The 70,246-nt window shown below is 35.8% G+C and overlaps 9 protein-coding genes across 12 annotated transcripts; 6 read left to right on the top strand and 3 right to left on the bottom strand.

Annotated features, from left to right (window-relative positions):
• The first annotated feature begins 15,237 nt into the window (after window positions 1–15,237).
• On the top strand, window positions 15,238–17,282 carry LOC131025377 (transcription factor MYB20-like). The gene is made up of 3 exons (XM_057955111.1): window positions 15,238–15,771; window positions 16,234–16,363; window positions 16,692–17,282. The coding sequence occupies exons 1-3, from the start codon at window positions 15,639–15,641 to the stop codon at window positions 17,131–17,133; spliced, it is 705 nt and encodes a 234-aa protein (XP_057811094.1). The 5' UTR covers window positions 15,238–15,638; the 3' UTR covers window positions 17,134–17,282.
• Window positions 17,283–18,146: 864 nt separating this feature from the next.
• On the top strand, window positions 18,147–20,222 carry LOC131025375 (small heat shock protein, chloroplastic-like). Its single transcript, XM_057955110.1, has 2 exons — window positions 18,147–18,602; window positions 19,628–20,222. Exons 1-2 carry the CDS (start codon window positions 18,377–18,379, stop codon window positions 20,086–20,088), a joined length of 687 nt encoding a protein of 228 aa, XP_057811093.1. The 5' UTR covers window positions 18,147–18,376; the 3' UTR covers window positions 20,089–20,222.
• Window positions 20,223–20,994: 772 nt separating this feature from the next.
• Window positions 20,995–24,601, bottom strand: LOC131025374 (two-component response regulator ARR11-like). 2 transcript variants are annotated; one of them, XM_057955108.1, is made up of 5 exons: window positions 24,129–24,601; window positions 22,954–23,106; window positions 22,500–22,880; window positions 22,350–22,426; window positions 20,995–22,139 (listed from the first exon to the last, which is right to left on the bottom strand). In XM_057955108.1, the coding sequence occupies exons 1-5, from the start codon at window positions 24,256–24,258 to the stop codon at window positions 21,213–21,215; spliced, it is 1,668 nt and encodes a 555-aa protein (XP_057811091.1). In that variant the 5' UTR covers window positions 24,259–24,601; the 3' UTR covers window positions 20,995–21,212. The 2 variants fall into 2 exon arrangements, with proteins under 2 accessions (XP_057811091.1, XP_057811092.1); XM_057955109.1 differs by lacking the exon at window positions 24,129–24,601 and adding an exon at window positions 23,797–24,102.
• A 6,063-nt stretch (window positions 24,602–30,664) lies between these two features.
• On the top strand, window positions 30,665–34,678 carry LOC131025373 (regulator of G-protein signaling 1). Its single transcript, XM_057955107.1, has 10 exons — window positions 30,665–31,039; window positions 31,717–31,837; window positions 31,951–32,014; window positions 32,130–32,214; window positions 32,648–32,721; window positions 32,878–33,069; window positions 33,226–33,314; window positions 33,437–33,675; window positions 33,771–34,017; window positions 34,095–34,678. The coding sequence occupies exons 1-10, from the start codon at window positions 30,963–30,965 to the stop codon at window positions 34,299–34,301; spliced, it is 1,395 nt and encodes a 464-aa protein (XP_057811090.1). The 5' UTR covers window positions 30,665–30,962; the 3' UTR covers window positions 34,302–34,678.
• Window positions 34,679–35,411: 733 nt separating this feature from the next.
• Window positions 35,412–38,253, top strand: LOC131025372 (very-long-chain 3-oxoacyl-CoA reductase 1-like). The gene is made up of 3 exons (XM_057955106.1): window positions 35,412–36,101; window positions 37,588–37,657; window positions 37,813–38,253. The coding sequence occupies exons 1-3, from the start codon at window positions 35,479–35,481 to the stop codon at window positions 38,113–38,115; spliced, it is 996 nt and encodes a 331-aa protein (XP_057811089.1). The 5' UTR covers window positions 35,412–35,478; the 3' UTR covers window positions 38,116–38,253.
• Window positions 38,254–49,249: 10,996 nt separating this feature from the next.
• On the top strand, window positions 49,250–51,412 carry LOC131025370 (very-long-chain 3-oxoacyl-CoA reductase 1-like). Its single transcript, XM_057955104.1, has 3 exons — window positions 49,250–49,959; window positions 50,827–50,896; window positions 51,030–51,412. Exons 1-3 carry the CDS (start codon window positions 49,337–49,339, stop codon window positions 51,333–51,335), a joined length of 999 nt encoding a protein of 332 aa, XP_057811087.1. The 5' UTR covers window positions 49,250–49,336; the 3' UTR covers window positions 51,336–51,412.
• A 469-nt stretch (window positions 51,413–51,881) lies between these two features.
• LOC131025371 (photosystem II core complex proteins psbY, chloroplastic) lies at window positions 51,882–52,783 on the bottom strand. Its single transcript, XM_057955105.1, has one exon. It carries the CDS (start codon window positions 52,534–52,536, stop codon window positions 51,988–51,990), a length of 549 nt encoding a protein of 182 aa, XP_057811088.1. The 5' UTR covers window positions 52,537–52,783; the 3' UTR covers window positions 51,882–51,987.
• Window positions 52,784–58,257: 5,474 nt separating this feature from the next.
• LOC131025369 (ultraviolet-B receptor UVR8) lies at window positions 58,258–62,089 on the top strand. 3 transcript variants are annotated; one of them, XM_057955100.1, is made up of 7 exons: window positions 58,258–58,541; window positions 59,374–59,411; window positions 59,653–59,909; window positions 60,005–60,354; window positions 60,448–60,849; window positions 61,071–61,458; window positions 61,628–62,089. In XM_057955100.1, the coding sequence occupies exons 3-7, from the start codon at window positions 59,706–59,708 to the stop codon at window positions 61,868–61,870; spliced, it is 1,587 nt and encodes a 528-aa protein (XP_057811083.1). In that variant the 5' UTR covers window positions 58,258–58,541; window positions 59,374–59,411; window positions 59,653–59,705; the 3' UTR covers window positions 61,871–62,089. The 3 variants fall into 3 exon arrangements, with proteins under 3 accessions (XP_057811083.1, XP_057811085.1, XP_057811084.1); XM_057955101.1 differs by having other exon boundaries at window positions 58,349–58,678; XM_057955102.1 differs by lacking the exon at window positions 59,374–59,411 and having other exon boundaries at window positions 58,306–58,541.
• A 1,107-nt stretch (window positions 62,090–63,196) lies between these two features.
• LOC131025368 (T-complex protein 1 subunit epsilon) lies at window positions 63,197–66,510 on the bottom strand. Its single transcript, XM_057955099.1, has 9 exons — window positions 66,145–66,510; window positions 65,669–65,987; window positions 64,893–65,241; window positions 64,641–64,773; window positions 64,488–64,540; window positions 64,300–64,402; window positions 63,885–64,051; window positions 63,692–63,805; window positions 63,197–63,552 (listed from the first exon to the last, which is right to left on the bottom strand). Exons 1-9 carry the CDS (start codon window positions 66,341–66,343, stop codon window positions 63,382–63,384), a joined length of 1,608 nt encoding a protein of 535 aa, XP_057811082.1. The 5' UTR covers window positions 66,344–66,510; the 3' UTR covers window positions 63,197–63,381.
• Window positions 66,511–70,246: the final 3,736 nt, after the last annotated feature.

Here is a 70,246-nt window from a genome sequence, read left to right as displayed (position 1 = left end):
ATATTATTGGGAACATTAATTTCATTAAATAACTTTGTAATTTCAATAAGAAGTTTGACTAGTTTATAATGTATTTTGTAAACACACATGAATCTATTTATTTTGATGACATACATGAATGTATATTTTGATAACGCATATTATTATTATTATTATTATTATTATTATTATTATTATTGTTGTTGTTGTTGTTGTTGTTGTTGTTGTTGTTGTTGTTGTTGTTGTTGTTGTTATTATTATTATTATTATTATTATTATTATTATTATTATTATTATTATTATTATTATTATTATTATTATTATTATAATTATTATTATTATTATTTGTTGTTGTGTTAATTAACATGCTTTACTTTAATTTATTTTAAAGCTAAGAATTAACATACAAATTTGATTGGAAGAGTTGCAAATTCGAAGTTTGATTTTTAAATACAAGTGACTCTCTTCATGCCATACTATTGCGCAAAAAAAAAAAAAAAAAAAAAATCTTCCTGCTACGGTGCTACCACCTTTATTCTCGGTATAGAAAAAGAAAAAGTAACTAGAACCACTCTTTCATACCAGTGATACCACCTTAATTCATAATTTTTTATTTATTAACAAAAAATAAAGAGTCAAAATTTTTAAAAATACGTTGCATATATAAAATAAAAATAAATTCGTGTAAATAAAATTGTCACCTCCTCTACAATTGCTACAATTGAAATATATATTTATCTTGTTCACTAATATATATGAATAATGACTTCCTCTAGTGATCGTCAACATAATTTAAAAATATATTATATACTTTTGATAATTTTTTGTGGATTTCTTAATGCATTCAAAAGTTTTCTCTTAAAATATAAGAATAATGACTTACCAATAGTGATTGTATTAGTTTTGTATTTTTTAATATCGTAACTTGACGAAAATAAACTATACTTTATTAAATATAAATAATTTATAATTATTAATATTTATTAACTATAAATAAAAACTTCACTATTTTGTCAATGGCAGAGGGTTCAAGATTTCGTACATCGTCCTTGCATATATATACACTGGACATGCACACATGAGTCGATCCACTGACTTTAAGATTGGATGAAAAGCGTTTTATCAATTGAACTGCGTTTCATTATAATTTATCTACTATTTTTTTAAAGAATTACTTTTATATTTTTTATTTATGTAATCTCTCAAAAATATAATATTTTATTTAAGAATAATTAATTTCTAAATTTTTAAATTTTTTAAACATCTAATCAAGTGTCAAATTTTTTGTAGTAGCACAGTCGTTCTTGAATATATAAACGAGTTTTTGGATTTCACAACACAAGAACATATTACTCGATCAACAATTGAAGTAAGACATAAACACTTGATTAGATTGAATTGCGCTTTATTATCATATATATATATATATATATATATATATATATAAATAGGGAAAGGATCAATAAAGAATTACATATGTACGAAGAATAAAGAATTAATCACAAGCTTCCATTTCAGTTAATCAAACGGTCCATATATTTAGGGATTAAATTATTTATGTTAATATCAAAAGGGCTATAGTGTAACTTTGTACCTTGAGTAACGGATTCTGCATTGATTCACTAAAGATAATATCTTTTTTATATTAGGTAGGATTAATCTATCCATAAATATATTTAATTATTATAAGTCAACATTAATTACTTTCTTCCACTGTGTGCCTTTCGGACTATACTTTATTATTATTATTGGATTTTGTATATATGTATGTTGTATTTTTTTCGTTTTTATGTATTTTTCATATTAATATTTAAAATTCGTGAAATAATATTTATCTTATTCATCACAATTATTTATTTATTCAATTGAATTCAAACAATATTCAAAACGTACTCGTCATTTTTTTGAACATATTCCTTGTTATTCACCAATTTCATATAATTATTCATTAAACTAACAAAATATGTTCATTAATTAAATGCTTCGATTTTATGTATTCGTAAATATATTGTATTCATGTATATTATTCAACATGTTCCTTCTTATTCATGACATATCCGAATATTTTGAAACATTATAATTCAATAGATTGTTCACATTATTCGCACAATTTGAAAGTTTGTTCAGTTAAATGTTCGTTCAGCAGAGTTTGTATTTCATATTTTGTAATATATTCAGTACATTTTTCAGTTTATTTGCAAACATTGAAAGTTTATTCAGTTTATAAATGCAATATGTTAAATTATTCAGATCAGTTAAATGTTCATTCAGCAGAGTCTGTATTTCATATTTTGTAATATATTCAATACATTTTTCACTTTATTCGCAAACATTGAAAGTTTATTCAGTTTATAAATGCCAAAAATTACTGAAAGTATACTGAATAATATTCACTAAATATAATGAATAAAATAAGCTAAAATTCTCTGATTTGTTGTCGATGAAATGTTCTGCTTCAATCTCATTAACCATAGGCTTGAAGAAATGGTAATTGATGAATATGGTAGGTGGCGAAAAAAATGGGATGTGTTTAGATGAGAGAAGATTCGGTGGTGGAAAAGCTCATTTCTACCCTTATTGTTATAGTAAATCCCGAAAATTAATTTAGTTGTGGGTTGATTAATTTTTAATTCTAATTAATTGAGAATTACTGATCGTTGATTTGGAATAAATGGATGAATATGATTGTTTCTTAATTCTTTATACATAGGAGATTCTTTATTGAACTCAACCCTAAATATATATATATATATAACCATATAAATGGTGTATACTTTTAAACTTTTTTTTTCGTGGATAAATTTATAAATTATATAGATAGTCATCTTCCAAATATATTCACCAAAACTAATCAAATATAGTAAAAATATTCTATTATTGAGAGTGAATAAATTATAATTGGCACTTAACAATTATACTTAAAATTAGTAAACTCAATGTAACACCTTGATTTTTTTCATAAAATAATATTAGATTATTTTCTAGAATATTTGGTGGAATTTGAAGGAATTTAGGATTTATTTGAACTTAAAATAAATTAGATCTTAAGATAATGTGGCGTTACTCATTTCTCATTATATTTAAAATTTGCACTGATATTTCATTGAGCATTTCATGAAATGAGCTCAACTACATTGTATTACTATATTATTCTTACACTTGAATTTATATTTATCTAATAGCTATTATAAAGTACAAATAGAATTGTATATATAGATATTTACGAGAAAGATCTATGGAGAAGTAAATTAATGTTTGTAAAGAAATGAGAAGCAATCTCAGTCGTTGATCTTATCTAATCTAATGGTCAGCTTTTGTTCGTTTAACGTTCAACGGAAATTGTGTTGAACTTATACAAGGTTCGAACCTCCAAACGTTCAACAAAATTATTGATATGTTCAACCGCATGTTCATGACATGTTCAATGCTTCTCCATTCTCTACTTATATATCCTTCTCCATAGAACTTATATATATATATATATATATATATATATATATATATATATATAGGGTTAGGTTCAATGAAAAAGGCCTAAATGTAAGAAAGAAGAGAGAAGTAATCTCATCCGTTGATCTTATCTAATCTAACGAACATGATTTGTTCACGCCATGTTCAACGGATTTTTTCGTTGAACATTCGTGAACATATACAATATTTTTGGGGGTTCTGGGTTTCGACCCCCCATATGTTCAACGAAAAAATCCGTTGAACATGGCGTGAACAAATCATGTTCGTTAGATTAGATAAGATCAATGGATGAGATTACTTCTCTCTTCTTTCTTACATTTAGGCCTTCTTCATTGAACCTTTGCCTATATATATATATATATATATATATATATATATATATATATATTCTTCGTAATTATTCATAATTTCTTTGGAGATTACAATAGGCTCAATCTCACACAAATTTTTTCTCATATTGAAAAAAGTTTTACTTATAGAAAATATTCAAATTTTATTAAGCATGTGATATACATATACATATGCATAATCCAAACTGAAAAATTAACCGATATCATGATAATAATATATAAGTATTTTGATTTTTAAATTGAAATATGTTTTATAGTGAGTGGGGGTGTTCAAATAAAAAAAATGTTATAAAATAATAGGGGCCGGTCTTGCATGCGGCGGTCGCACTGGAGTACGACGGGTCCGCCCCGACCCGCGCCCGATCCGACCCGTGCCCAGACCCGAAATCCTGAATCCTAAATTATTACATTTGTTTATCATAATTATTACATTTGTTCGTACAAATGTATACTTATATAAATATAGGTATTTACCTTCATTTAATATAAAGTATTATATTTTCTAAACCCTAAATTCTATAAACTAAACCCTAAACCATGTAAACTAAACCCTAAGCCTGAACACTAAACCCTAAACCTTGTAAACTAAACCCTAAGCCTGAACACTAAACCCTAATAGGAGTATTTACTTTTAATAAACATAAGATATACATTTGGTCGCACAAATGTATACTTATATTAATATAAATATTTACCTTCATTCAATATAAAACATTATACATATCAATATACATTTATATGAACAAATGTATATATTATGTTTATTAAAAGTAACAATTATTATAAACAAATGTAATAATTAGGAGTATGGGTCAAACCCACGCGGGTTAGGGTTCCGGGTCAGGATGGCGGGTTTGGAGCCGGGTCGACCCGTCGCACACTTGTGCGACGGTCGCACCCAAGAATTGGCGAAATAATATTACTATTATGCCTGATGGTTAGCTCGTTAATCTTCACATTTCACACCTAATGATGAGTATCAAAATTCCTATGTTTTTTATTCTTAAAAACAATCCTCAACACTAAAACAAGGAGTCACCTAAATTATAAAGTGAGACATTGTGAAAGTGGCGATTTTTTTATTTTTTATTTTAATTATGAAAGAAACGAAATATAAGAGGTTTACTATGTTCAATGAATTAAAATCGAAAATTATTCCACAAAGTAGAGTTTGGGAGCAGGAATGAGCGGAGCGGGAAGTGAGTGGAGAGAGGTGAGGTCGAGAAGGGCAGGTCATCCCCATCATGAGAGTTTCCCGGTGAGGCATCCATCTTCTCCAAACACTAGGACCTACCCAAAGCCCCAGTTTGCTGGTAAGAGGTATGGTATTAATCGGAACGAAGGAGGTGTTACTTTCTTTTTCAATAATTTTCCAGAAGGTATTTGGATGGAGACCCTGGCAAATAAGTTCAACAAGATTGGCCAGGTCATTGATATTTTTTGTCCGAAGAAAAGAGACTTGAAAGGAAAACTTTTTGGTTTCGTCCGGTTCGAGAGAGAAGAAGACGATTCAAAGTTACTAGCAGAACTGAATAATGTCTGGTTTGGTAGTTTTAAGCTGAGAGCGTTTGTACCAAAATTTGAGAGACGGTCCGCCCACGCCCCAAGTAGAGACGAGGAGGCGATTCAGAGTGGAGGAGGCCGGAGTAAACAATCGAAAGAGGTTAAGAACAGACAAATTCTTACTTCTTCAAGGAACATGAGACAGCAAGGGAAGTCTTTTGCTGAAGTCGTTGGAGGAAAAAGTAAAGGTGCATCTCCTACTGATGAGACTATCGGTTTTTCAACTACGAAAGAGGAGACCCATTGGTTACGAGAAGCTTTCACAGGATATCTCAAAATAGAATACATCTGGGAAGACTTTGGTGAAGAGATCAATAGTGAAAGTGCTTCCTTGCTTAAGATCTCCTCTCTTGGAGGCAACTTAGTTCTGCTACAAAGTCTCAACCATCGGCCGGTGAAAGAGATTTTGTTGAAAATACTAAATAATCAAAGTCAAGAAAAACAACATCTAGAAGTAGAAATATTTAGCAAAGTCAAAAGAAATATTTTGTATGACTTTAGTGAGATTATGCATGACTTTGCTACATGTTTTACTCTATAAATAGGTATCATTGTAATACAAAGAAAAGTAAGCAATATCAAGAAATACAATTACAATCTTTAGCTTCTCTTTATCTTTCGCTATGCATTATGATAATTCCATATTTTAACATGGTATCAGAGCAGGTTCAATCCTAGGAACTCATAAAAAAATCATCACCTTTTCAGCACAACAAGATTGCTGCGTGAGTTACAAGATGACAGCAGTGAGCCAATCATCACCACCAAAAACCAAACAAAACTCATCAAACCACCTTCATCCAAGAACCAAACCAAAACCTCAAATCTTTCACTCAACAATCAAACCAAGCTCTTCAAAGGCTCGAGCTTTGAACTCATCAAAACCTCACCCAAAAACCAAAGCAATTCATCAAAGAACAAGCAGATGCAGACAGCATCAGATGACAAAAGACGAGTGTAGAGAGAAGAAGTGTTCAATGGCGTCCAAGAAGGAGCGTGTTCACCCCAGATCTGCCGAAGCCGCCGTCCATCCCGAGGCCGCCGAGGCCGCCGTCCACAAATCTGCCGAGTCTGCCGTCCACCTAATGGAGAGCTCCATGGCCGGCAGCACCTCGCTCTCCAACCCCGAGGACGAGGTCAACAGCCTCATTCAGCAGGTGGCTGCGAGGACAACGGCGGTGGCCGGGAGAACAACGGCGGTGGCCGGGAAAGCAGCGGCTGTGGCCGCGTATCGGAAGCTCGATGAAACCAAATTCCTCCAGAGATATCTGCCGCTTGCCATGTCCACGCAAGTCCAAAATCCCTTCCCAAACGCCGTACAAACCATGGAAGAGACCGGGACCGAACTTACCACCATATTCCGCCCTGCAACACGGCCGGAAGCACGGTTGCAACAAATCACCGCCGATAGAAGCAAAGAAGGCGGCGGAGGAGATTTCTCCGATCAAGATCCCAACTCTACATTCCATCAGCCACCGAATGGCTGGGTAGAGAACGGAGTATCATCGCTTGATATAATAAGCGACGAGGACGCCGATGAAGATGTGGAGAAGGAGGTCGAGGAGGCCACCGAATCGGAGAGGGCGATAGAGCGAGCTTTCAGAGAGGACGAGGCGCGGCGGAACGCTCCTCTGACGGCGGAGAACTCCGGCAGGGTGATGGACGCGATTCGGACTCCAATCCCGACGACTCAACCGACTACTACCAGCCGATTTCCTCCGTCGACCACAACGGCGGCGAAGACTCAGACGACGGCGGTGGCTGCGGGAGCAGCGGAGGCGGCCACGAATCGGACATCTCCGGTTGGGCAGAACGGAGGAAGCGACGAAGAGGACGACGTCGTCGATCAATGCCGCCGCCGGAGCCGGAACTCTGCGGCGGAGCCGGCGAAATCGAAGGGCTGTGAAGAATCCAATGTGATGATGATGAATGAGAGGGAGGCGGATGGAGAAGGGAGGGGAGGCGGATGGAGAAGGCAATTAGGTATAGGGTTTGGTGTTTTTTGACACTAAACCCTCATTCTTCTCTTTATTTGCAAAAGATACCCCACCTTTTAAAATCTGCACCCCTAAGTTCCAATAAAATACGAAAACTACCCTGAGGTTTTATTAAAAAAAAAAAAAAAAAATCAAATTCAAAACAAAACACTCCTAAATACGAGTATAAACTATTTAAAATTCCAAAATTCAATTCAGGAACTCCTAAACACGAGTATAAACTATTTAAAATTTCAAAATCAAAATGAGGAACTCCTAAACACGAGTATAAACTATTTAAAATTTCAAAATCAAAATGAGGAACTCCTAAACACGAGTATAAACTATTTAAAATTTCAAAATCAAAATGAGGAACTCCTAAACACGAGTATAAACTATTTAAAAATTTCAAAATCAAATGAAGAACTCCTAAATACGAGTATAAACTATTTAAAATTTCACAAGTTGAGTATCGGGAATCCCGTTACTAAACTTGAGGGGGAGTGTTGAAAATAACACTACAGAAGTCAATTCTTGCATGGAGATAAGGCGACCACATGGAAGCTGCGCTCAGAATTGTGAGATTCTTGAAAGGAACCTTTGACTATGGAGTACTGTTCAGGAAAATTGGACATCTCGAGATACAAGCCTACACTGATGCTGACTAGGCTGTAAACTCCAAAAGTTTTTCAGATGTTCTTTCCAAGTTGAGTATCGGAAATCCCGTCACTCAACTTGAGGGGGAGTGTTGAAAATACTAAATAATCAAAGTCAAGAAAAACAACATCTAGAAGTAGAAATATTTAGCAAAGTCAAAAGAAATATTTTGTATGACTTTAGTGAGATTATGCATGACTTTGCTACATGTTTTACTCTATAAATAGGTATCATTGTAATACAAAGAAAAGTAAGCAATATCAAGAAATACAATTACAATCTTTAGCTTCTCTTTATCTTTCGCTATGCATTATGATAATTCCATATTTTAACAGATTTTGCAGGACCTAGATGAATGGTCGAGCTTTTGGTTCGATTGGTTACGTCCGTGGTCCTATGTTGATGTTGTCACGCAAAGAACGGTGTGGACTAAGTGGTTCGGAGTTCCTTTACAAGCTTGGAATTCAAGGTTCTTCCATGTTGCAGGAGCAAGGTTGGGCAGGGTCCTTAAAATACATAACGAGACTTCGGATAAATCTCGCCTAGACGTGGCCATGATTCAAATATCAACTGGTCTTGCATCCATTGATAACTTTTTCGAATGTAATATTGACGGGGCTCATTTCAAGATTCGTGTGGAAGAGATCCGGGAGCAGATGATTCAAGGAAAACCTCCAAAAACGGAAGAAGAATCGGGTTCTGAAACAGATTCAGATTTTGCGGAAGAGATTGAGTGGGAAGATTCTCTGTCGCCGGCGAAGGCCCAGATTGGTGGCTCCTCCGATGCCTCCCAAGGAAAGAAAAAATCCGGTTCAGAACCGAATAAACCGGACGACCCCTCGGTTACTGTTCAATCCACAGCCGCATTCCCAGTTCTCGAGGAAGATTGTTCGCACGCTACAAGGCCACAATCATGTGAGAGGCAGGCTCAAGAATTCGAATCTCAAATTATCATTAATTCTGGGGACCCACATAAAGGGGCTGTGAAAAGCATTGGAAATTACTCAGATTTTATTAGCCCTGTCAGCACAAATTGCCTACAGAATCAAACCCTTGATGACTTGGGCCGCCCTACCCAAAACTCAAGCCCATTGGGCCCCCCTTTTGATCCAGACCTTAGAGAAGTAGGGGACAGCAGCAATGGAACACGGTTAGTTTTGGGTGGGCTGCCTAAAGATGGGCCCACTTCCCCAGGTAATTCTAAGGCCTTTTACGAGAACTCTCAGCCCATTAACACTTTGGTGAGTTCGGATTCAGATATTGAGATTCAAAGGCAAGTGGATCAGCAACAGAATACTACAAACAACAAAAGTTCTCTGAGAAGGAAAGCCGGGGGTGATGGCGCCATCAAATTGGGGCTCTGTCGATTCTTACAGCCGAGGAGCAAAAAACACAAGGCGCAGACTAGAAGAAAGTTTCAGAGCTCTTACCTCGTTTCTGCCGCCCCAACACAACTTGAAGATGGGGGTTTGGGGATGGGCGAAAAAGGTCAGTTCAATGCAGCACGAGAGGAAATCTCTCCCAATGATTGTGGAGAAGGTCTGAAAATTTGGACATTTGGAAAAGAAATTGGGCTTTCTAGCACCCATGGAGATTTGGAAATGGCAAAGCAATTTACCGGGGCCAGAGGACCCAAGGAGAGCGAGGCGAACCAACAATTCTGTGATCAATGAAGGTCATTTCCTATAACATTCGCGGCTTGGGGAGCAAAATAAAGAGAAGAGAAGTGAGAGAGCTCATCCAGAAGCAGGAAATCGATATCTGCTTTATCCAGGAAACGAAATCTGTTTATCTTGAGGAATTGACTATTAAATCAATTTGGGGCGGCGATGGATTTGGTTTTGCACAACGCCCTGCCGATGGAAGGTCCGGTGGTATTCTCACGGTCTGGAATGAAAAAGTTTTCACTGCATGCAGCCATTGGGATTCTCCTGGAGCTTTGATTGTAAATGGCATTTGGTCTCCAGGTAATGTCTCTGTTTGCTTAGTTAATGTTTATGCTATGCAAAATCTGAATGAAAGAGAGCTACTTTGGGACAGAATTGGTCTTGTTGTTGACCAAAACAGAGATTCTTGCATTTGTGTTGCTGGTGATTTCAATTCTGTTAGAATTGGCTCTGAAAGAGCTGGTCGTGGGTCTCAAGTTTCGTCGCGTGAGATGTAAATGTTCAATAGTTTCATTACTGATAATGTGTTGGAGGAAATCAGATTGCAAGGCAGGCAATACACGTGGTACCAGCCACAAGGTAATTGCAAATCAAAACTCGATAGGTTCTTAGTCAATGAGAAGTGGCTCCAAAACTGGGAACATTCGAAAGGCAGAGGCCTCCAGAGATCGGTCTCTGATCACTGTCCTATTCTTCTAGAGACTAAATATGTCGATTGGGGGCCCAAACCCTTTCGATTTATTAACGCCTGGACAAGCCATCCGGACTTCCAAACGGTGGTTAAAGATTCTTGGAGTAAAGGAGGCATCACGGGCTGGAGTTGCTTTGTTTTCAAAGAAAAGCTGAAGCGGCTGAAAGAAGATCTTAAGATCTGGAATAGAATATCATTTGGGAGAATTGAAGATAATATTTCAAGGCTGAAAGATGAGATTAACGTGTGGGACGCGATTGATGATGTTTTGGGGCTCGAGGAGGATGAAGTGGTTAAGAGGAGCGAAGCCGAAGCCAACCTTTTGCTCCAGTTAAAGAATAAAGACAGTATTCTGGCCCAAAAAGCTAGAATTAGTTGGACAAGGGAAGGAGACCTGAATAGCAAATTCTTCCACAGGGCAATTAAAGGTAGAAGGAGCAAAAATGTGATGTCTGGTCTGGTAGTCGAAGACTCCTGGTTTGATGAACCAACGGTGGTTAAAAGAATTGTTAAAGATCACTTTCAAGCACAGTTTCGCCGATCCAACCGACTTAAACCAGATCTGCCGGCGGACTTCGTGGAAAAAAAAATTTCAAATGCCAATAGAGACAGCCTTGATCAACCTTTCACTGAAACTGAGGTTAAGGCCGCGATTTGGAACTGTGATAGTGGAAAGAGCCCAGGGCCGGACGGCTTTAATTTTCACTTTTTGAAGAACTGTTGGGAGATTTTAAAAGAGGACATTCTCAAGGCAATGATGGAGTTCCACTCGCATGGCAAATTGGCCAGAGGGTGTAATCCTTCATTTGTTACTTTGATCCCGAAGAAAGAGGGGGCTGCGGAGCTTAAGGACTTTAGGCCGATTTCCCTTATTAATTGCCTTTACAAGGTGATTGCCAAGATCCTTGCAGCTAGGTTGAAACCTGTGATGTGCTCCATTATCTCAGAGTGCCAAAGTGCCTTCATCGAAGGTAGATATATTCTCGATGGTGTGGTTGCCCTAAATGAGATTATAGAGGTAGTTAAGAGGAAGAAAAAAGGCACTCTGCTCTTCAAAGTTGATTTTGCAAAAGCCTATGATACGGTCGATTGGAATTTCTTGGATATCATGCTCGAGAAGATGAATTTCAGCGTAACTTGGAGAAAGTGGATTAGTGGATGTCTCAGTTCAGCATCAACAAACATCCTGGTCAATGGCAATCCTTCTGGAGAATTCCAACTTGAAAGAGGCCTTAGACAAGGCAACCCTCTCTCACCGTTCCTCTTTCTTATCGTGGCCGAAGGTTTGAATCTCCTTATTGAAAGATCAATCCGGGCTTGTCTGTTGGTACCTCTCGAGCTTGGACAAAGTGGATTCAGAATTTCGCATTTTCAATATGCGGATGATACGATGTTTGTGGCTCCGGGTACGAAAGAGAATGCGTGGGCCTTTAAATGTATCCTTAGACTCTTTGAGGCGCTGTCGGGTCTATCTGTTAACTTCGAAAAAAGTCGTCTGATTGGCATCGGGATTGAGGAAGCTCTCTGCGTGGAAATGGCTGATATCATTAAATGTAGTGTCGGTGAATTACCTACTAAATACCTTGGCATTAAAATTGGGATGCGTCTTTCTTGGTCTTCGGAGTGGAAATACCTTGTTGATAAAGTCAAGAGCAAGATTGATGGGTGGAAGAAACGCAAGTTTTCGTTTGCAGGAAGACTAACCTTGCTTCGTTCTGTTTTGGCCTCAATTCCGATTTACCAGCTTTCATTCTCAAAAATTCCAAATTGTGTGTTGTCAGATATCCGGACTGCTTTTTGCAGGTTCCTTTGGGGGGGAGGACCGGAAGCCAGGAGAATACATTGGGTAAAATGGGAAGACATGTGCGTCGACAAGAATATGGGAGGGCTTAATATCAAAAATCTTTCTTGGTTTAATTTGGCTCTTATGGCTAAGTGGATTTGGAGGTTTCTTTCGGAGAAGGATCTTCTTTGGACTAAAGTTATTAAGACTTGTCAGGGGGATCTCACTTGGGATGGGGGAGGGTTTCGGGTGACTGGGAATAAGGCAGCTAGACATGGGTGGTGGAAGAAAGTGGTAGAGATGAGTGGTGGAGAAGGCGGGAAGTGGTTTAGAGACAATATGGAGGTGAAAATTGGGGAGGGGGATGGTTTTCTTTTTTGGCATCATTGTTGGGCAGGAAATTTTAGGTTGTCTGAACTGTTTCCTCGGTTATTCCATCTTAGCAACAACAAGGGGGGAGCGATTAGTAGTATGGGTACTTGGATTGAGGGGGAGTGGAGATGGGACTTGAAGTGGAATCGTGAACTTCGACAGAGAGAGCTTGATCAAGTTCAACAGCTTACTTCATCCATTTGTAATGTTCGTTTGATTGCAGGCTCGAAAGATAGCTGGTGTTGGAAAGCTAGCAAAAATGGAGTTTTCTCGGTTCATTCGGCCTATAATGTTCTTGGCCTGGAGTCTCGATCGATGGATGAACGTAGTGTCGAGAATGAAATGGCATTGATTTGGAAAGCTCCGGCTCCGGCAAAGGCAGTTATCACAGCCTGGAAAGTACTTAGAGGAAGGCTTCCTACTTTCGATAATCTCAGGAGGAGGCAGGTGAATTTCCAGTCGGGGAACCTGTGTGTGCTGTGCAACTCTTGCGAGGAGTCGATTAATCATCTCTTCTTTTCTTGTCAAAAAACTGATGCTATTTGGAAGGATATTATTTCATGGCTTGGCAAGCAAACAACGTCCCAGTCACAGGCGAAAGCACACTTTAACGCCTTCATTAATTTGGGAAATAAAGATGACGTTAAGCTGCTTCTTAGTGTGTGGATCTGCACGATTTGGTGCTTTTGGAGGAAGAGGAATGAGTGCATTTTCAAACAAGGTATGTGGAATAGGGATAGGATTTTTTCCGAAATCAAGTCGATACTTTGGGGTTGGAAAATGGCTTTCAACCTGGTGACCCCATACTCGGAGTTTAGAAGGTGGTTCTCTGCTGAAGCTTTGATTACTTAGACCTCCTGTTTTGGTTTTTTGGTTTTCCTTGTTTTTCTGCTTTCTCCTGCTCCCTTTCTGTATTCTGTTTTTTTTGGTACCTCTGGTACCTGCTATCTTTTTAATCAATTTATTTTTTTCTGATAAAAAAAAAAACTATGTTCAATGAATTCACTTAATTGCATAGATTTAAGGAGATGAAACATTTAATTTTATGTTCATTTATTTAATTTATGGCCTAGAAAAATGAAAAGACATTAAATTTATATTCATAATATATTAAATTTAGTATTTTAAAATAATAAACTTTAATTAGGGACATTTAAGGTACAACATATTTTCAGTAAAATAAAATATGACTTTTGTACCCCTACTGATCCGGATCAATTTGATCCGTAGGGATTTATCCTATTTGATAATGATGTTTAGTGCAATTTGCAGCTCCAATGATATACAAATTCTTGACAAAGGGCGATAGTTCATAGTTGGATAAGAGAATTGAACTTTTCGATAGTTCTAAAAATTAGATAAAAAAGAATTGAGAAATTGAAAACGTTGTATGAATTATGATGATAATTTCTGAGACAAATAGGAATGAAGACAGATCTTACCTTGGGGATGTTCTTGCCAGCATCTGGGAGATGGCTAACAATCTGAGATCAGTGGAATTCAGTTGGACACCAAGAGAAGGAAATGCAAACGCCGATCGTCTTGCCAAATTTGCTTTACTTTCTAGGGCTGAGCTCTCTTCTTCGTTTTCTTTTCCTAATGTAATTATTAACAGCTCTTTGGTTTAATGATATCTCTTTTTCTCTCAAAAAAAAAAAAAAATTTAATATCTCCGGCAACGAATTCTACCACGTAAGTTTCAATTCTTTGTTATAAAATAATAAGGGGTTAATTATATATTTTTGTACGAATTTTCACTTATTTTGTAAATTTAAACACGATGTCAAATATTGCAATAATTAATATCACTGAATATCTTTCATTTTGTTGCAAAATAAACAATTTTAATTATTTTTTTCCCCGAAAAATTGACACGTTGAGCAATATACTTACCGAATTGAAAATTACCGAGTTCACATTAATTTTTCAGTGATTAAAATATCTTGGGAGATTTAGTTCTGCAACATTTAACAATTATTTAAAACATCATGAAAATTTGTGCATTATTGACAGTTAATTCAATAATAAATGATAATTATGTAACTGATTACTTTTTTCAAAAAATAATTAATGGAGTACGAAAATTATGAATTTGATAGCCGCACACAAACAAGAGAAAAATATATTGCGACAAAAATTCAGACTTAAATTGATCTGGAAAAATTCCTATAAGAGGATGCAATATGAGTAAAACTTTTTTGTTTGAAGAGGATTAATAATTGTTTTTATTTTCTCTTCTATGGTGGCTCGAATTTCCAATATGAGTGTCGTGCCAACTAAGTCGCGTTTCGTTGTCTCCGACTTGAGTATACTTCTCACGACACTTTAATTTCAACATGTGTAGCTTAACTAAAGTCGAGCTAAATTAATTTATAGGATTAATCATGCCATAATTATCCTGAATTCGATGTATTAGTTCGTGCAAGTACTATGATTAATCATAATTGCCATCGAACTCGAGGGTGTCTAAAGTAAGACCACATAAATAAAATATTCCAACACAATCACATGAAGATTTGATACACAGAACATCTACAGAAAACATGTTCGATTAAAATAAGGTGAAAATTCCCCTTCATCACAAGCAAAAGCTACAATAATTGCAAAAAAAAATAAAATAAACAAATTAAAACAATTTGATGGAAAGAAAAAAAAAAAAAAAAAAGAGTTGCCCCCCATGAACCGTGCTGCCTTGTTGTAAAAACTTTTGTTTCTTTCCCACTTTTAATTTCTGTAATAAAAAATGTTGTCAACGACAACCAACTCCTTCATTTTTCTACTACCAAAGTGGCTGAATTCCAATCATTTGATGCAGTTTACGACACAAAATCATGTCAGAAATAGTTTCGAAAGCATGAACCCTTCAACTTTTATTTATTTTTGTTTGCTTTATAGAGGCTCAATTATCAGTTGTGTCTTCGTGAAAGAATATTCAGTTATTATATTTTATTTTTTTATTAAATATTAGCTGGAAGAATCTTGGTTTCGATATATATAAGCAGCTATTGCACCTTTTCTCTCTTTGTTTACAGCCTAAGGCTGTGTTTTAATTTGCAGCATTGCATATCTCTCTCTCTCTCTCTCTCTCTCTCTCTCTCTCTCTCTCTTTCTCTTTCTCTCTCTAGGATCATGGGAAGACAACCTTGTTGTGAGAAGGTAGGGCTTAAACGAGGTCCATGGACGATCGAAGAAGACAATAAACTCATGAATTTTATCCTCAACAATGGGATACAATGTTGGAGGCTCGTGCCAAAACTTGCAGGTAAAAAAACAAAAAAGAGAAAATGAAATGAAACTTGTAATTAATTTCTAGGAATATTTATGCAAAATGTTGTGAGTTTTTCTTGATTTTTTTTTTGTTATTATTGTTAAGTTGATAGTAGCAATATAAAGAGCATTCTGCTGAGCAAAAATCGAAAGTTCTAGTAGGTTCGATTTAGACAGAGTTTTTTGTGGAGTTTTGATGTTGAGAATTTTAATTAGGATGGAAAATGATTTTTTTTTTATTAATTGTTTTCGTGTTGAATTATTGAGTTGTTAGTGGGAGGCTACTATCAATGCTATAAAAAAACATAACTAATAAACGACTTTTGTAGAGGAGAATATTGTGTTGCACATTACACCTACATATTTCATATTTGGAAAAAGAAATTAAGACAAAATATACGATTGTTGTAGCAATTATTTGAATGGTTTTCTTATATTAATGTTGATGATAATGTAGGTCTAATGAGATGTGGAAAGAGCTGCAGATTGAGATGGATAAATTATTTGAGACCGGATTTGAAGAGAGGTGCGTTGACAGATGCAGAAGAAGATATGATCATCGAGCTACATTCTCGACTAGGAAATAGGTAAAATATTCATTCATATATATTAAACTATACACATAGAGCTGTCAAAAGGGATCTAATCGAATCGGGCCGAAAATAACTTCATGGATAAAAAGCCGAGCCGGATCGGTTTTTAGGCCAAATTAGCATTTTAGGCCGGTCGGCTTGGCCACTTTGACAGCTCTAGCCGTGATCTTCCATCCCATTATGACACACTTTTCATTTTAATTTGTTTAATTGATAATAACACATTCTAAAAGTATAAATAATTAGGTTTCTTAACTCTTCTTAATATCCGTGTCTAACTTACTTTACACTCTAATAAGCGTCATGTCTGTTTTTGCGTTAGGTGGTCTAAAATAGCGACACACTTTCCGGGAAGGACAGACAACGAGATCAAGAACTACTGGAACACGAGGATCAAGAAGAAGATGAAGCTCAAGGGATTGGACCCGGTCACCCACAAGCCGGTCCAGACGAAAACTTGCGATTTTGAGACGAACAACGAAGAAATGCAGCATCATCAAAGCCTTGGATTTCAAGAAACTACCGTCTCATTAATCCCAAATCTCAAAGATTATGATGATCAAATGCAGCATAAGACAGAAGAAGGGTCACCCTCGAATCAAAGCAGGGATGATTCTTGCATCAAGAATTCGGACATGGGATCTTCACTTGTGTTCCAAAACAAGGAATCTTTGGGGAGTTTCACCATGGATTCTTACCAGAATCTAATGGATAATCCGTTTTTCTGGGATTGTTTCACCGGTTTGGGAGAGAGTTTTCCATGAGTGGAAATATAAAAATTAAGGAGAATTTATTGTTGTTAATTATTGTTATCGTTGGTGTAATGTGCATGTAGTGAAGGTCAATATCTATTTTTTATGTGTTCGACATCACTAACTTAATCTTGATTCTTTTTATTTATTTATTTTTTTTCTATCGCACGAGTCCTATCATTGGCGAAAATTTTATTATAGGCTTGATTTTATGATTTGGTTTGTTTTAAATGACATATCTAAGTTATAAATACTTACTTACTATATAGCGTACCTATTGTATATTGTTGGATTTGTGTTGCGAATTAGGATTGTCAGAGTTCTAAATTTTTGACAAAAACTTAGGTGCAATATGTTGAACCATGCAACATGATCGATCCGCAACATGAAGCTCCGATTCGAATCCTTTACACCATTATATTGCATGGTACAAGACAATTTTTCTATTCTTGCGATTTGATAATAGGGGCTTTTATAAAAAAAATCGATAACTCGACAATTTTATAAAAATAACAAAAATATAAAAAGATTGTCCCCCTCACTTCTTATCGAGTCCATCATTAATGTTGCAGGGCAGATTTAGAAAGAAAGTATAAAATGATAGTATTAGAATTTTATTATAATAATATGTTGGAGCAAATTTTTTTTTTTTTTGGGATGGTTAATACATAAACTTTGAACCTTTTGTAATTGTTTGAATTAAAATTTCGGACACATTTAATGTTAAGACGCTAAATGTATTGCATGATATTTTTATACTATAAGCTAGCTATGACGAAGAAGAAATTTCAAAGTCCACATAGAATAAAATATTGTCGAAATTTTAATTCGAGCCGAATCCTACAAAGTTCAAAAATTTATGTATTAATTATTCCAAATATAATACTACTAGTTAAAATTTAAAATTTGAATATTTAATCCTTTTTTATTATTTATTCTAATTTCTTGCCCCCATTCAAACTTCATCTTTCTTTGTCACACCTCACCTCTAAATATATAAATGTACATTTAATATAAACCAAGTCAAAACAATAAAATAAAAAACCGAAAATGAGATTTTTCAGAAAACGACATGAAAACAGAGTAGGTTGTTATGGAACCTTCTTCAACCTCCGGCCAGCTTCTGGAGAAGTCCAGTAAAATCCGACGCTTCCAGAATCGCCGCAGCTTCCCTTTAAATCTACACCCCAAATCTTTCTCTCTCTCTCACTAAAAACCTCAAGAATCATCAAGCAAACACCTTTTGCAAAGAGAGATGTCACACTGTTTATCCCAAACAGCTCTTTACACTCCCATTCCTCCGAGTTCAAGATTTTCCTATCTCCGGAAATCTCCCATCTCCGGCCGAAATTGTGCCAAGATTGCGGTCAGGGCCGCGGCGGCGGACGGCCGGGAGAATCTCGATCATTTGCAAAAGCAAAATAAGCAGCCGCAGCAGCCGCCGGCGGCCAAGAGAAGGGCCGCCCCTGCGGCCCCAATTGGTATGTGCATATTTTTTATGTTTATTTTCTTAGCTAAATTAAAATTAATCTGCTTTTTATTCGATGATGTCTCTGGTTCTCGTAGATGACGAGGGTTAATCTAAATTAATTAATTTGTTGCTTATTAAGATAGATTGAAATTATGAGATATTTTAAAGTTCTTGAAGTTTTCATTATTTGAGCTAATTGAAATTCTAAATATTTTAATATTATAGATAAAAATACTTAATTATGAATCTTATCAATTATGAAGAATAAATATTTCTCCTTTAGTATATGATGGTTGATTTGCATTTGCCTATTGTTATTGTGTTCTGTTTAGGAGGCATTTGAATTGAGTGATACAATATGATTGATAAAATAATTAAATATTTGATTTGCGTGATTTCTCATGTAATGAATAACTCGATCTGCACTTTCAATTTAAGGTTAATTGATTGTTTAATCATTGGATTGTAAGATTCCAAAAGTAGTCTTATTAAAATGATCAGTTAGAGGTAATAGTTATGTTTGTTTTCAATTTTTTGCATTTTGGTTGGATTACAAAAAAGGAACTCTAATTCTTTCAATTATAACTCCCTCTCTTTATATTTTTGTCACAATCCTTTAATTTATTCTATATAGTAATCAATCAATTCAAACAAAAAATTAAACAATTCACCAGTATTGCTAATTTTGCTATTATTTCTTAAAATGTGATGATTTGGAAAGTTACACATTGTGCATTTCGATTTTTGAGATACTAATATGCTCTTATGGCCTAAAAAAAATACTCCCTTCCTCGTACTCATATTTTTTTTAGTTCGTTCATGAAATGAGTATTTATTTTCCTTTAACAAGTGTACTCTACACAATCTTTTAATTAATACCATTAACAAGTGGAACCTTTATTCCACTAATACCACATTCAATACATTTCTTAAAATTCGTGTCGTCTTCAAATAGCTACTTTTTTCGTGGAGGGAGGGAATATTAAACCAGCCAAAATTAGGACATTTGTTAACCTAATTCCTACATATGTGCAGGTTTATGGGACAGATTTCCAACAGCTAGGACAGTGCAGCAGATGATGGAAACAATGGAGAGGATGATGGACGACCCTCTGGCCTACAGCGGCGGCTGGGCCCCGGCCTCGCCTCCCGCAGAGGCGGCTGGGTACGGGCGGGGGAGGACGCCGTGGGAGATCAAGGAGGGCGAGTCCGAGTACAAGCTGAGGTTCGACATGCCGGGCATGACCAAGGAGGACGTCAAGGTGTGGGTCGAGGAGAAGATGCTCGTCGTGAAGGCCGAGAAGAAGGGCGGGAACGGGGAAGGCGAGGGCGAGGAGTGGCCGGCTAAGAGCTACGGGAGGTACAGCAGCAGGATAGCCTTGCCTGAGAATGTGGAGTTTGAGAAGATTAAGGCTGAGGTTAAGGATGGTGTGTTGTATATCACCATACCTAAGGCTAGTAGTAGTGCTAAGGTTTTTGACATTAGTGTTAATTGATTTTGCAATGGGGATATGAATAGGGATTTTCTTGTATTTAATTTCCACTGTGAAATGGTGGGATGGGGCATGTTTAAATGTGTGAAACATGATCTTGAAATTGTTAATGGAATTTAAGATATATTGTAATTTAACTGAAGTGGAGTTTGAAGTAATTTTGGATTGGATCTTTTGTCCCATTATTAATTTTATTTTTTTTTATAATTATTTTCTTATAAAAATTAAGAAATATCGCTATAATGAATTCTAATTAATATCTCTTTTTCATGTTGCACTCTCTGTACTTTTAATATTTTATAGTTTCATTCATTCAATTTTTTTTTCTTTTTTGAAGATAAAAGGACTAAATCTTATGAAGGCTGAAGCCATGAAGAAAAATCAGACTTCCATGATATAATCGCTTGAGAAATTAAAGAAAAAGAAGCTAAAGCATGTGTCGCTCGGTTCGCCTGATAAGTTTTAATCCATTATCTTTTTATATAATTTTAAGACAATTACCAAGTTTACTAATCTAATTAGAATTTATAACTGATTTTTTCATTTTTTGAATTAATAATTAATTATTAAAATTACCAAAATTTTGTCAAATGAGTCTTTTTGTTTTTTCGAGCAAACTCCCAAGTATAAGTCGCCTTCAAATTTGACTAGAGTTTATGCTAACGAGCCTCACTAAATGAGTTCGAACAAGCTTTTTTCAAATCGAGTCTCGTGCTTATTTACGACTATGTGTGTGTGTCACCCTCAATTTTAACGAGCTTTACTAAACGAGTTCGAATTATGAAGCATTATAGCCATCTATGTCCAAACTATATATAAGAATCACTAGCAATCCATGTTAGCATGATCATTTTTAGAGCTGCAAAAGACTAGCTATAACATAAGCAGAAAACAGAGAGCTCGAGTATATATCTGTTTAAACCCAAGCTAGATTCATTCACATATATAACTTCAAATAGTACCTGTGTTTTTGTGCAAGTGCTCATAGAAATCTGCTCATTATGCTTAGTTACAGAGGCCCTCTTCTGATTCACAACACCAACAGCAGAACTTACACTCGAGGCAACCCGATATCGCCTTTTTTTTAATCTTCACAAGCAATATACTGTCCTAACAAATAGCAAGGCTCATGCAATGTACACACCTTGGTCTATTACAGGGTATTCCACGGGGTCAATGGGGAACTCCGGGTTGAACTTTAGGGAGTCGTACAAGTGTGAGTGAACGTCGGTGAAGAGCTCTTGACCGTTGAAACTGAAGGGATCTATGGGGCCAAGGCAAGGATTTGGTGGGTATAGGTCAGATTGGGACGAGTAGTCACTCATGAGAGGTGATCCGGTTCCAACGAGCGCGTTTCTGTGCCAAGATTCGTCGTATAGACTCTCCAAGCTCTGGCTGCTGCTCTTTGTGTTCCATATAGTGGTGTGGGAGTCTGCCAAATGGCTCTCAGGCTGAAGGCAGAAGAGAGCTGCGGTGCTCTCGACTTTTGTTGCTTTCTCGCTGTGCTGGCTCCTTTTGCTCGTTGCAGCTGGTGATGGAGTGTCGGATGGTTTGCTCTGCACGGCCACGGCCACAGGAACGTGATCAAACCGGTGATGCTCTGCAATGAAGAGGGGCTGCTCTTTCTTGAACTGGAGAGGTGGCTTAGGCTCGTGTTTGAACGCAGCTGGTGGCTTCTGCTCGTGTTTGAACGGGAGAGGCGGAGCCCCAGCGCTCCACGAGTACTGGACTTGGATGTTAGGCTCGGATTTCGCATCAGAACTCAGCTGGCCAAATGAATGATCAAAACTTATGCTTGAGGTGCTGCTCTTTGCAAGATCATTAACCTCAGCAGCCGCCTTCGCCTCTGCTATTGGCATAGACTTGACGTTTCCTTCGCAGCTCTTTGGATCGTCGTGTTTCAAACAGGGTGAAGCTTTGGTGACTGGAGTTTGAAGGCCAGCATTTCCACCAGCAGCAGCATCCTTTGGGGATGAATCTGAGAGCTTCGCCCCACCAAGCGTGGCTCTCAGCTCGTTTTCCTTCTGCAACCTGCTCAAGTAGAGGCGATACTTCTGAAAGCATTAAAAAGGAATTCCTTAGGACCGTGAAGTGACAAGCGGGGGCGTGGAAAGGGACGAGATGGGCGCCTCCTTCGTCCCCATTCGCGTTCCCCTTCAATAAGCAAGCACCCCCTAAATCTTTAAAAGCTCCTAGATTTGCAGGCATTGATTGTCTTTCCTATTCCCAACCAAGACCAAGAGATTGAAAGGGTAGAGTTTTACCTGTAAATGGCTTGCAACATTCTCTCTAGTTAACCACGGCACGCCCATCAGATCGAGGATTTTCTTGGGGCCAACTTCTGCAACAAACGCGGTGAGTGAGACGAACTGTTTATCAGTAAGAAAATAAGGGGATTTGATGAGGAAACTGACTCTCAAATCCAATCAGATTAACAGCTTTGACAAACTTCTGATGAAGATCCACAGTCCAAACCACCCTCGCCTTCTTCAACGAGGAAGGGTCGCCACCCACGCGGTCATCACCCTTGTAATCAACGTCTTTCCTCTTCTTCCCAGAGACTGGATCCCCACCGAAGAAGAAGCCATCATCCGAGAGGTCTGCTCCGCCTCTGAGCATCATCTCGTCAAGGCTCTCGTGGCCTTCAATGTCCCTCACCTCGTGTATCCTCTTCCTGAACACGTGCTGCCATATGTTGCGGAGCTCCTTCATCCTGATCGGCTTGAGAAGGTAATCACAGGCGCCGTGCTGGACCCCCTTCATCACCCGGCTCGTCTCCCCATCCACGGACATCACTGCATAGATATATGGTTTAGTTTCCTGATGATACACACGAAACGTGGCTGTAAAGAAGCCAGTGAGACTCACTTATCACGGGCAGATCCATCTCCAGGCCGACGTGCTCCAGAAGCTTGAAACCATCCATGTCTGGCATGTTCACGTCGCTGATCACAATGTCGAACCCATCCTTGCGCTCGCGTAGCAAGTCAAGAGCCTCTCTCGCCAAATTACACGTTGTGACTGAAACTCACCAAAAAGAAGCATTTTTAGGGAGGGGAAAAAAACACCACACTCCTATACCAAGGCTCCTACTTACAAAAACAACATTGAAATTTCCACAACTCAAGATTTTTATGTTCCTCTCAGCATAAAACATTAGGATGCATCAAGAAATCATGTGACAATGCATTCAAACTATCAGTCAGGTCAAGGGAGTTTGAGGATTCTAGAGAAGAGCGTGGGATACGAACACAGAGAAATCGAAGATCAAAAAACACGTTCATACTCATATCCTACTGGATTTCAATCTAGTGAAGATTTTTTCAGATTCAGCTGAGAAGATTTCTGGAGAAAACAATACCTAACTGCGTCATTTTCGATCGGATTAATCTTCCACAATAGGAAGGTACTTATCAGTTATTACAAACTCAAATCCAACCTTGAAGATATTAGACACAAACTATGAAAATACAGAAAATGCTTATTATACCAAAAGCAGTAGCTCATTAATCTTCAGCAGTCTATATACATCAGATAAAATTCTTGGGATGAACTGATACTGAATAAACTAATGGAAATTACCATATCTTTCCTTTCCTTTCCTCTGATCTATCTAAAATTATGTCAAATCTTCTGAATTTTACAGAGTATAATCAGCTCATCAACACTAATTAACAAGTGAAATTTTGCTACAGCAATTTGATATCAGACCTTATACAACAGAAGAGAACTCAACATCAACACTCACAGCCTTTAATTATCTTGAATTTCACTTCATTTTTTTTCTTTCCTTAGCCCTAAAACCATCAAAACAGCCTACTACAGATTGCCAGTTAATTAACTCTTCCATCTTCACGCAATCACACCTCAAAATATGCCAATCAAGAAAAGAGCAGAAAACACACAGCCATAAAGAAACAATCTTTATCAACCAAAAACCAGACAGACAAAAGAATTCAACAACAAAAGACAAAAAGGGCAGTTGCATTTCAACAAATCTTGGCAACAAAAAGCAACAAGAGGAAGAAGGAAAAAAAAGGCACCTTCATAATTGCACTTCTTAAGCATCTTCTCAAGAATCTTGAGCCACGTGGGATCGTCGTCCACCACGAGCACCCGGAGACCCGCCGGAAAACAGTCGGTCCGCGGCGACGAAAACCCGCTCGAATCCATCAAAAAAAGTGGGGGCCGGATTTTGCAGCTCGGAGGAAAAGGACAAAAAAAGAGTGATCGAGTAGCTGTGTGTGATGCTACACTAAGATATACAAAAACAAGCGCGTACGTGTTGGCGCTGCGTATATATATTATTCCCTCTTGACAATTATAGTATGTGAGAGAAAGACAAGAGAGAGAGTGAGAGAGAGAGCTCGAAAAGTAGAGGAATGTGTGGATTTTTATGGGAAGGGCAAGGAAGAGAACATCGAATATCTGGCGCCGGCCTTTGTTGTTAGCTTCTTGTTAACGGTCTATGCAAATCGACGGCTTCATCCTTCTACATGAGTTTTTAACTGACCCCAACAAATTATTACTGTTTGACATTTTTAAGGTTGATTGTTTTTTTTTTTTTTTTTTTGAGGCAAAGGTAGTTAATTTTTCCAATTGACTTGGGCTCTTGAGAGTTGACATGGTTTCATCAAGCTATGTTGGATTTTTTTTTTTTTTTTATGCAAAGTATCAGTGTCAGGTTGTTTGACGAGTCAAGATTCATCGTCCGTTAATAATTATAGTTAATTTATATACAATCTAAAAGGGTAAATTTATCATCAATACATATATATCGAGCCTACAAAATACTCCCTCCGTCCTTTTAAACATGATCCTTACTGCTCGACATGATTATTAAGAAAAATGCTGGTTAAATGAGAAATTGGTTTCTTTTTTGAACAAAACTATTATTAATAGGACGAACAAAAAACGAAAGTGAACCGTTATTAATAGACATATGAAGTATAACCTAACTCGTCCATTCTTCTCATAATGTTGAATTTGGACTATTGACATGATTTGATCAATTAAAGCTATATTGGAATTTTTATAGGCGAAGTCTCGTGTCAGACTATTTGAGAGGTCAAGATTTATCGTGTAGCAATAATTATAGTCAATTTATATACAATTTGAAAAGATAAATTTGTCATCAACATATACATATTGTGATATTAATTTGATAGTATAAGTTTTTTAGTGAATTTTTAAGACCGAAAAAGATATATTCGAGATTATTTATTGTGTTTTGAGGGATCTAGTCAAGCTCGTTGGTCGGATTGTTGATTTTTTTTCGAGCCTACAAAATATAACATAGCTCGTCCATTTTTCTAGTAATGTTGAATTTATCAGTTCAATTATGTTATATCTAACTCGACTTTTATATTATTTTTTAGTCGGAGAAGGAAGAATGATGAGATTTTATTTAATCCAATTATGGAATTATGATTTTGCTTTGTTCCAATAATCAACTAAGTAAAATATCTAAAACTTAAAGATATTATAAATTATATTTAAGAAACAATTATCCTAGTTAACAATAATAAATAAATATAGAATATCCATAATTAGGATGCGATCAATCCTAATTTATACTCCCTCCGTCCACAAAATGAGTACCCATATTTCTTTTTTCGTCTATCCACGAAATGAGTACTTATTTTTTTTTTTGGGCAAGTGTACCCCACACAATCCTTTATAATCACACTACACTCAATATATTTCTTAAAATCTTTGCCGTCCACAGATGAGTACTCATTTCGTGTGTGGACGGAGGGAGTATTAAAAAGAAGTAAAGAATTAAAAACTAGATGATAAGTAGCTGAAAAAAAAGTACTAGTAGAACATAGACGATGCACCATGCAATACCCCAAAAAAGAGAATAGGGAATCTTGTGATTGAACAATAAACATTAAACACAATGATTCTCAAAAAACAATAAGCACATTGCTATTGTTAAAATTATAAATTAATTACCATATGTTTTCCTTAATATTTAACCCTTACGTACTTGAAAGATGCACCGTTACTGTTTTAGAATATATTTTAGATGCAAAATAAGTGGCCTTGAAACTAATTATTGCAACAAATTATAGGTTTAATTGGCTGATCAAAGAACCTTGTTTTTTTGTGCCCTATCTTTAATTGAGCCAATATTTCATCAACAACTAAACCTCTCTAAAGGTTCCCACCCCAAAAAATGCCATTACCATTTCTTTATTAATTAATAATAATAAATTTTCAAAGATGCCCAATCATTGATCACCACATTAGTAAATTTATATACTACTACCTTTTTTCTCTTTATAAAAGCACCTTGTACTAGAGTACTTGGGAGAATGGGCTAATTAGCTATTAATCACCAATTGCTTAATAATTTAATTTTAATTATTATTATTATTTTGTTTTTTTAATAAATTACATAAGTAAATAAAAAAAAATTTAAAGACCGCGCGACGGATGACTTGAACCCAGGATCTCAAGTCTTGAACATTTACCTCCTACCACTAGATTAACACACGCATACATTTAATTCTAATTATTGCAAACTCGTTTGATGGAGGGAGCTAGAGTTTACTTACCCCTCTCTTTAGGGGAATTGGAACTCGGAACTTTGCATGAGAGTGTTTGCAGCGAGACTAGTTAAGATTTAAATTTAAATTCATATTTTAATTACCAATTTGTAATTTTAATGATACTTATAATCATAAATATGTTATCGAATATGAGTTTAGATTTGAATCTTAATCTATAATTCTATTTTAATGGCAAGACAGTTTCACCCAAGACTCTCATAATTTGAAATATAAACTTATAAAATTATTGTTATACTCTTTTTATAATTTAATTTCTTTAAAAATTAAAGGAAATTGTTCTTATTTTATTTAGAAGTAAAAAAAAATATACCAATTTATATTAAAAAAAATAGTCCAAATTGAACTCTTCCCTCCCTTTGGGTTTTAATATTAACTCTTTATTTAGTTGTGTAGCAAATTAATATACTTTACAATTCAATAAAACATACCTAGATTTAATTGGAGAAAAACTCATAATTTGACACATCTATTTTTATTTTTTTCCCAATTATGAAGAGACAAGCACAACGTTTCTTTTTGTTAGTTCTATTTTAAATTTCTTTAAATGTGGAAACCAGCATAGGACAAGATATCCTAATCATGTCATGTTAGAAACCCTAGTTGTCGCCAACTTGTTGGAGCGTGCATTTCACGCACCTCTCCAACAACTTATCCTCCGAAGTTGCAAGAAGATTCCTAATTACTTAAAAATTTTAACTTTTTTACTAAATTTAATTTTGCAAGTGTTTTAAGAATCTAGAGAGGGTGACAGAGATATATATGTGCATTTCTTAATTTATATTCGGAAGATTCTCGATTCGCATTTCTAACAATTTTATTGGAATAATTATAACACTGAATATTGACCGACGCAGAAATATAATTTTAAGAAATTAAAATTGAAGGTATTTGATTATAAAGATTTACTTAAATATTCTAACGATAAAATTGATAATATATAAACTCTCAATTAATTAATATTGAGTTTCAATTTTTAATAAATTAAATTTGTCTAAATTTACAAACGAATTAAATATAATCGAAAGATTAAAATATTATTACAAGGCCTTAAATACAAATGTAGGGATCTAAATTGCTATTATCAACAAATATTTATGTATCAATCTAATCGGTCAACGAGTCGCAAGATTAAATTACTAATTCAAATCATAAAAGCATGCATGCACTGATGCACTAAAACAAATACATATATATATATATATATAGAGGAATGTTATGCTACATACCTTATTTGAGCACCTTACGTCAGCACCACTCACGTTTAGTCATCGTTAGCAGTATCTTTTTTGTTTTTGATATTTATTTTTATTCTAATACTTCATAAATCGTTATTATGATCATTAATTTTATAAATAACATAAAAACCAAAGTCTAATTTATTCTTTTTATTAATTATTTAAAGTTAAAGGGAATATGAACAAATCGGACTTTGATTTTTTGTTATTTACAAAATTAATAATCCTAATAACAATTTATGAAGTATTAGAATAAAAATAAATATCTAAAACAAAAAAGATACTGCTAACGATGGCTAAACGTGAGTGGTGCTCACGTAAGATATGTAGCATAACATTCCTAATATATATATATATATATATATATATATATATATATATATATATATATGTTCCTCCAATTAATTTCATGAACTAATTTTGTTTTTATACCGTAAAGAAAATATCCGAAGTTTTATATATTTTCTTAACAACAACGTCAAGCAATAAATAAATAAATCGTGACGAAAATCACACTTGGTTTTGTGGATAAATTCAATTATGTCAATCAAAAGGCAAGCTTAATTAAATACATACTATATTATTCAAGCGTGACCACTTTTAACAAAGGAAAATCTATCTTTATCTAGAGCAGCTGAGATAGCTGATAAGGTGGCAGCAGCCAAAACACTAAATATTTCTACTTTTCATGAAAATGTGTTTTTTTAATAATTTCAAAATATATATATATATATATATATATATATATATATATATATATATATATATAATTGTAACATGGTTTGCACTATCGTCTGTAAAATTTTCACCACACACTTAGCAATTGCAGCAGCTGAGCATATTATGACTCAATTGACACTATCTATGTACAAGTGTTACTTTGTTTCAAGTCCAAAAGTGGAAGAACCATTTCCACAATACTATTATATTAATCAACTAATTCTAATCAACTTTTTTCTCTAAAAGCACATTTCTTATTTAATTTAGTTCAACCATATTTTGTACAGATCATGTCCTGCATTAATATTTTTTATTTAATATTCTCTTCGTCCCACGAATCTTGAGTCATTTTCCTTTTTCGGTCGTTCCACAAATCTTGAATCATTTTCTTATATGACAAAAAAAAAATCTATTTTTCACCTACCACACTTAACACACTAAATATTATACATTAAATTAATTGGAGGAACTCAAGATTCGCGGGACGGAGGAAGTATATTTCATCTAATTAATTACTTATATTGGTTGTCGTTTTATACATGATGTATATGTATTAATAAATTAAATTAAACACAACACATAAAATGAGCCCTTACCATTGTTTTTTGCTTTTCTATTTTTATAAATTCATCAAATTATTGTTATTAATTATGTGTGAATTACCATACAAAAGCCTCCTTCACCAAATTCTTAAGATATTGTTCAAATTGGGAGAAGGATAGACATAATAGCAAGCCAAAGGAAAATTGCATACACACAAACACTAATCATGGTCTAATCATCTTATAATCCACACATCTATTCACTTTTGTTGCAAGATTAACGGTATATAGTGATTATCTTTATGCAAAAAGGCACCCATAACATTAAATATATTGTTTATTCACTCAATTTGTTGTTTTCTTTTTGGTTTCACCTTTGAAATTAATATACATATATAGGGTAGTGTTTAAAGGCATAGCTTTTGAGAGTGGGGTAGGTTTTGAAAAGAAAACCCCAATGGCTCAAAAAAGGAAATGCCCACTAATTTCAAGTTCCTTTTGGCTAAAGAGAGAATTGGAGAATGATTGGTTCTTAACATATTGTGAGGATGAACTCCATGCAACTTCTCTTTAGTGGATTATTTCCTTTTCATTTTTAAATTTGAAAGTGAGCATTTTCAAACCCCTCTTCTCTCTCTCTCTCTCTCTTGTGAGTTTCTTGATTGCTACTACACAAGAGTGATTCCTCTTAATCTTAGGCTTTCCAATTAATTCTTAACTATGGTGCTTCAAAATTTGGTGATTGATTCTTGAGTATATGCCTCAAGAAAAAAGTAGAATTTAGGCATTGTATTTTCTAGCCATTTCCTTTCTTTTTAGCTTTCAAGGAGGGTGGGGGGAGGTTTCTATTCTAGTAGAACTTATTCTAAATTTTTATAATGTGAGAGTTTATTTGTTTATGTTTTATAAAATTTTCCCATGTTATGTCTTATTTATAAGTACACTGTCAAATTGAAGTACGAGATTAGGAGAATCGGCTATAACTAACTACTTTGGTAAGAATTTGGGATTCTAGCTAGCTAAGCTAGGTTTACACCTACAAGGTTGATTAATGTTTTGGGACAATATTTTGGATCCAAAATCCAAGAAAATAATGAATATATGGCATTACATGTTTAGGCCCATTAGTTTGATAGTAACAATTCGAAAATTAAGCCCACTATGTAGGTTAGACCCAATTAATATCTTTAAGCACAAAATTAATATTTATACTGTATTTTATTAGATGTATTCGCATTGATTAAATATGGCATATGTTATGTATAAATATATGATTTTCAAATATTTTACATTGGTCAATATTTGAATATATATATATATATATATTGTATTATATTATATTATATTATATTAAATGTATGTATTTGTCAAATATATTTAGATAGTCAAAATTTTAAACTTAAGTAACATATGTCACGTTTGTCAATGGGCGGAGTGTGATTTTTCTTTTCTTTTTTCTTTTGCATTTTAAATTATCAAGATGTTATCATAATTAATTCATTAAAAATTTAGGCAATCTATACTTTTCAAACTAGAGGAGAGTTCGGCCAATATTTTGTTTATTTAACTATTTTTTGAAGTAACTATAATACGAAATTAAGCATTAATCGTGAATATCTGTACACACACTTAATAGATTTTGCTATAAATATATCACTTAATTTCTAATAATTATTATTATTAAACTAAATTTAGAAAACCAATAATTGTGGAAAAGAGGCACGTGGAATTCGACTTGATTTCTGCGACATTTCTTCAAACAGTTGACAAGCTCTACAGAGCAAAGCAGCTGAAGCCTGACAATGGAGATTTGCGCTGTCAGAGGGGGCTGCCCCAGCGACTATGTCGCCGTCTCAATCGCTATACTCTCCGTTATCCTGTAATTCTCGAATCTCCTCTGAAAAAGTTGCTTTAGCTATGAAATGATTGTTTTGTGTTTGTTTGTGTTGTCTATATTTGCAGTTCTATAGAAACTATGAGCTTAGGGCTCTTCATGTTTTGTTTGATATGAAGTCGGATTTTGTTGAAAAAACATTTTTCTGATCAATTTTGGTTGCTAATTTTGTCGTGGAAATAGGAGTTGTGATTTATTGTGTAGCTCTGAGAATTTGCTACTGAATTTATGGCACATGAGTTGATTTTGTATGCAGAATAAAGTTAATTTAACGAAGACTCGCAAAGTTTTGAGTTTTGAATGATAATAACCTTGGATGTAATTATATCCCAAAGGAATAAGGAGATAAATTCTGAAATAAGCTACTTCTTGGGATCTTGAAGCTATTTCCTTATTACTAGTTGTTAACTTTAGGTGAAACATGTGTTGGAAATTTATCATGTTGTGTAGGATTGAATCTTTTCAATCAATATGTTGGAAACTGCCTTGTATTGTAATAGATGAAGGAATTCTGACTGAGTCCAGATACGCTTTCACATCGATTAACCATGTCTCTTAAGAACAATGTGGACTATACGCGTGTGTGAGTAACGTAGTCATGGCTGTTGTACGTATATACAGACTTTGTTGAGATCTAGAGAAAAATTGTTTTTCTGTTACAGGCTTCTTGTACAGGCTGGTTTTCCCTATGTAATTCACAAGATCCCGAGACCTAAAGGCAGCGGCTTCTGGCTTGTTGCAATACAAGTTATTGCCAGCTTCAACCTTTTATTGTCGATTGTGGTATTCTTTTTCCCTTTGCATAAGTAACTACGGATCTCATGCATTTTTTCTGTTTTGTTCTTTTCGTTTTACCTATGTCTTTGTCCGTGTTGAACGTGGTCTGGTCTATGCAGATGGCCCTTGGTTTTTTGAGGTTCAGAAGGAAGCATTGGTGGAGTTCTTGCTATATATGGGCTGGTAATTTTACTACAGCGTGATTATACGAGCCATCTTCTTATAATATTTTGTCTATTCATTGCCTTTTTGGGATCACTCATGCATTAGTTTATACCTAATGTTCATCTGCTCCCAGTTTGGTTCGAAGGTCCATTAGGATTTGGCTTGCTGTTGAGCTGCCGTATTGTACAAGCATTTCAACTGTATAACTTATTTGTTAAGTAAGTAAAATCTTTCTGAGTTGTTGGAATATAATGATGCATTTGTATCTTAGTGAATTCCCCCATATTTAGGTTTTGAACAGTGGAGTTAAGGGGAACTCCATGGAAAGGGTGCTAGAAGCTGATGTCGAGTATATAATGATTATTTTGTATAGGAATAGGATCTATAACAAGATAATCTAGCTAGACATTGTGTTAAAATTATTTTATATGAAATAATCTAGTTGAGATTGATATTCCAAAGGCTTCCACCAAAATGTATTTTTGAAAGATCAATCTGCATTATTTTCTGAGGGGTTGGGTAGTAACACCATTGCTTCACCATCATGTACTATTTTGTTTTTATCCTATGTTTCTATACTATAAAACTCATACAAAGAAATTTGTTTGAGATCTTACTAATTTTATTCTCTTGATACTCATGACCTCTCAGGAGACGTTTGCCACCCATCCGGTCATTTATATTTCTTACACTGGTTCTCTTGCCTTGGATTGTGGGTTCGGCGAGTAAGTATCGAAGTTCTTGTGTTTACATTTATATCCATGTGCTCTTTGCCAAAAAAATGTTAAGGTTTTCAAAGAGCAGGTTGATAAATTTACTGATCTCGTCTTGATTATTTGAGTTTTTTTCCCTCTCTCTTGGTGCATTGCTATTCTGCGCAGTTCTTCACTTGAACAAGCCCCTAAACCACCGTTGCCACATGAAAACTCTGTGGATCATCCCAGTTATTTCTGTTCACGCTCTGTATATTGCTGCTTTGGTTGGATTCACTGGAGCAGTTCAACATATTGAGTTTAGATTCCATGAACTCAAGGACCTCTGGCGAGGAATTCTAGTCTCGGCTTGTTGCATCGGTACATAATTTCTGCTTATATCTTCTACTCTACAAATCGATGTTCCTTTTAAGGTATCTAATGTGTTTATATATAGGTTTGTTAAATAAATATTTAATATTTAAATTCATAGTAATTGTTATGTGCATTGCATGTAAGTTTTTATTTTCCCTGAAGGAATATGGGTGGTCGCTTACATTCTGAATGAGATTCATGAAGATAGTCCATTGGTCCAAATCATTTCAAGATCTGTATTACTAATCATGGTAAGCCTAGCCAGTTTCTTCAGATGATTAAGATCTTGCTTCATTTCCATTTCTCGATTTTCATTTTCCATAGTCGTGCACTTTTCCCCCTGATTATTCTTTCTTAATAATCATTTTAACAGACAAGTATTCTTCTATTGGCATTCTTCTCTATGTCAATATCACAACCACTTGCCTCACTTTTGAGCTCGACGAAAAAGGACCAGCAGGATTACACCATGATGGGCCGGGCCCTCGGCATTCCTGATAGCGGGCTTTTAGTACAACAGGAATCAACACAGTCGATAGATCCTAACGAACCTTTGGATAAGCTTCTTACTGACAGAAGATTCCGCCAGTCATTTGTTGAATTTGCAGATAGGTCTATTCCCGTTGCAGATAACTCCTATTTATCCTTTTCGTCTTTACCTATACCCTCGTGTGATGATATTGAACTGCATCTGCATCCTTATGCAGCTGTTTGGCGGGGGAAAGTGTCCATTTCTACGAGGAGCTGCTGCAGCTCGACAAAATCCCAGTTGACGATCATGTCAGAAGAATCTATATGGCACGTCATATTATTGACACGTACATCACTCCTGGTGCAACAATGGAGGTGAACATATCTCATCGTTGCAGGCAAGAAATCCTATCCACTCCCGATTTGGCACACCCGGAGCTCTTCAAAAACGCATTGAATGAGTTGATTCAGTTGATGAAAATGGTTAGTCTGTTTACTTGAACCTTACATTATCTTACCTACCACACTCCTATGTGCCCTAATCCAACACGTTCTTGAAGAATTTGGCGAATGATTATTGGTCATCTACGTTCTTCATGAAACTGAAAGAAGAGGCGATGATGAAAACAGCCGACTATGAGCTAGAACAGAGCAGTTGGAACTACTCACATCGGCTGAGCTCTGTTCATTGTGCCGATGACCCTTTCCACCAAGAACACAGTCCTAGCAAGTTGAGTTCGAGTAGCCATGAAGTAGAGCTGCAGTGACATCGGCCTCCCCAAATCACACACAAAAAACGAACACTTTCTAGGTCCGGAACGAGATGAGTAGCAGCTAACACGACGTGGCAGGAATTGGAGACCGGGGCGTTTGTGCAGCCATATTCGAGATCGATGCTCTGCTTCTCCCTTACTTGATCATCTGCTAAATTTTGGTGTTCAATTATAAATGAACTGCCACGATTTTAGCAGCATTTTGTTGGAGATTAATGTTTTGTGTATTTGTTAGGCATTTTATAGAAGAAAAAGGGAAAAAGAAAAGAGTTAGTGTTGCTAGATTTCTAGGTTTGAAGCTTCTTTATGTAACTTTATGTAAATCGATAAGACTTATCAGGAAATGATCATTTACACACTTGGTTTATCAATATGACGCATCATGATTTATTACTATTATTAATTTATTATTATTATTTGAAATGAAAATGAGAAATAACGAAGTTGAAACCATTTTACCTCACTCTTATTTTCCGACCAAGATAAAGAATTAGCGGTGAAAAGTAATTCGTTTCAATGTCTTCTTAAGAAATGTTGTAGTAGTTGTTTTCATCTTATTGTGAATTGTTATATAAATTAGATGTAATTTATTTTACAATTATGACCATAATTAGTATTTGTGCAATGTAAGAAAAATGCTTTTAAATTTTTATATATAAAAATAATAATACTAATTCAATTATTATCATATTTATAAGTATAATATTCCCTCCGTCCGCGATATCGTTTCCACATTGGGTCTCATTATGGTTGTGAGTAGAAGTTTGTGGACCCTACTTCTATAAATGGAAGTGGAAACGATATCGCGGACAGACCGAAATGACAAATGTGAAAACGATATCGCGGACGAATGGAATATAAAATAGTATAATTTTAATTGAATATATTTGAGTTCAATATATAAAAAATAAAAAAATAAATTAGAGGGACTAAAATGAATTGGCCAAAAATTATATTGTCAACCTTAGCTCAAATCATGACCAATCTTAAATCTTAATACATGGATTGGCCAAAATGTATATTGTCAAGATTAGAGGGACTAAAATGAAATCCTTATCGACTTGCATTGAATATTCACCCACCCGTTTTTTTAAAAATTTGAGCATTGAATATTCACCTGTATTAGTATTACTCGACACTGCATCTGCATCCATCTCTAGATTCTCCGCTAATGGAGATTCAAGCCCTTTTCATACTCACCGCCGCCTGCTTCGGCTTCATCAATCTCTCAAAATTCCTACTAAAAATCCTCGTATCGCTATGGGCCGCGTTCATCCGGCCGGAAAAAGATCTGAGATCGTACGGCTCCTGGGCCGCCATCACCGGCTCAACCCAGGGCATCGGGAGAGCCCTAGCTTTCGAGATCGCGGCGAGAGGCCTCAACCTCGTGCTGATCGACCTCAACCCTTCGACGCTGGAGGCGACGTCGCGAGAGATCCGGCGGAAACACGGCGGGATCGAGGTGAAAACCGTCGCGATCGACTTCGCCGCCGGCTGCCGAGCCGGGGAGGAGATCGCGCGGGCTGTGGCGCGGGAGATCAAGGGTTTGGATTTGGGGATTTTGATCAACAACGCCGGGATGGCCTATCCGTACGCGAGATTCATGCACGAGGTGGAGGACGGCCTGATGGAGAGCGTGGTCGGAGTGAACGCCGCGGCGGCGACGTGGGTTGCGAGGGCGGCGGTGGCGGAGATGCTGGGGAGGGGGAGAGGCGCCGTCGTGAACATCGGCTCCGGCTCTTCCGCTTACGTTCCGTCGTACCCGCTTTTCACGGTTTACGCCGCCACGAAAGCGTAAGTTGCATTGCATGTGTCGTCGTCGATGGTCTCATAAAATTTGTAAATTTCCGACTTAAAAAAATATTGGTAAAATAATTTTCGATTGCTTAATTTAAAAGATGTTGGTAATATATCCTAGTTGGAATTGAACCTCACTCCCCTAATTAGGTAACTAACACGAGTCATGAGCTTGTTGTAAACTTGTAATTAATAGTCAATTAATAGATGTTTAAAGAAGGGGTTATTGCCAGAAAATACATATACTTTGTCAATTTTCTGGTTTATAACATGACCTTATAATTTGGCCAAAAAATGCATCAATTTTCAATTTAATTGCAATTATAACATGACTTTATAGTCTGACCAGAAAATACACCAAGTTTCAGTTTATTCTCAATTATAACATAACCTTATAATTAGTTTAGTATAATATTATCAAAGTTTAATACGTTAAATATTTTTAATTTTCTTTTCATCTCACAATATACTATAAGGTCATGTTATAAACCAAAAAATTGACAAAGTATATGTATTTTCTGGCAATAACCCCTTTAAAGAATAAAGATTTAAATAAGGAAACTGATTTGCCAATGAGACTTATCTCAATTGGCAAAGTTGAGACATCCAAAAACTCTTTTTTGTAAGATGTATTGGACTCAATTCCGCTAATTACATTCGATATAATTTTAATACATTTGTATGAGTAGTGGTTCCACCTGTGTGCGTTAGAGATTTCTCACATATATGGTGTAGAGGTCCCGACTGCATCCAAGTGACTTATTTGATTTATAATATATACCTCTTGTAATTCTTAAAGAAGAAAAAAAAAAGGTAAGGAAGCTGCTTAATTTGAAAGTTAATTAGTTATAAGTAATGTTCTAATTTGTATTTTCTTCCAATGTTTAAGAACTTTGTATTAAAATGAAATTATATATGGGAAAAATATAGTCATGAAGTCAAACTTTTGAACAGTCAACTAAGCGAGTGTCTAGATAAGTTTATTTCAAAGAGCTTATAGGCTACAATCATTTATAAAATGTGTTAACAAATTATAAGATATAGTAATATATTAAGAGCTTATAAGTTATCAAAATTTTTGAATAATTGAACTTATAAACTATATAAAGAAAAGGTTCAATTAGAATTTAGAAACAGAGAAAATCAAAGTTAATAAGAGAAAATCGAAGAATGATAATATTAGAAAGATATATCATGAAAATAACAAATTGTAATTGGATATTTTTATAATATAATATTATTTGTAAAATTATGAAAAATTAAATTGAAATTAAAGAACTTTTTTTTTTTTAAGTTTAAAGTTATTAAAACTTATTTTTACAGTTTATAAGTGATTTAAAATCCCATATAATTATTTGAAGGAGCATATAAACCCAACCATGATTACCTTCTTTTCATTTAATTTCAAGATTAAAATTATGTTTACATTTTGAAAATTAGTTTTGTTAATGATGACATACACAATTGAAATGTTGATGTTCAGATATGTGGCGATGCTGTCAAAAAGCATGAGTTTGGAGTATAAACAACATGGGATTAATGTGCAGTGCCAGGTTAGTAAATTTTGGAGATTTATTGCTCTCTACATATTTATCTAAGCCCATTAATTATTAACCAATAAGATTTTTGGCTATTCAAAGTCACAGTGCACACACAATCACGAATGATATAAAAATACGAGACTGAAACACGACATCGTTATTGACAGATCCCAATGTTCGTGGCAACAAAAATGACCTCTATAAAGAAACCATCACTATTCATTCCATCTGCAGAGACATACAGCAAGGCCAGCATGAGATGGATTGGCCAAAATGATCCAATCTGCATACCTTATTGGCCTCATGCTCTGCAGGCCCTCATCATCTCCTTCCTCCCACACCAACTTCTTGACAGCCTTCTCTTTAGATTTTTCCTCGGGATGCGGGCCCGCGGGCGGAGGAAGGACGAGAAAATGGGACATTTAGTCGATAAGAGCTCGTTCAAGCTCGAGTCAGTTGAACTTAATTGAATTTTTGGGGGCTTGTTCGAGCTCGACTTGATATTATTGGATTTTTGGAATTATAATGAAGTTGGAACTTCTATATTATAGTTTTGGATACTCTACTCATTGATTTGATGCTATTCATACTCGTGCTCTTTCAAATTATGTGTAAAAAAATCGTGACTTTTTAATTTTGAATTGGTCAACCAACTATCTAGACCTAATTTTTAAAATATGATTTGATTTTAACTCGTCATAATTGGTTACCTTAGTTACAAAATTACCATGATGAACCTCCCAAATGCATTCATTTTAAATACTCCTACATTTTTATTACGGGCCTAAGAAATAAGGACTTATTAAAATCACAAGGGTGCAGGAAAGAGTTTTCAAGAATATCTTATTTTAGGTCAAATAAAAAAATTTATTTAACGTGAAAACTGTTGGTTATCCTTGACATCATCTAATGATACGCAGCGGAATATACATTCAAGGATTAGATCTAGATTTACAAATGTATCACGTGTAGAGATAAACACACAACGAAAAGAATAACTTACTCGTTGTGTGGTAAGCGTGCGTCTCGATTCTTACCGTGAATCCACTACTAAGGTATCCACGTGTATGTCGATTCGATACAGGAACGATTCCAAGTGCACGATTCAATCGTCGACAGCTAGGAAATCTCCGATTGAAACTATAGTGCTCTCTTAGTGTTTGCAAACCAAAAGCTCTAAGCTAATGTTTTCGTATCTTCTCATTTGTAAGGCCAAGCCCCTTATTTATAAGGAAGAAGACAATTCTAAATTGTCTTCTCTTCCTTAGTATTAGAATATATCAAATATATCCTAATCTAGTCCATAATATCTTTCAATCTCCCACTTGGACTAGCATTAGATTAAACACCAAGCACTAACTTTGCACTCTTGAGCGAATCAACAATACACATAAAGTGTGACCCTTTAGGCCTCCATTATCGACGATAATCAAATTAAAGTCTACACAAAACTCCTAGACTGCGTTGTGTAGCGAACTCGATATATGAAGAACGTTTACGTGGATTCTGTAAACAAACCTTTATATGAAGTTTATGTAATATCCCTTCATTCACGAACCACTCGATTGAGCCTAGGATCTGCCATGTGTCTATCCCAATAGCTCAATCATTTTATCTCATCTTTATTAAATGACCCTTCCGATCATATTCAATTATTCTAATTGAATATATCTTTGCATTGGCCAATGACTAACGGTCAAATAATATAGAGAATTTGAAGTGTTCTCTCGAAATTCAAATCGAGGAATGAATCCTATTCTTGGCTCAACTACCATTTCCATTTGCCTCATGATGTACCCAACACAAGCCGTATCTACCCCTTTGATGGAGTGCAAGCATTGTACTTGGTCAAAGCACACCACTCAACAAACAAAATGAGTATTGACCTCAAGTCAAAGGACTATTACATACTCCATACACTATTAAATCATAGACACTAGAACAAATTATTTAATAGCAGGGTATACCAATATTCTCCAAAATATTCATGTGTCCATCACGAGAATCAAATTACTCGTAGTTGTGAGATCAACTACATTCTCTAAGAATATGATGCAGACCACATGCTAACCTATCGCATGTCATCAATATCCCATTCTTGATGACCATTGGTTAGGGCATCTTTTAGAATTACACTCAAACCATTAATGTCTCACATCATTAATAGTAGTGATAATTCAATGGAACAAATAAAAGAATAAAGTCAAACAATAAAACCAAATATTATAATAAATGCACTAGCCCATGAAATCAAATAACATATATAAATGTGATCAGGTAAGGATGTCTCAAATCAAATTGTTTCTAAGACATTCAAACCAAAACTCCCACTAAATTAAAGCTAACTTCCAACATGTCTAACACCCAAGCTCTCAAAATGTTTGTTGTGTTTTGCTATACACAACGGCTTGGTGAAAGGATCGGCTAAGTTATCATCAGTGGGTATTCTTTCTAATTTCACATCGCCTCTTTCAATTATTTCTCTGATCAGATGATATCTTCGGGGAATGTGCTTGTTTCTATTCGTGGGTCTTGGTTCCTTTGCTTGCGCAACTGCACCAGTGTTGTCACAATACAACGGTATTGCACAATTGGTACTTGGAATGACACCCAGTTCTTTCACGAATTCTAACAGAGCCACAGCCTCCTTTGCAGCTTCAGATGCAGCAATATACTCGGCTTCGGTGGTGGAGTCGGCAGTAGTGCTTTGTTTGGAACTATTCCAACTAACTGCTCCACCATTGAGGATGAAGACATAGCCAGACTGTGACTTATAGTCATCATGGTCTGTTTGGAAGCTAGCATCAGTATACCCAGTAACTGATAACTTTGGCTGTCCACCATAGACTAAGAAGTATTCTTTAGTCCTTCTAAGGTACTTTAGAATAGTCTTGACAGTTCTCCAATGTACCTCACCGGGATTTTGCTGAAATCTGCCTGTCATGCTAAGCGCATATGCCACATCTGGCCTAGTAGATGTCATGGCATACATTATCGATCCTATAGCAGAAGCATATGGGATCCTTTTCATGTATTCGATCTCTTGGTCATTAGAAGGGCAACCCTTCTTAGACAAGATAATACCATGTCTCATAGGAAGAAATCCTTTCTTGGAATTTTCCATTGAGAAGCGCTTTAGCAATTTGTCTATGTCGGTGGATTGTGATAATCCCAACAATCTATTAGGTCTATCCCGATAGATCTTTATCCCAAGGATATAGGAAGCATCACCTAGGTCCTTCATCATGAAGGAGCTAGCCAACCAATCTTTCACGGATTGCATCATGGAACGATCACTACCCATAATCAAAATGTCATCAACATATATGATAAGGTAGACAATGTTCCCATCTTTGCGTTTACTATAAACACATGGATCCTCTTTGCTTCTGACAAAATCAAACGATTTGATAGCTCTGTCAAAGCAAATATTCCAACTCCTAAAAGCTTGCTTAAGTCCATAAATGGACTTCTTTAGCCTACATACTGCATTCGGCCTTTCTTTGGATACAAAACCTTCAGGTTGAGTCATATAGACTTCCTCTTCAAGTTCTCCATTGAGAAACGCGGTTTTGACATCCATTTGCCAAATGTCAAAGTTATAATATGCAGCTATAGCAAGTAAAATCCTAATGGACTTGATCTTTGCAACTGGTGAAAAGGTTTCGTCATAATCAATGCCCTCGCGTTGACTATAACCCTTTGCCACCAACCTAGCCTTGTAGGTTCGTACTATGCCATCTGCATCTCTCTTCTTTTTGAAGATCCATTTGCAGCCTATGGGATATTTCCCATCTGGCAAATCAACTAGTTCCCAGACTAGATTGAAGTACATCGAGTCCATTTCGGAAATTAAGGCTTCAAGCCACTTCTCCGAGTCGGTGCCCGACACCGCTTCGGTATAGGTCTTAGGTTCATCATCATCTGGATCAACTCCATCATCTTGGTTCTCAACCAATAGATTAAGTCTTTCAGGTGCTCGACGATTCCTACGAGACCTATGGAGTTGTTCTTGCGTTTGTTCGGGTTGTATATTCTGAATGTGAGCAGGTTCCTCTGTGTTGAACGTTTCAACAATTTCGGAATTTTCAGGGACATCCTCAAGATTTTCTTGAGGTGGTGGTGACACAACTATTGTATCATCGTGTCTTTGATGCATCTCATTGTCTTGAGGCGTCTCTCTAAGAGATATTCCCCTTCCCAATAGATCATCAAATACTCCCACTGAATTCTTGTCCACACCATTAGACAAGTTTTCATCCTCTATGTTATTTTGCGATTCTTGAATTTCTTCAAGTTCTATCGTATTGTGACCTTGTTCCTTAGAGACAAAGGTGTCTTCAAGAAACGTCACATTTCGGGAAACAATCACCTTGTGATCACCGGGAACGTAGAAATAATATCCAATTGTTTCCTTAGGATATCCCACAAAATAACATTTCTCACTTTTAGATTCCAACTTATCAGTCATCATTTTCTTAACAAAAGCAGGACATCCCCAGGTCCGCATATGATTAAGACTTGCCTTTTTGCCACACCATAACTCATATGGTGTTTTCTCAACTGATTTAGAAGTAACTCTATTCAGAATATAAACAGCGGTCTGTAAGGCATGACCCCAAAGGAATAAAGGGAGACTTGCAAAACTCATCATGGATCGAACCATATCTAATAAAGTTCGATTCCTCCTTTCGGATACCCCGTTCATTTGAGGTGTCCCCGGAGGAGTCCAGTCTGACCGAATTCCATGTGATTTTAAGTAATCAAGAAACTCATGGCTTAAGTATTCTCCTCCTCGATCTGATCGAAGAGCCTTTATACTTTTCCCAAGTTGTTTCTCGACTTCTAACTTAAACTCCTTAAATTTCTCAAAGGCCTCAGATTTGTGCTTCATGAGATACACATATCCATACCTCGAAAAATCATCAGTAAAAGTTATGAAGTACGAATATCCACCTCTTGCTTCTGTTGGGAACGGTCCACACACATCTGTGTGAATCAATTCTAGCAAGTCTTTGGCTCGTAACCCCTTCCCAGAAAAATGTTTCTTAGTCATCTTACCTTTGAGACATGATTCACAAGCACCATATGACTCAAGGTCAAATGATTTGAGATAGTCTAACTTTCTCAATCTTGCTATCCTGTTCTCATTGATATGACCAAGTCTACAATGCCAAAGATAGGTAGTATTATTCGCATTACTCAGCTTAGGTCGTTTGTTTTGTACATTGAGAATACTCCTTTCACATTCAAGATAATATAAACCATTCAAAAGAGAGGCACTTCCATAAAACAATCCATTAAGGGAAAACGAGCATCGACTGTTTCCAAAATGGAAGGAAAAACCTTCAATGTCCAACATCGGAATGAAAATAATATTCTTAGAAATAGAAGGAACGAAGTAACAATTACTTAAAACAAGTCTATTTCCCGAAGGAAGATCTAATCTATAAGTCCCCACGCGTTCAGCAGCAACTCTTGCTCCATTTCCCACGCGTAGATCGACTTCCCCAGGCATCACTTTCTTGGTTTCACTTAGGCCCTGCACATTATTGCAAATGTGTGAGCCACAAGCTGTATCTAATACCCAAGATTGTGAATTATCAATAGACATGTTTATCTCAATGACAAACATACCCGAGCTCATACCCGATGCACCTTGTGCCTTGTATTTCGGACAGTCTCTCTTCCAGTGCCCCTTTTCATGACAGAATAGGCATTCATCCTTTGGCAACTTCGGCCTTTTCTGAGCCCCTCCACCTTTAGGCTTGAAACCAACATCAAATGCCTTCTTCTGCTTTTTCTTCTGCTTGGAAGACGTGGCAGTAGAGCTCACCATGAGCACAGATTTGCCTTTAGAGGTGGAAGACTCATAGGTCTTCAACATGTTATGAAGCTCAGGCAGGCTTGCCTTCGTGCCGTTCATATTGAAGTTCACAATGAAGTTTTCAAATGAGGCAGGCAAAGACTGCAGAATCAGATTGACAGAGACAGTAGCGGGTAACATCGTTCCAATCGATGCCAACCTCTCAATCAACCCGATCATCTTCAGTACATGATCAGAAACCTGACCCCCATCATGAAGCTTACACTTAAAGAGATCTCGGAGTATCTCATACTCCATAGTCTGAGCTTCTGAAGCATACAGACTCTTCAAGTGTTTCAGCATATCATAAGGGAACATGTATTCGTGTTGCCTCTGTAACTCCGTAGTCATAGAGGACAACATCACACATTGTGCCGATGTTGCATCCTCGACATGCTTCTTGTGAGCAGCTTCATCAAATGATGCATACTCAGCAGACTGCTTGTCAGGAATGACAGTGATTGGGTTGTCCAAGACATACTCAATCTTCTCTAGCCTTAAGACCAGACGCAAGCAACGGAGCCAATCCGTGAAGTTTGACCCAGTCAACTTGTTTGTTTCTATCAAACATTTCAGTGACAAATTCGACATATTATCTGATCAATAAATAAAGAAAAACAAATTAGAAAGAATAAACTATGATCACATTGTATCACTAATCAAACAATGGGCTATCGTATTGATTAGCTCCCACTAATTTTAACATATCTTACGCCCCCAACGTAAAATACGAATTTATAATCCATATAAATCTTAGTGGTCCAAGATCCAAGTCAATATTATGCAGCCTCTGCTTTGCTGATGACTACAATAATATTACTTAGTAGGCCTCTAAGCCAATTGCAACAACAATTTTGCAACTCTTGGTTGATTAATCAAATTAATCTGCGTCCTTAAATCATTCTTGGTCGCTTTGCGTTCCAAAATAATTTAAGTAAGTCAACCCCATCACACGGTGCCAACCTATGAATGAGTCTTGGCCTTGTCGATTTAGAGTATACAATTTTATGTAAATACCCTTGGACGAAAAAGGTTAGGTACTCAAACAATTATGATGGATGACGCGATTTGTGCTTACACAAAGACTTATATTTAATGGGGATTTAGCATGTGATACCAATTGCTTATATTTAATATCCAATATTAAATAGCAAAACAATTTCTGGGTGCCGCCTACCCAGGCATATAAAATGCGGACCACACATATTGGGCGCCGCCTACCCAAGATAAATGCGGTCTTTAACTACTATAGTTAAATAATAAGCATAAAATCAAATAGCATGCTTATCACATAAAGACATAAAACCTCTACGAATAAAATCATTAATCAAATTAATATTTTATTCTCTAATTGAATATGGGTTAATCAATTTATATTAATTCTAAATTAATATAAATTTATTTCTATTATTATTAATTCAAAATTAATAACAATAATTTAAATTTATTAATCCAATTAATAAATTAATTCTGAAATTGGGGTTCAATTATTAATTCTAAATTAATAAAAGATTTTTTTTTTTTAAAACAGTTTCAGCCCAAAGGGCCATTTATTTTTAAAACTGCAGGCCCATACTCTAAAGACCGCAGCCCAGCAGCCCCAGGCCCAGACCGGGCCCAAACACCCTTGGCCCAAAAACCAATTCAGCAGCTAGGGTTGGAGAAAAGGGATTTGCAGCTGCAACAGCAGCGCCTCTTTCTCCTTCCCGTCATCTCGCTCGGAGCAGCAGCCGCCTCTTTCCAATTCTCGTCAGCCCGTCGCCGCCACCAGATCCGCGACGCCGACGACGTCGCGCGGCCTCGTCTGACGAAGCCCGCTGGTCGTCAGCACGCTGGAGTTCAAGCCCGCGTCGAGGGGAGGCGTTTTCTGAGGAGGAAGCAGCGGCGCTCTCGCCGCGAGCGCGCAGGTCCGCCGCGCGAGACCACCACCGGTGTGACGCTTCTTGCGTCGTCTCGCCACCAACACGCCACCACGCCGTCGTCTCCCACCACCGGACTCCAAGCCCGAGTCAGCGGGATCATTACAGAGGGGCAGCAGCACCTCAGATCTGAAGCGCGACGTAGGCGGCGGAAAGCGATCGGGCGCGGCACACCGGCGAGCCCCGACCACCTGCCGCCAACTCGTCTGTCACCCACGCTCTCTGCATCGGCGGCGGTTGATGACAGTCGTAGTGAGCCAGCAAAGGTTCGAATGTTACCCAGCAAACAAAATCCCAATTCCAAAACTTTTGATTTCAATTTCCAATTCGAAAGTCAAAACAGATTTCAAAAATTTCAGATTCATTTTAGAAACCATTTCTAAAATCAAATATTCTCAACCCATAAACAATTAGAACATAATAGCAGTTGTAAATCGAGCCCCGGGCTCTGATACCACTGTTGGTTATCCTTGACATCATCTAATGATACGCAGCGGAATATACATTCAAGGATTAGATCTAGATTTACAAATGTATCACGTGTAGAGATAAACACACAACGAAAAGAATAACTTACTCGTTGTGTGGTAAGTGTGCGTCTCGATTCTTGCCGTGAATCCACTACTAAGGTATCCACGTGTATGTCGATTCGATGCAGGAACGATTCCAAGTGCACGATTCAATCGTCGACAGCTAGGAAATCTCCGATTGAAACTATAGTGCTCTCTTAGTGTTTGCAAACCAAAAGCTCTAAGCTAATGTTTTCGTATCTTCTCATTTGTAAGGCCAAGCCCCTTATTTATAAGGAAGAAGACAATTCTAAATTGTCTTCTCTTCCTTAGTATTAGAATATATCAAATATATCCTAATCTAGTCCATAATATCTTTCAAAAACTACAATCGAATATATGTAAACGATTACTTGAACCATGAAAATACAATTACTTTGTATACAAAATAATTGCATTTTCAAACTCCATTGCTTTTTCTCTCCCAGGTAAAATAAAAAACAATGACACTATTGGTTATTACCAATAGATTTAACCAAACCAAACATCCAAAAAAAAATAAAGTAAAGAAGCAAACATGCTACTCCACAAAAGACTTCAAAGTTCAAATTAACAAATTACTTAAATTTGCAATTTAAACGCATACATGTAAATCCTAACAAAAAAAAAAAAAAAGAAACAAAAATCTATGCAAGAAAAGAGTTTCTATTAATAGAAATGGTACAATTCCATGCAGATCAGTTACATGCACATCCAAAACAAGAAAGAAAAAAAAAAGATTCAAATCTTGACACATCCAAAGCAAAATCCTTTGCGTAAAAAAATGTCCTTTGCATTGAAAGAGGAATATTATTCTACTTATCTGACGTGACCTCTCTAGTTCAATTCACGTTAGCATTATTATTTTGGTTTATATATTTACTAGTGTATCTCCCGTGCTATGCGCGGGGATTGTGATATTAGAATCGCATAAATTATGTATATATTTAATAGTGTTTTACATTTTTTACGTCCATAAAAAATAGTCCTTGAAAGAGATGATACAAATTTTAATAAAAATAGTTAGTGTATTGTGAATGAATAAAGGATCATACTTAAAAAGTAGTGTAAATAATGATAATTAATTATATTGTGAGTGAAGAAAAAGATTCATCAAATCCATCATGTGATGCAAACTTTTCAAAACTATAATGAAACTAATTTTTATGGACGTCCTTAAATGACAGAAATAGACTGTTTTTGTGGGCGTATAGAGTAATTATTAGTATAACCTAAAAAAATTTAATTTTAATAACAAATTTATTATTTGCAAATTGATCTAATATTTTAATATAATCAATGTAATTTATGCAAAAATATAACATTTGTTTATATAAGATATAGTATCACATATATAATAAGTTACTAATGATATAATAAATCAAATTAACAACTACTTTCATATTCAAAATTATAATTAATAGTCAAATCAAGTAATATATATTTATATATAAAACATAAAAAATAAAAAGTTATTTCATTCAAATAATATGTTGAAAATTTAAATTATCATAACGAATTCAATTCATAAATATCGTAGATCATTACACTTTATACATAATTTATGTATTACAACTTTAAATTATCATAATTCATTTATTTTAAATATATTTTCACGTATTATATATCAAATTCAAGGTCAATTAATGAGCTTTGATCACGTATTATTTTATGTTACATATAATTACTTGAAAATGAAAATACATACATATATATATATATATATATATATAATAAGAAAAGAAAGAAATAAATTATTTAAATAATATATTCAACAACAAATAAATTCAACAGTTGTTTCCCTTAGGCATCCGCTGACATCATTTTTTCTATCTTTACATGAAGTGAATATATTGAATTTGAATTTTTTTTAACTCCTCATTTTTTTTAATTTAACTTTTATCCCTCCAATTAAATTTATTTCCACACACTTCTTTATATACATACATACATATATATATATATATATATATATATATATATATATATAATATGATACTATACCATTTTAAGATAAATTACATAATGTCCTAATTAATAACTTTTTTTTGAGGAAATCGTATTAATAACTTTAAATACTATAAAATAGATAGGAATACATAATTTGAAAAATTAAAATATTAGAATTACAAAAAAATATAGAAAATTATTGAAGTTTAAAATATAGTTTCTAGTTTATAGAAAAATAATATAAATAGTTTAATATGTTAAAACTTTCATTTACTATAAGTTGCTCATTTTAATTTCATTTTTTTCATAGCATATATTAAATTAAGGGTCCTTTCATGATATTTTATTTAAGATGTATATTAGACATTTTATCCAAAATATAATTATATGAAAATGACAAAAATATATTTTATATTCAAAATGAGATAAATGGGAATTAATTAAAATTTTAAACAACTCCTACAATAAAAGTAATTAACCAACCAATTCGGTAGTTTTAATGGTGCAAAAAAAAAAAAATCGGCAGTTTTAGCTAGATTGTGGATTTTTTTCCAATTCCAAAATTACCCTTCAAATTAAATTTATTGACATTTACTTTGCTTTTTATATATATAAAGATATGGAGTAATTTCATAAAATATTAATCGATCATGTGAACAACTTCACCATTAAACATCTTTATGTAAAATATGTAACATAATTAGCATTCATCTTTGTTAAAATATCCGAAATATATAATTCATTTACAATCTCTTATTTTGAAATCTATTTTTATTCTAACGGATATTAGCATGTAAATACATAAACTTTTTACCTTTTCTTGCGATTGTTGAAAATGTGGTACACGAGTCGAAGAGACCTCTTTCCGCAAGACAATTTACGCCCCCCCAACTAGTGCTCACGGTATTGGTGCAAAGTCCCCAAAGATAAAACAACTTACATCTCTATGATATCAGCACCGAAAATCGAACGAGCTCTGGCGAACTTGACAGAAGGTTGAGAACTGAGCGTGCTATGGTAATGCAGAATTTCTTGTGTTTTCAAAGTGTTTAATTTTCATTTGTAGTACTTATACCAATTATATTAATACATCATTTCTCAATCACCAAAAATTGATTTATGAGACAATGAAATATCACACTATTTAATTCTCATGAAATTAAATGAACAACCACCATAAAATTAATTATTTACATAAGTCAATTCCAACAATTTTAATGATTGAAGGTGGTTGATTTCAACTCGTGAGTCATGTGACCATGGGTGGGCCAAGATGTATATTAGTAGTAAAAAATTAGGGGGACTAATTAAACAATAATGAAATCCTAAACCCCTCGATTATATCGCTTAGCATCATTATATAATCATCACCACTCTGCATCTGCATCCATCTCCAGATTCTCCGCTCATGGAGATTCAAACCCTTTTCATACTCACCGCCGCCTTCTTCGGCTTCATCAACCTCTCAAAATTCCTACTAAAAATCCTCGTATCGCTATGGGCGGCGTTCATCCGGCCGGAAAAGGATCTCAGATCGTACGGATCCTGGGTCGCCATCACCGGCTCAACCGACGGCATCGGGAGAGCCCTAGCTTTCGAAATCGCGGCGAGAGGCCTCAACCTCGTGCTCATAGGCCGGAATCCTTCGAAGCTGGAGGCGACGTCGCGAGAAATCCGGCGGAAACACGGAGGGATCGAGGTGAAAACCGTCGCGATCGACTTCGCCGCCGGCTGCCGAAGCGGGGAGGAGATCGCGCGAGCTGTGGAGCGAGAGATTAAGGGCTTGGATTTGGGGATTTTGATCAACAACGCCGGGCTGGCCTATCCGTACGCGAGATTCATGCACGAGGTGGACGACGGCTTGATGGAGAGCGTCGTCGGAGTGAATGCCGCGGCGTTGACGTGGCTCACGAGGGCGGCGGTGGCAGGGATGCTGGAGAGGCGGAGAGGCGCGATCGTTAACGTCGGTTCCGGCTCCTCCGCTTGCCTTCCGTCGTACCCGCTTTACACAGTCTACGCCGCCACGAAAGCGTAAGTCGCGGGATTTAAAAAGCGTGTGTCGGAATTTTTTTGATAGCTCGATTTATTCGAATCAAAAAATTACGTCGTTAATTTGATCGTTAAATTTTTCTTAACAACGGTTTAATATCCTGGTTTAACGATGAAAATTTCGGTCGTTACTCCCATGTTGTTTTTATCTTTTAAAAGAGGGATTTAAGTAAGGAAACCGATTTAATTGAGAAATATTAATTGGTTATAGTGTGTTCTAATTTGAGTTTTATTCCATGTTTAGGCACTTCCTATAAAATTAAATTTTATATCCGGTCCATTACAAATGTTTCACTTTCATAATGAGATGTTCTATTACAAATATTTTATTCTTTTTTTTGGCAACATATTCTATCTTTACCTAATATTTAAATAATTTTCATCAACCCACTTTATATATAAACTACGAATTTCTTAATTTTTGTGTTCAAAAGTAATGGGACGTAGGGAATATATAATAATGGAATAAAGGGATATATTTATTTTTCCTAATATAATATTTTTATCTTCATTGCTATTTGCTACAATATTTCAAATCATATCAATATTTTTTTTTTTTGAGGGAATCAATATATTTTTTTGAAATAGAACAATCCATATATATTTCAATCTCATATGATAAGTCTCATGATATTCTAACGTTTGAATCTATTTTAATTATCAAAAGTAATTTATCCTGTTAATTTTTCAAAAGTAAAGAAATGTTATATTTATCCTGTTAATTTTTCAAAAGTAAAGAAATTTGCTCGCGATCGCGAGCAGATTTCTTTATGTATCTTTCTTAATATTCCATTTATGTTTCTTATTTTTGTTAATGAAAATATATTTATTTGGAATATTTGTGTTCAGGTATGTGACGATGCTGTCAAAGAGCATGAGTTTGGAGTATAAACAACATGGAATTGATGTGCAGTGCCAGGTTGGTGATTAACAACATGCATGGAGAATAAATTTACATCTTCAATATTCCTCAATATATATTAATGCACAGACGACAATAATTAATTAATAATATAAAATACGAGACTGAAACACGATGAGGTTCTCGACAGATCCCGCTGCTCGTGGCAACCAAAATGTCATCTATAAAGAAGTCATCACTATTCATTCCATCTGCAGAGACATATAGCAAAGCCAGCCTGAGATGGATTGGCCAAAACGAGCCAATATGTTTACCTTATTGGCCTCATGCACTGCAGGCCTTCATAATCTCCTTGCTCCCACATCAATTTCTTGACACTCTTCTCTTTAGATATTTCGTCGGGATGCGGGCCCGCGGGCGGAGCAAAGACGCAAAAACGGGGCATCTAGTCGATAAGAGCTCCTCGTTCAAGCTCGATTCGGCCAAACTTAACTGAATTTTAGGGGGCTTGTTCGAGCTCGATTTGATATTAGTAGATTTTTGGAATTATAATGAAATTGGAACTTCTAATTATTGTTTTGGGTGCTCGACTCGTTGGTTTGATGTTATTCATACACTCGCAATCTTTCAATTACGAATAGTTTGACATCGAGCAGTGTGAACTTCTATAGTAAGTAAACAAGGTTTATGATTCAAATTCTATCGCATTTTCTCATAACTAAAAAAAATAGTGACACTAACTTTTAAGTATATTTTCAGCAACATATTAAATTTTATTTTTTTCTTAAAAAGGATCAATAATAGTTCTCCATTTCTCTCCATTCTGACTTGAACCCTCGACCTATTGTCTTAACAACTGAGTTGCGCTTCATTGTCTCGGCAACATATTGGTTATGACCAATAGATTTAACCAAACACCCATATTACTCCACAAAGACTTCAAATTAGCACATTGCTTAGTTTGCAAAAAAAAAAAATTCAAGGGGGTTTAGTTTGGAATTTAAACGCATATATGTAAATCCTAACCAAAAAAAAATGAAGCTGTGCAAGAAAAGAGTTTCTATTAATAGAATGATACAATTCCATGCAGAGTTACATGCACATCCAAAACCCAAAAAAGATTCAAATCTTTACACACAAACCTTAAATCACTCCGATCTCATCCGGTTAATCTGGTTCAAAGCCGGCTGCAAGATGTTGTACAGCACCCACGCAATCGCCGGCGCCACCACGAACAGCAGCAGCTGCCCCCTGTTGTCCGCCGCGGCCTCCGCCGCCGCCGCGGCCTCCTGCGGCTGGAAGAGCCCCGCCGCCGCGAGGCCGCCGGCGAGGCCGACGATCATGCCCTTGGAGCTCCTCATCTTGTTGATCTGGTTCAGCGCCGGCTGCAGTATGTTGTAGAGCACCCACAGGATCGCCGGGATGATCGGGATCAGGAGGGCGATGCCGCGGTTGTCGCCGTCCGCGATCTCCGCCAGCTGCTGGGCGGCGAACGCGGGGTCCGCGGCCGAGAGGGCCGCGAACACGGCCCCCGCCGCGGAGGCCGCGGTGAGGGGCGTGGTGAGGCCCTTTGGGAGGGAGAGTGGCTTTGTGGGCTTGGCGGCGGCGGGGGCGGCGGCGGCGGCGGTTTTGGTGGTGGTGGGGTTGAAGCATTTGGGGCTGAGAAGAGCCATGGATGTGGCCATTGTGGCTGCCATTTGTGTGTGTGTGTGTGTGTGTGTGTTTTGGTGGTGAATGAATGGTGATGAAGAAATATTCAAGAAAGTTTAATTTGGAATTGGAATTGGAATTATAGGAAAGTTGGGAGGAAATATTTGGGATCCAATGAGAGTTGAGAGTTTTGGATTGTTTTCTTATCCAAAGGGTGTGATTGGTGAGATATGGACCTCATGTTGGATGCCCCACTTCGATTTTCTTATCACAAACTTCTTCTCACAATTTTTTTTTTTTGTTTGACATTTTGATATTTGTGTTGATTTATGATATTTAGGGAAATGAGATGTTGAGAGTATTTCAACATAGTGGTATATGTTTAGTTATATGTAGCGAGATGCTAACCGTGTGTGGGTAGGTATTATGAGTAGTTTATGTTAATTAATTTTAAGTAAAATTTAATTAAAAAACTCTAATTACCTTTATTATAAGGAAGAGTTCATAGCAAGGAAGAACTCACACATGTTTTTGTCTTCTTAAATTAGTTATGCGAGTTGTATTGATAGTGCAATTAGGTGGACGAATGATTTATTTACTTAAATTTTAAGTTTGTAATAACAAATTAAGAATTGTGAACTTAAACTCGCGGCGATCTTAATTAAAAAAAATTGTACTCCCTCCGTCCCACGAATCTTGATACGTATTCTTTTTTGGATCGTCCCACAAATCTTGATGCATTTATAAATATAGTAATAATTAGCTAAAAATTAAGGGTTCTTAATTACCTACTTTATCACTTTATTACCTACATATTTTTCTATTTTATCACTTTTCTACTTTATTACATGTACATTTCTACTTTATCATTTTTCTACTTTATTACCTACACACTTAAAAGTTAAAACACTAATCTACAGCTCGTTAATTCCCGTGCCGAAAACAAATGCATCAAGATTCGTGATACGGAGGGAGTATTTCTAAAAAGTAAATAAGTCCGGATACACCATTTTAATTTTTTTTTGAATATATAATAATTTTTTACATAGCCCCCATAAAATAGGGCGGCACCATGAGGAGCTTAATTGAATTCTAATTTTAAATTAATAAATCTTAATATGGATTAGTTAACCCTAAATATCCTCTATAGAAGGGTTGCAGCAAATACAACACGACCCATAATTTACAGTTTTTTTTTCCCACAAGCCCACTTTATTTCAACAATAAAAGCCCATTAGGCTGCAATTGGGCTCAATGTTCCTAATATTTTATTGAATTGAGCCTTGCAATTTCGATTGGACCTTCAGCTGGCTTCCCACCTGGTGCAGCTAATGTTTACAAACGAATTGGGCCACTTTATTAGCTCTTTTTTTTTTAATTAAAAAAACCTTTTATTTTTCAGTTATTAAAATATTTCTAAATTTATCAACAAAACTTGTCCGACATTTTAAAAGTTAAAACACAAGCAAAATTTATAAAATGTGGAAAATTGTTTTGTTTTTTCAGCTATTATATATGTAAAAATAAAGAATTTTTTGAAGTCAAACACAAAAGGTTACAGAGAGATTGAATAGCTTGTCGTATAAGTAAAAGCTAGCATACTAATTAGGGATATTTTATTCACAATATGAATACCAGTAGCATAAGTCATGATATTCACTGCAACATAATTTTCAACAAAATGATGAAAAGGACAAACCTTATTTCTTTCCCCTTTTTTCTTGGGGATTATAAATTCGAATCAATACTTTTTATGTCACATTTTTCATTATTTCTTTTTTGAGTTTGATGAGTCATTATAGAAATGTAAAATATTTAAACGTGTGGAATAGCATTAATCTTTTTTACATATATAAATAACTGAGGTATGGTAGGTGATTATAAGGCCATACAATTTTTTTAGGTGCATTAGGGCATACAGTATTACTACTACAAGTAATGTTAGGAATCTTAAGTATTATAAGTTGGGGTTAAACATATTTTTTTTCTTAAATATAAATGATTGCTTATGCATATTTGCTAAAGAGTATCAGATTTATTTAAATCAGTGTTTGAAAACATTGAATAGCATCGTGGCCAGCGAAAACATGCAGATTGAGTGTAAATAGCTCTTAATTAAATTAATATATGCATATACACATATTCTTTCCTTGAAGTGCAAGAACTCAACTGTGTCAGAATTATTAAATATTGATATTATATGAATAATATACTATGCATTTTAGGAATTTTATAGTGAAAATTAATGCTTAGGAGTTCCAGCATTGATAATGCAATTCCATTTCTTTTCTTTTCTTTTTTTCTTTTCTTTTTTTGGTTTTAATTTTTAATTAGCAGTTATTCAAGTATTCAACCATTATAGTATTTAATAACATTTGAAGTTTCCATATATAACAAGAGCACTAATTTAGAGTCTTAGACATCTGTTGAGATTCTTACAGAATTTGTGAAAATTGGAAATTTCGAAACACCCAGTTGTCACGTATAAATGTGATTAATAAATGTAGAAAATCAACACCACAAAAAACAAACTAACAACCAGCTAAGCAAACCAGGGGGCTTAGCCCACTGGCCACCAGGTCCTCACTTAAGTGAAGTGACCCGGGTTCGATCCCTCTTGGGAGCGAATTGGAGATATAAGGTGGATTTGGTGAATGGGAGAGATAAGGTGGTGAATGGGAGGAACTAACTACTAACATCTAACATGACTTTGCCCTATCAAAAAAAAAAAAAAAAAAAAACAACCAGCTAAGCATCCCTACTCACATTCGTCATGTCACATTGCTCTTTATTAACATGTCACACTTATTTATTAAACTAACTTTGTGCATGTATGCATATATCCTTAATGGGAGTAGTTTAAATGAGTTTAATTAATATTTATCATATAAAACAAAAACTTATTTTCAATTCTCATATCGTGAGGATTTACGAAAAATTTATGACTTTATTGAATGAATTCATAATTTATTTTCTAAATTTATAATCACTCCCTAGCTATTATTGATTCTCCTAATAATTTTTATTATTATTAAAATTACCTAACACATACTACACTCAAATTCGATTCGATTCGACTTTACTCATAAATTCGAGAATTTGAATAATCCCACCTCCCTAATTTCGATAAGAAGCTAACCCCCAGCAATCACAAATCCATTTATAAATTAAATAGTTGCTTCCCAAATTTACAGCACTTGACAAATTTATACCAAATAATATTAATTACATGCCATTTTATGAATAAATAAATACAATGCTCAATTCCGGATCAAACATGACGTGCCAAATTATAATGTATGTTAATTTGAGACCTATATTTAATTGGGCAAAGCTCCCAATAATGGAAGAAGAAATTGACTCAATCCTCGGTCCTTTGTCAGACACATTTTGAATCACTGATTTATTTGAATAAAATAGCAATAAAGGCCAAAAGTGGGGAAATTAGGCCAATAGATAGCCACAAACCTCCTTATTCATAAAATAAAATGATTAATATGATTATCCAAAATCAATTACATTAGTTAAACTCCCCCACAAGGCTTTGTTTGGTGACACTTTTATTCTATTGATTATATATGTTAATAATTTAAGCTCAAATTATTTACAAGAACTTGCACAAAGATGATCTGAATTAAAATTTAAGTATATATTATATGTTACTTCACTACTTCGTAGTGTATAATATTAGTGTTGTTTTAATATCGAACAATGTGTCCACTAATAACGAAACATCTCTTCAAATAGGATCATTATGTAGGCAAGGAATCCAAAGCTCTCCATCAAGTGAAATTCCTTCTTTCATTGTGAAAAATAGAAAAGAAGGATTATTTGTTATGTTAAAATCATGAGTTTTTTAATATAGAAAAAATAAATAGTTTAAAAAAACTCGAACTTGAGACATTTAATCTTAAATATTATACGTACAAAATCATAAAATTCGTGAAATGCTGATATGTCGACTTCTTGCTTTTCTTATAAACAAGCTTATTGTATTATATAATAAGAACTTTTATATGTTTGCATAAAATTTAAGGTATCCACAAAACCTTAAATCACCTTTTCTTCATGAGTGTTTATTAATGTGTAGTTTTCTTTCACTAATTATTTATAAGTACATAGCCAATTTATGATAGGCACATTTATCTATCTATGTAAGTAAGTAATTATAATTGGTTCGCATTTCCAAGATCGAAAATTTTGAGCTTCCACTATCCTCATCTTTGGTATATTATATGAAATGTTAAAACTTTATGTTATGATTAGGAATCTCATTTGAGGTCACACCTCAAATAAACAATCTTCGATTGGGGTGGCGTGTAGTAAATGACCATTTTGCCCTTGAGATATACAAAGGATATTCTCTAATAATTTGACAATCATTTTTTTTTTTCGATTAATAGACGTACAAGTTATACATCGGGACCTAAAATTTAATGTACATTTCATGATTACGGGTATCCATCACAAATTCACGTATTCCATTAATTACATCTTGTTCTCTTATATTGTCACATATATACAATGACAAATTATATACTCCCTCCGTCCCGCGAGTCTTGACACGTTTGGATTCGGCACGGGAATTAAGGAGTTGTAGATTAGTGTTTTAAGTGTGTAATTAATAAAGTATAAAATTGATAAAGTAGGAGAGAGAATGTAATAAAAGTGATAAAGTAGGAGAGAGAATATAATAAAGGTGATAAAGTAGGAGAGAGAAGGTAATAATTATTATCAAAAAAGAAAACGTGTCAAGATTCGTGGGACGGCCCAAAAAGGAAAACGCGTCAAGATTCGTGGGATGGAAGGAGTATATATATATATATATATATATATATATATATATATATATATATATATATATAGAGAGAGAGAGAGAGAGAGAGAGAGAGAGAGAGAAATGAGTGTTTCAATGAGAAGTGAGATTTTAGGTTGATTTGTGGGACGTTGATTTTATGTATTTTATGATTGAATTTACCTAGAGGGCGATTTTTTTTTTACCAAAATTTAAATTATAGAGGGAGCGAAAATTTTACTAATTTTTTTAATTTCGTTATTCATCAATATATACTGTCTTATTCATCGTACTCACGATCTCATTGAAGTGCACACATGCCATATATATATATATATATATATATATATATATATATATATATATAGGGAGAAATTCTATAGAAACACAAAGTTAGAATAAACACGACATTAAAATAACAAAATTCTATATACAAGAATTGAACATTACGAGTTAAGATTCCACAAACTCGAAATGTTCACAAGGTTTGACTAGTAGTTCAATTTAGCGTTTAGTGTTATTTGTGGTAGAATAACATAGAATTATACTCCTTCGTCCCTTCAAAAGCATGATCAAGTTTTTTTTACGTGTTCCATGAAGATTGATTAGTTTTTTTCTCGGCATGAGTTTTAAGAAATTGGTCAATAAAAAGAGTGAGTATTTAACAAAAAATATTTTTAACTGTGTGATTCTTATCACAGTAGTAATAATAATATATAAATAAATAGAGGGTGAGAACATTATGCGGAGGATATCATCTTGAATTTGTTAGATTTGGATAAATTCTAATTTCCCAAAATCTTGGTATAGATTCACTCAAATTCCTTCATCTTCTTCCACACATGATGAAATTCACCATGTGCTATCATCACTATGGCCTCATCTCCTAGGTCAAATTCATGACAAATGTTGTGTTTGTGTGTGTGTGTGTATAGAGTATATATTTTCACGCAGTAAAACGTGTGAGTGTGAGCAGAAGCCACAAGCAAAACAGGGTTGACACCTCATCTCTTTCTGTTCCCTTCAATTTATGTACATTCCATCCGATTTTGAGAGAAAATAAAGGCCTTCTATATAACCTCACACACATTCACACACATACTATCTCTTTCCGAACAAAAACTCTTCCCTTCCTCTCTCTCTCTCCCCCTTCTCTCTCTCAAAAAAGAAAAGGAATTCTACACAAAAATCCCATCAACAAAGATCAAATTTTTAAGCATCGCTCGTCGTCTTTCAGGCTAAAAATTCAACCAACAAGTAATCACCTGAAAATTCCCTTTGATCATTGTGAAAACCCAAATTCAAGACTGTTGGTTTGTGATCGGAATTTTGATGAGTTTTTTCATAGCAGATGTCACGTGGGTTTTTGGGGGAATCTTTTGCCCCTTTTGCATGTCAAAAACTTTTGTGGATTTTTTCCCGTTTTGTTTCTTGATCTGTTTATGTATCGCAATGTGCAGTATCAAGACTGTATTTTTTTTTTTTTTTTTTTTGGTGAAGAAATTCCCACTTGATCTTCAGTGTGATCGAGGAATTGAACTTGTTTCGGTGATCGGATTGTTGAAGATTGGATTTTTGCGGTTAATTGCGATGATCATTGTTTGTGAATATCATCATCATCGGTTGCCGATTTTTCTGGGATTTCTAGATGATGGTGTGGCTGTGAAATTTAACCCTTTTTTGGGTGTTAATTTTTTTGTGTTTTCGGCCGCTTTTTTTGTGTGGGATTTTCTGTGGTGGTTTTGGGCATGCTTCATTCAACAGTATTCTTCATTTTTAGTATACGTACAACCTACGCTTATACCTTTATTTTTCTTGTGGAGAAAATGGTTGCTTGTTAGAATGTGTTTGCTTGTTAGATATCATTTGATTTGATGCTCTAACTGTCTAATTTGCTCTGTTTTTTCCCCCTCATTGGATCAAACTAGCAAAGATTGTTTTTTGTCGTTGATTCGGGTTTGATCACGCTGTGTTTCTCAACTATTGATGTTGTTGCTAGTGAAATTTGACTTTTGTTTGCACGTATTTGATTCTTGATTTGTGTATTGATGTTGAAAGGTCTTATTTATAGCTGTGTTTTGTAATGCAGGCTTGATTTTAAAAGCTGTGAACAAGTAGCTTAGAAAGGTATTGAATCCCTGCATTTTACACTTGGTTAGAAGTCTTAATAGAATTACTGAGTTTTCATCGAAATGAGGTGGTAGAATAAGTCGAAAAAAGAGCTTCCATTTTGTTGTGATCCCTGCATTTTACTTGATTAGGTAGAATTGTTGAGTTTGAATCGAAATGAGGCAATGCTGATGATGCTTTGGTAGAAAAAATCGAAAAAAAGATTACATTTTGACATATTGTTGTGATCTTTGCGTAGTTCGATTATCCATTCTTGCCAAGTTAGGGCACTGCAGAGATAGAGCGGTGCCCATGGATGCCACGGCTAGTGGAGCATCGAGCGTTCAGTACCACAACATCAGCGATCAGACAATCGCGCCCCTTGTTCCTAGGCAACAACGGCATTGCTTTGGAAATGCAAGCCCCGGGGAGTTCCCGTTGTCTGCTAACCCGTCCATCGTCCTCCACTTCCTCTCCGCCTGCAATTTGGATCCGCAAGATCTTGCAAAACTCGAGGCAAGTGTGTTTTTACTTACCATTGTCACGGTTGGAATGTTGTTCGACATTAAGAGTTGATGATGCTGCTGATTGAATCATAATGCTTGTTGCAGGCGACGTGTTCCTTCTTTAGGCAGCCTGCGCACTTCGCCCCTGACCACGAGCTCTCGTTGGCAGAGCTTGCAGCTCTTGATATGTGCCAGAAGAGGGCTATATTCAAGCCAATGGCCATAGAGCAGCAACAATGCTTGAAGCAGAGGTGCGGGGGCTCATGGAAACTCGTCTTGAGATACCTTCTGGCCGGAGAGGCGTGTACGAGAAGGGAGAAGTCGCAGGCAATAGCCGGCCCTGGTCACAGCCTCGCTGTGACCTCTAACGGGGCTGTGTATTCGTTTGGTTCCAACAGCTCTGGACAGCTTGGACATGGAACCACGGATGAGGAGTCACGCCCTTCTCTAATTAGGTCGTCTTATCCTCTCTAAATTAACCTAGTAGAACCGATGTTGAAAAAGGGCGAAATGGCAAGGAGAATAACGCACTTGTTTTGATGATGCAGATCTCTGCAAGGAATCCGAATCATTCATGCTGCGGCTGGGGCTGGACGAACAATGCTGATTAGTGATGCAGGACGCGTCTATGCCTTTGGGAAGGATTCTTTTGGTGAAGCCGAATACGGGGCTCAAGGGAATAAACTAGTAACTTCACCTCAACTAGTTGAATCTTTGAAAGACATCTTTGTTGTCCAAGCTGCTATTGGGAATTTCTTCACTGCCGTGTTGTCTAGAGAAGGCAGGATTTACACATTTTCTTGGGGAGACGAGAGCAAACTCGGCCATCAAACGGAACCTAATGATCTGGAGCCACGCCCGTTGCTGGGGGCACTCGAAAATATCCCTGTGGTTCAAATTGCAGCTGGTTACTGCTACCTTCTTGCTTTGGCTTGTCAACCTGGTGGCATGTGAGTCCCTCAATATCCCTAATGTTAATATCACACATATATTTATGCCTAATATTTTCAAAAAGATTGAGTAAATCGTAAACGTGAACGTGGAGTTATGTAGAAAAGTTCTAACTTGTTAAGTTCTTGGCTTTGTTAGTCTTGATGGTGTCCTTGTTAGCTACTTATGTGTGACATTTTGTCGTGTTGAAACGTGATATGCCTCGTTTGAACGTTATTAGGTCTGTATACTCTGTTGGGTGTGGACTAGGTGGAAAGCTCGGGCACGGTACTAGAACAGATGAGAAGCAGCCAAGATTGATCGAACAGTTTGTGACGTTGAATCTCCAGCCCGTCGTAGTTGCTGCCGGTGCTTGGCACGCTGCAGTGGTCGGGAAGGATGGGAGAGTGTGCACGTGGGGATGGGGGCGGTACGGATGCTTGGGGCACGGGAATGAGGATTGCGAATCAGCCCCCAAAGTGGTCGAGGCCCTGAGCAATGTCAAGGCGGTGCACGTTGCAACGGGGGACTACACGACCTTCGTGGTCTCGGACGCTGGAGACGTCTATTCTTTCGGATGTGGAGAGTCATCAAGCCTCGGACATAACACCGCTGCTGCTGATGAGCAGGTTTGATTCCCTTAGAAACGGACCAATCCGTGTCCCGTGTCGTGTTTGGAAGCTTTGGACAATGAGTGCTACTCAAAGCTTCCAAATACGGAACAAGATACGGATTGGGACTTATCTTCTAGTCTGTAATTGATGTCTCAATCCGTGACTCGTGTTGACTCGATTGCAGGGAAACAGGCACACGAACGTGCTAAGCCCGGAGCTCGTGACCTCGTTGAAGGAGGTGAAGGAGAGGGTTGTGCAGATAAGCCTCACAAACTCGTTATACTGGAACGCGCACACATTTGCGCTCACCGACTCCAACAAGCTCTACGCGTTTGGATCCGGTGACAAAGGGCAGCTAGGCGTCGAGCTCGCGGCTAACCAGACGGAGAGGGCGAACCCGGACCGCGTCGACATCGACCTCAGTTGACCTCTGTACTACCCTTTGCCTTTAATCTTATTATTATTAACATTGCATTTGCAGCTAGCTGTAGATATATGATGTTTCATGTTTATTGCTCTGTGTAAATAGAAACAGTGATTGTGAATAAGGGGTAGGGATTTAGGAGCTGCAGAATTAACCTCTTTTAGAAATTCGTTAGCTCTTTGTCTGAAACCAGTAAATAGCTTTTTAAAAATACTTTGTCAAGATTGCTTTTTTAACTTATTTAGATTGGTGAAAATTGCTTCTTTAAAAAAAAAAAAAAACCATTTGTGTGAATTTTTTGTTTATGTTGTTTAGTGTTTTTCACTTTTTGTGTGTTGATTAATACCATAGAGGAGTATCATTTAATATTATTTGATATTTCTTCTAGTTTTTGTGTTTGGAGATTTTTTTAGTATTGATTGCAAGTGTTTTTTTGTTATGTTGTAGTTATGGAAATTGTATTATTTATATTTTCTCTGTGAAAGTAAATACATGTTTAAAGCTGAATGATTTATTCGGCAGTGCTATTTATAGGGTTGGTGATCAGATTAAATTATTCAGTGTTTTGTCTTTGAATTATGAATTTAAAATTATATATCGAGAAATATTTTCCACATTACGCAAGTTGACACGAGTTCGACTTGAATGGAAATCGTCTAGTAAATTAAATAAATTGAGCTCAAGCTTTTGTTTAATTTAAAAAATTCTCTAATATTAATGGAAAATCATGATCGAGTTACATGGTCTAGTTTGAATAATTTGGTTCATTTACCGGCACACTCATTCATTGGTGGAATCTATAAATCAGAATTTGTACATACCTAAAAGTTTAGCAATAAAACCAAATAAAATAAAATAAATCAAAAAATAAATGGGTCCATAAGAAAACATGTAATGCATCCAACAAATTAATGTATGGCTGGAAATTATTTTCTTTGACAATTAATATTTGATGTTTGATTGAATTATTTTCATTTCATATGCTAGTACTATTTCTTTTTGAGTTGTACCATTTAACTTGATTTATTTCCTTTTTGGATAATCACTTTACACTACATTAAATATAAATTTATACATTTCTACACTATTTTTTACTCTTTTCAATAATCGCATTAAAAAGAAATAAATTGACCTCTATCTCTAAACACTTCTAAAAGTTAAATCACAATTTACTAAATTATTAAACAACTGTCTCACGCCATTTTCATCTACAATTTACTGTCAACTTAAAAGTAATTTTCCACTGTGAAATAACATCATGATTCATGAGTGATTTTTATGCTTCTTGAATTTAATAATATAATTAAATCTCGTATAAAGACATAAAAATGAAAGGGGAAAAATAGATTTCACAGAAATACACAAAATAAAGCCATTACAAAGACATAAAACCAAAGTCACACATCAGTTAAAACGAGGTCTCAAAAATCGACCAATTCAGCAAATTAAATAACGTTGCAGTATTTCACAGCAGCAAAATTTTAGCAATCAAGCAAAACCATGTAAGGGCAAAATCAAAACTCCGAAGGTGAAATGACATCATCAATCTTCAAAATCATCTTCACAACTTGAGTTGCAAGCAGAATCTGCTGTTGCTTCCCGATCAGAGTCTCGAAAACATTCTGCTCGCGCATGTCGTTCGTGCCAACGTCGTTACAGTTGATTCCACAACAGGTGTTGTTCTCCTGCACATGGAAGATCGTGTTCGTGTTCATGCTAATGTTTCATCATATATCATACTAACAAGATTCTTTTATCTGATCGCAAATAATAGAATACGAAAGGAATAAGTGAGAAACGCAGCAGAGGGTGTGTGGAATTTACCTTGATTTGCTGAGATTTGACGGCGGATAGAGTTTCTATAGGCTGTAGGCCGCTGTTTTCGGCCAGTGCCATTGGGATAGCATCTAAGGCATCTGCAAAGGCTCTGATTGCATACTGCAAAATAGCAAAGCTAAATGTTAAGCTAAAAAATGTCTTGAAACTGAAGGAGCAAGAGGAAAGGATGTGGGCTTACCTGCTCGACTCCGGGGTACTTATCAGCTGCTGCTTCCACAGCAATTGAGCAGGAAATCTCAGCTGAGCCACCACCATATACTATGGAGTTGTTACGGATGAGATTTCGAGCAACGCATAAAGCATCGTGAATACTGCGTTTTGTTTCCTCTATCATCATCTTGTTACCTAAAGCATGTCAGGAAACAAGAAACACATTCTGAGTTTAATAAATCATCAATTCGAGTCCTCACTCATCTAAGAACTTGCCCATCTATATAACCATGTTCTAGCATATAGTTAAAATATATAACCCATGATAAAAATGGAAAATAACAAGTAATGAATTGACCGTGGACAATCTCCGCTCAGCTAATGATAGATTTAAAATCATATCAAAATGTAGAACTAGAATACAGTAATGAAAGAAGACCTACCACCACGTATAAATATGGTCACGGCCCTTGAATTCGCACAGTGTTCAATATATATCATCCGATCCTTGGTGGTGCCAAAAGCTTTTTCTCGAACCAAGCCAGCCTGGCATGTGTAATCACATATTCAGTCACATGGTTTCTAAGATAAGTATGAACAAAGAACAAAAGATGATGCGGTAGAAGCTTACCTTGCCCAATTTTTCTGTTGTCAACTCCTGAAATCTGGGCACAATTCTCCCGCCTAATAACAAAGTTGAGAAAGATTATTGTAAGAAATGCCAACAAGAAAAAGTTACGTAAGTATAAAAAATAGTTCATATAATTGCAGGATTGCCAAAAACCTGTGGCTATGGCTATCAGCTCTAGCTCCACACCACCAACCCATCGGACAGCAGGCAAATTCCTGTGCATCAGCAAGTGGTTTGCCTCATCATCAAAACCCCATTGGCAGATCACCAGTGTGGCCCCAACATCCTGTAAAAAATTAAGGCTTTAAATTACACCGAAGTTCAAGGATATATACAAATCATAAATCAACCATCACAAGGATCAACATGTTGTACCAAACAAACTATCATGCAGAAACAGGTTACCTTGCATTTCTGAACCATATCATCAAAGTACTTCTGCTCTTGTTGACGTAAAGTTTGGAACTTTTCCACAGTATCAATATCGACCTTATGTTTAGTCTTTGGCTTCGGAGGCTCAAAGGGGCAAGTCAAAATTGCAATCTTTGCATCCTCAATCTGCTTCGGCATCTGGGGATGGCTCATGTCTTTGTCTACAACAATCCCATATATTAGTTCTGTATCCTCTAGCTTCCCACCTACTTTCCCTTCTACTTTAATCAAGTCTAGATTGACATCCTTCCTCTCTAAATCCGCAACAGCCAGCACCGCTTTGACTGCAATCTCAGCCAAACTGCGTTTGCACCTATTCACTCTGCAACACACATTTGACAATACCGAAACAAATCAAAATCAGCACAAGGGATCCCAATAGTTCATTAATAGAGTGAAACCCAAAGTCCATCAAGCACATTCCGCACCATCTAGACAATAATATCATCTTCAAAATTCCTCAAAACACAAAAAACAAGAAATAAATTTCATTCTCGAAAGCAGCAGTAAAAAGGAGACAGAGATGTTTGCTTCAGAAAAACTCATCAAAATATGTTTTTAAGCTTTCTCACAGCTAATTCGCAAAGACAATATTTTAACAACCACAAACTCTACAACCCACATAGCTCGGATCTGGAACTCCTGATATATAAACACTTCACTAGAGCTCACATTACTCCGCAAACATACTACTATTGGAAATTTGATAACGACAACAAGAATATGATATGCCCACAAACAACACTTACATCTTAGAGGATAAAGTAGTCATACAAGTCCGGATTAAAGGCTCCTCATCTGCTGCGCTAAATTCAAATTTATGCGCTATACGCTCCAAATGATCAAAGGCAATCCTCGAAGCCAGTTCGTATCCCTCCGCAACCCGAATAGGGTGAATTCCACGTTCCAGAAGCTTCTGCGCTTGCTCTAGAAGCGCACCCGCCATCACAACAACTCCAGTCGTCCCGTCGCCAATCTCATAGTCCTGACTCCGCGACAACTCAACCATGAGCTTAGCAATCTGATTGTCAACATCCATCTGCTCCAAGATCGTCGCACCATCATTTGCTGAAACCAAAAGAAACAATTTTTACACACAATCTCACAAAATTGAAGCTGAACGTTGCACGAAGCTACCAAAATTATCCAAAACCCTAAGACTTTAACCAAAAGGAACAAAAATTAGTCCAAAACCCTAAGAGTTCAACTAAGAGCGAGTGCTTACTTATGGTGACCTCGCCGTCGGGGCTCTGGAGCATCTTATCCATGCCTTTGGGGCCTAGGGAGGTTCGGAGGATCCGCGCCACCGCTTTGCCGGCGGCGATGTTGGCCTTCTGCGCATCGAGGCCGCGCAATCTGGTTTTCTGCTCCTGCTCCCGTATGATGATGAAGGGGCGGCCGAACTCGTCGAACGCCAGCGCCATTGTCTGGGTTCGGGCAAGCGGGTCGGATCTCTATGCGGATCCGAATCGGAAAATGGGGATGAAGAGTGGAGGGAAGAAGAGTGATTTGAGATTTTTGTCGAAGATTTATGAATAGATTCTGTGCCCTAGTTTACTTCACTTTCAGAGTCAGTGGCACTACTGTAAATATTGTGTTTGTAGGTGTTATTTTTAATAAATAATTTATTTATTTATACATTAATTTTATTTTGTGTTCTCAATTTTTAATAATTACTTAGAAATTATCACCAAATTTTATTAAAAATCTCAAAAAAATTATATATCAAAAAAAATATTTCCTTGTACAAAATTTGCCGTCAAAACAATAAATCATTCCATCGAATTCTTATGATTTTTGGGTGAAATTTTATTTTTCGACTTTACCCAATAAAAAGATATTGTTCCACCTAAAAATACGATAATATATCTCATTATTATGTCGTTGGACTTTGTATAGCAAAATATTAAAAAAAAAAAAAAAAAAAAAACGATGAAAGTTGAAGTTTTTGAAACGAAAGTTTAGAACACAAAATATGATTAACCATTTATTTAATTATTTTTGGAATGATTGAATGGTTTCTTTGTTCTTAATTATACTTGATTAATTCATAGTGCATTCAGATGTATTGTAGCGCGCTAACGAAAAATAATATAATGACTAATTTAATAAAAATAAAATATACAAATGGGCGCTCTATAATTTATTTATTTTCAAAATGATTGAATCACTACAAAAAAAACGCTAATAGACAACGGTCAGAATCCGTTGTCTATTACAAAATCAACTGTTGTAAATGAGAGTATTGTCTATTGTGGGGCGGTCATAGACAACGGGTTCTAGACCGTTGTCTATTCTCTGATAGACAACGGTTTCTACACTGTTGTCTATTCTCTCATAGACAACGTCTTAGTGTCTGTTGTCTATTCTGTGATAGACAACATGAGAAAACTCGTTGTCTATTCTCTGATAGACAACGACTGATAATCCGTTGTCTATTCTCTTATATACAACAAGTTCTTGACCGTTGTCTATTCTATATTATAGTTTTGATTTTGTATTTATATTTAAAATTTCCTGCTTTTTCAATTTATATTTCAGTAAATCTAAAAACATAATAAGAAAAGCTAAAAATACATAAATTAATAATAAAATTCATACATTATAATCTAACATCATCATCCCTACATTACATTAGAATCCAACATCATCATCCCTACATTACATTAGAATCCAAACATCATCATCCTACATTACATTATTAATCTAATATTACATTCAAACAAATTTCATCCAACATTACATATTAGCCACGTCATGTACGGGTAATGGATATAGCCACCCAATTGTGAACATAGGATGTCCCGACGCTTCTCCAGCTTTTGATAATGGAATCGGGACCACTTCAGCACCAAGTCATAAACAACATCCTCTGATGCCACCTGAAGGTCATCACTACACAAGATTGCCTCAATCCCAGTAAGGGTTTAGTGCTTAGTGCTATTTATTGCATAACCATTATAGGAAAATCGAAAATGCACAATAGAGCTATAGATTAACTTAGCTTTGGGAGGAGGGAAGGCTGACTGCCCTGTTCAGCCGAGCTGAGACGAAGATGATGACGACAGCTCTTGCTGCCTCGGTGGAGTCCGAGAACAACAGCAAAGGCGTGGCTCGAACCCGACGACTCCACCGTAGCGGAAGCGGCAGCGATTAGTCCGTTACAGGAGAGAGAGGAGCAGCCGGCTTTGACTTCAGACTTCGTGTGTAGAGAGATGGGAGGACGCCGATTCACAGGCATTCTACACGCGGCGGCAACGGCAAAACTGAATCGGCAGGAGAAGAGCTAGGGCTCGATCTGGAAGGGGGAAAATTAAGGCTCAATTTTGAGCGACCTCCCCTAAATCTGAGCAATGTCGGCCTTGGGGGAGAATTCAGGCGGCCTTGGGGCGACAACGTCGCCTGATATTCCGGAACCACGGCGACGACGAGTTCAGATTTAAGAGGAAGAGTTAGGGCTTTCTTGTTCACGTCGATTTTTGAGAGATGAGGGTAGGCCTGAGGCTTAGAACGGCGGTTGTCGGGTCGAGATCGACTGAGGCAAAGGGGGAAGGGGCGGCGCCGGACTGATTGAGGCAGGGGAAGAGGCGGCGCCGGATCGACTGAGGCAAAGGGGGAAGGGGCGGCGCCGACAAATCGCCTAGCGCCGTAGAGAGAAGAGGCGGCGAAGGAGTCTCTCCAGGGGTTTTCTCTCTGAAAAACCCCTTCTCTCTCTGTTTTCTCTCTCTACAATTCTAGAAAGACTCAAGGTAGAATTCAAACGCGGCCTTTGAGTTTGAGATGGATTGGGATTTTACTGAGTGGTGCACAACAAATGGGTGAAAATCGAATAAAAAAATGGGCAAGGAATGTCTGCTTTTTAATACTCACATTAATTTATTTTTCTACTATATATTATTGTTGGGTTATTTAAATATTGTATGATTAAAGAAATGTGAATGTGGGAGTTATTGCTTGAATGGCTCCAACATCGAGTGTTGTATGTAATAGTGGAAGCCCACAAAATTTGACATTGTATAATTAAACGCCCGAATTAGTAATAATTTATTTATATACTATATCTTGCATCAAATTCTATGACTGTAATTAAGATAGGAGAATTTTTTGAACTGAAATTGAGATGGTGGTGATTGGTGAATATATTTTGGGAATCTGAGTGATGGAAATAAGAAATTCAACATTTCACTACTTATTTGGATTTTGAATTAATTTTGTAGAGTAATTTTGTATGTTGATGGTAAAAACTGTTATGTAATTAATTAAATACTAGAATGTCCATTCGTGAAATGCACGGCAAACATTGAAATTAAATGACATGTTTATATATTAAAAAAATATTGATAAAACTAAAATATAAACAAATTAAAAATATGTTTTAATAATAAAATTAAATAAAATTAAATAATCCATATCAATTACTTATTAAAATATTAGATTTGAAACATATATTTTCAATTTTGTATTAAGTATAATGATAATTATAGTTATTAAATAAATTTAAATTATTTAATAATGAAAATTGACATTACATATTATCATTATTATTATTACAAAGTATTAAGCGTGATAATAAATAAATTAATATTTGCATACACAAATATAAATAAAAAATTATAAAATGTTAATAAAGAGAAAAAAAATAAAATATTTTTAATTTTGTTTTTTCATAATTTATTCATTTTTTTATGATTTTTATACCATATTAAAGATTTTTTCACGAACTTAAATTTAAGATGTAGTATTAAGTATTTTTTTATGAATTAAATTTGATGATGTTCATAAAAAAAAATTGATGATGTTCATAAAAAAATTAAAGAAAAAAATAGAGAGAAAAATAGTAAAAAAAATTAGTGAAAGAAGACAACGGATTTGGAAAAAACGTTGTCTATTTAGGGCGGTCATAGACAACGCCTTTGAAAATCATTGTCTATTCTCTAATAGACAATGGTTTTTGGAGCACTGTTGTCTATTTAGGGCGGTCATAAATAGACAACGGTTTTCAAAACGTTGTCTATGACCGCCATAAATAGACAACGGTTTTTCCAAAAACCGTTGTCTATAGTTATAATAGACAACGGTTTTCAGAATCGTTGTCTATGACCGCCATAAATAGACAACGGTTTTTCAAAAACCGTTGTCTATAGTCATATTAGACAACAGGTTTAGAAGCATGTTGTCTATATTATGTTGTCTATGAGCTGAATTCTTGTAGTGAATGGTTTCTTTTATTCTTAATTATAATTATAATTGAGTCATAGTGCATTCACATGGTGTGCTAATGAAAAATGAGTATAATGTCTAATTTAATATGAAAAATACACAAATAC

Source organism: Salvia miltiorrhiza, chromosome 5, assembly GCF_028751815.1.
Source record: "Salvia miltiorrhiza cultivar Shanhuang (shh) chromosome 5, IMPLAD_Smil_shh, whole genome shotgun sequence".
Taxonomy (NCBI): Eukaryota; Viridiplantae; Streptophyta; class Magnoliopsida; order Lamiales; family Lamiaceae; genus Salvia; species Salvia miltiorrhiza.
This window is presented reverse-complemented; position numbering and strand designations above follow the sequence as displayed.

Coding starts and splice junctions, on each gene's coding strand:
- LOC131025377 (XM_057955111.1), top strand. CDS start 15,639: ATGGGAAGACAACCTTGTTGTGAGAAGGTAGGGCTTAAACGAGGTCCA. Junction 15,772..16,233: donor GCTCGTGCCAAAACTTGCAG/GTAAAAAAACAA, acceptor ATGATAATGTAG/GTCTAATGAGATGTGGAAAG. Junction 16,364..16,691: donor CATTCTCGACTAGGAAATAG/GTAAAATATTCA, acceptor TTTTTGCGTTAG/GTGGTCTAAAATAGCGACAC.
- LOC131025375 (XM_057955110.1), top strand. CDS start 18,377: ATGTCACACTGTTTATCCCAAACAGCTCTTTACACTCCCATTCCTCCG. Junction 18,603..19,627: donor CGCCCCTGCGGCCCCAATTG/GTATGTGCATAT, acceptor ACATATGTGCAG/GTTTATGGGACAGATTTCCA.
- LOC131025374 (XM_057955108.1), bottom strand. CDS start 24,258: ATGGATTCGAGCGGGTTTTCGTCGCCGCGGACCGACTGTTTTCCGGCG. Junction 22,881..22,953: donor GATGGATCTGCCCGTGATAA/GTGAGTCTCACT, acceptor ATATCTATGCAG/TGATGTCCGTGGATGGGGAG. Junction 22,427..22,499: donor TAATCTGATTGGATTTGAGA/GTCAGTTTCCTC, acceptor CGTTTGTTGCAG/AAGTTGGCCCCAAGAAAATC.
- LOC131025373 (XM_057955107.1), top strand. CDS start 30,963: ATGGAGATTTGCGCTGTCAGAGGGGGCTGCCCCAGCGACTATGTCGCC. Junction 31,040..31,716: donor GCTATACTCTCCGTTATCCT/GTAATTCTCGAA, acceptor TTTCTGTTACAG/GCTTCTTGTACAGGCTGGTT. Junction 33,315..33,436: donor GATCTGTATTACTAATCATG/GTAAGCCTAGCC, acceptor TCATTTTAACAG/ACAAGTATTCTTCTATTGGC.
- LOC131025372 (XM_057955106.1), top strand. CDS start 35,479: ATGGAGATTCAAGCCCTTTTCATACTCACCGCCGCCTGCTTCGGCTTC. Junction 36,102..37,587: donor GTTTACGCCGCCACGAAAGC/GTAAGTTGCATT, acceptor GTTGATGTTCAG/ATATGTGGCGATGCTGTCAA. Junction 37,658..37,812: donor GGATTAATGTGCAGTGCCAG/GTTAGTAAATTT, acceptor CGTTATTGACAG/ATCCCAATGTTCGTGGCAAC.
- LOC131025370 (XM_057955104.1), top strand. CDS start 49,337: ATGGAGATTCAAACCCTTTTCATACTCACCGCCGCCTTCTTCGGCTTC. Junction 49,960..50,826: donor GTCTACGCCGCCACGAAAGC/GTAAGTCGCGGG, acceptor ATTTGTGTTCAG/GTATGTGACGATGCTGTCAA. Junction 50,897..51,029: donor GAATTGATGTGCAGTGCCAG/GTTGGTGATTAA, acceptor GGTTCTCGACAG/ATCCCGCTGCTCGTGGCAAC.
- LOC131025371 (XM_057955105.1), bottom strand. CDS start 52,536: ATGGCAGCCACAATGGCCACATCCATGGCTCTTCTCAGCCCCAAATGC.
- LOC131025369 (XM_057955100.1), top strand. CDS start 59,706: ATGGATGCCACGGCTAGTGGAGCATCGAGCGTTCAGTACCACAACATC. Junction 59,910..60,004: donor AAGATCTTGCAAAACTCGAG/GCAAGTGTGTTT, acceptor TGCTTGTTGCAG/GCGACGTGTTCCTTCTTTAG. Junction 61,459..61,627: donor CCGCTGCTGCTGATGAGCAG/GTTTGATTCCCT, acceptor ACTCGATTGCAG/GGAAACAGGCACACGAACGT.
- LOC131025368 (XM_057955099.1), bottom strand. CDS start 66,343: ATGGCGCTGGCGTTCGACGAGTTCGGCCGCCCCTTCATCATCATACGG. Junction 64,541..64,640: donor GCTGATAGCCATAGCCACAG/GTTTTTGGCAAT, acceptor CTTTGTTATTAG/GCGGGAGAATTGTGCCCAGA. Junction 63,806..63,884: donor AGTACCCCGGAGTCGAGCAG/GTAAGCCCACAT, acceptor GCTATTTTGCAG/TATGCAATCAGAGCCTTTGC.